At 41.7% G+C, this 60,948-nt stretch overlaps 3 protein-coding genes across 3 annotated transcripts; 2 read left to right on the forward strand and 1 right to left on the reverse strand.

Annotated features, from left to right (window-relative positions):
* Nucleotides 1-1,912: 1,912 nt before the first annotated feature.
* On the reverse strand, nucleotides 1,913-6,006 carry FAM217B (family with sequence similarity 217 member B; the record flags this gene model as incomplete). Its single annotated transcript, XM_084246593.1, has 3 exons — nucleotides 1,913-3,056; nucleotides 4,300-4,385; nucleotides 5,680-6,006. 3 exons carry the CDS (start codon nucleotides 6,004-6,006, stop codon nucleotides 1,913-1,915), a joined length of 1,557 nt encoding a protein of 518 aa, XP_084102719.1.
* Nucleotides 6,005-6,871, forward strand: PPP1R3D (protein phosphatase 1 regulatory subunit 3D; the record flags this gene model as incomplete). The annotated part of the gene is made up of 1 exon (XM_084246594.1): nucleotides 6,005-6,871. One exon carries the CDS (start codon nucleotides 6,005-6,007, stop codon nucleotides 6,869-6,871), a length of 867 nt encoding a protein of 288 aa, XP_084102720.1.
* A 7,798-nt stretch (nucleotides 6,872-14,669) lies between these two features.
* On the forward strand, nucleotides 14,670-59,923 carry SYCP2 (synaptonemal complex protein 2; the record flags this gene model as incomplete). The annotated part of the gene is made up of 40 exons (XM_084246595.1): nucleotides 14,670-14,693; nucleotides 15,802-15,945; nucleotides 16,769-16,897; nucleotides 17,620-17,724; nucleotides 18,024-18,048; nucleotides 20,552-20,637; nucleotides 21,240-21,325; nucleotides 21,571-21,605; nucleotides 22,448-22,590; nucleotides 22,669-22,721; nucleotides 24,119-24,164; nucleotides 24,686-24,781; nucleotides 31,639-31,699; nucleotides 34,051-34,199; nucleotides 35,227-35,301; nucleotides 35,731-35,877; nucleotides 38,140-38,236; nucleotides 39,078-39,235; nucleotides 40,868-40,937; nucleotides 41,259-41,304; nucleotides 42,949-43,079; nucleotides 43,226-43,620; nucleotides 46,202-46,329; nucleotides 47,079-47,115; nucleotides 47,782-47,852; nucleotides 47,940-47,997; nucleotides 48,393-48,448; nucleotides 48,761-48,815; nucleotides 49,261-49,429; nucleotides 51,003-51,037; nucleotides 51,434-51,604; nucleotides 52,820-52,997; nucleotides 56,454-56,603; nucleotides 57,068-57,195; nucleotides 57,932-58,026; nucleotides 58,114-58,213; nucleotides 58,704-58,762; nucleotides 58,900-58,978; nucleotides 59,084-59,140; nucleotides 59,846-59,923. The coding sequence occupies 40 exons, from the start codon at nucleotides 14,670-14,672 to the stop codon at nucleotides 59,921-59,923; spliced, it is 4,005 nt and encodes a 1,334-aa protein (XP_084102721.1).
* Between the last annotated feature and the right edge of the window lie 1,025 nt (nucleotides 59,924-60,948).

Here is a 60,948-nt window from a genome sequence, read left to right on the forward strand (position 1 = left end):
GCTCAGAGCTCCAGACCCTGGCACGCGCATGTCGGGATCACGGACTCACAGCTGTCCCTGTTCCGAGCCCCGATCCTGCCGGGGGGCCAGCGCCTGCGGTGAACCCACCGGGGCCTGTACAGGGAACGGGCACCGTCGCTCCTTCAGGCTTCCAAGCCCTCTTAGGCAGGACGTCGTGGCCTGGGCCACCCACTTCGATGGAAGACCAAGACAGACGCGACAGGGAGGCGCTTCCTCTGCAGTTGTCCTCACGAAGGCCCTCAGCTCAGACGCGCACCAGGCCCAGGGGAAGCCCCTTCCCTGTGACCCTCGAGGTCTCCGGGTGTGCTCCTGGGAAGGCGCTGTGCAGCCTGCACCCCTCTGCTGCTGTGGGGTAGCTGTGAGCACACCTCACGCTGAGGAGACGGAGTAGCCTGAAGGTCACAGCGGCTGCACATGGCTCCCCACGGGGCACCGGTGGGTGAAGTCTGGTAGGTGCCAACACGTGGGGCGCCTTGCAGGACCCCGGAAGGGAAAAGTATGAGTCACACTGTTTCAAGACACAACATGGAGACAGCAGAAAGTTACAGGGTCGCGAGGGCCTCAGAAGCCGCCCTCAAGGTCACAGCGGGCACGCTTTCTCCAGCAGGGTCGGGGAGAGGCATCCGGGATCCGTAAACTTCTGGAAATAAAGCCTTGGAAGAAAAAAATCACCATCAAATAATTCAACGTCAGTTAATAGGATGACGATCAGTCTTTAAGGCGGGACACGGGATGTGGCCTTTGCCTGTCACCCGGGCTCCAGCGCTGGTCCTGACACTCACGAGCGGAGAAGCGCCTTTGGGGCGGGCTGCTGGGGGCGCAGTTTGCGAGCCACTCCGTGTTTTCAGTTGAAGAGTGCCAAATTTTTCATTTGCCCAAGAGATGAAAAAACAGAAACGTGAAAATCAAACAGATTTGTATGGGGATAAAGTGAGCCACAGTCCTGCACCCGGGGAAGCCAGCCCCCGAGCTCGGAACATCAGCGGTGGCCACGGGAGCCCCGTGGCACAGCTACCCTGGCCAGACGCCTCCCACCGAGTCTCAAGAGAAGCGTCAGGGGAGGGGCGCGGGCCGGCGAGGACCTGTGCTCGCCCCTCCCACCTCAGCGCAGGACACCCCCTGCTCTTGCTGCTGAAGCAGGCCGGGCCGCTGCTGCGGGGTACCCCTCCCCTGGCGGTGCTACTCTCCTGGCACAGGCGCTCACTTAGCCTTCGGAGAGCTGTTTTCCTGACACCTCTTCAGACAGGCCAGACGCGTGGGAACTCCGGGGGGCGGCCCACAGCAACAGCCAGGATCCAACCCACTGGCGCCCCTGTTGGGGCCGCCGTGCAGAGAGCACTCAGGGGGACCCCACGACCACCTGGCGATGAAGCGCCTTCTCTTCTTCACCCACCTCAGGGGCACGCGGAAAGTGCCGTGGTCTCCACAGAGCAAGCCGCCTGGTGGTCAACACTTGGCTCCAGGCGCTCCCACCTGGAGGGAAGAGCTGGCCTCCGGGGGACGTGGACAGAACTGGGCAGTGGCGCCAGGGCGAGGCCGTCTGGTTTCCCGGTGAGCCCAAAGCCAAAGCTTCTCCACATCCCCGCTGGGGTGGGCTGGACGGCGGCCATGCAGCGCCCACCTCGCCGGGCTGGCAGCTGTTGCCGAGGTCCGGCCACTCCCCTGAGGCGCCGTCTCCCGCTCCTTGCCGGGGCACTGACCTCAGCCCCTCTTTACCAAAAGGCTCTCGCTGCTTGAGACTTCAGTGCCGAGGCAGACTCGCCGAAGGTGCTTTGAAATGACTGGTAGGGACGGACCGGCAGGCGAACAAGCTACTTCAATGTCAGGCTCACAGCACAGGACTCCGGGGAGCCCGGCTGCTCCGCTCCCGCGGTCGGTGCCCCCGTCCCCGTCAGCTGGACTTGGGGAGGGTCTGCTTCGCTCCATTCATCTTGAGTTTTTTTTCGCTGGATAGGGCGGCATGGCCACCGTTGCCGGAGCGGCCCTTTTTCTTCAGGTTGGCGTGTGCCTGTGTCCCGGGACCCTCGCCGGTGTCGGGGGAGTCCAGGGTCCTCGAGGGCAGCCTGGGGCTGCGAATGTTGCCATCGCTCTCCATCCTCAGGCCGCCGCCCTCCCCGCAGGACAGGGCCCACCGCTGCAGCTTGGTGCTCCTGCTTGATTTCTTCCTCTTCTCCTCCGTCCTCACCTCCAGGGTGCTCCTGGGAGCAGAAACCCTGCCGCTGCTCGGCAGGCCCACCAGTCTGGGGGACACCTCTGAAGCGTAGTAGGGTGCGTGGCTTTCCCGGTGCCAGTCCTTCTTCCGTGCGGGGCCCACCTTAAGAGGCCCGTCCTGGGGCGGCCTGGACAGAGCGCCGGCCAGGAGCTGGCTTCTCCTGGGGCTTTTCAGCGCCACCGAGGCCCCGGCAGCTGTGGGGGGCCTGGCTTTAGACGCCCTCCCCTTCTCCCACTGCACCGTCTGCACCTGCAGCCGCTCGAGCTGCAGAAGTCGGTCGATGAACCGCCCCAGGGGGCCCCCGACGCGGGGTGGGCCAGCCACCTGGCCCCCGGTGCTCAGGAGTGAGGCCATGTCCTGCAGGTCCCAGGAGTTGAAAGGCGGTGGCAGGAAATCGGGGTACCGCTCCTCAGGCTTGGCCTGGCCCGGGCCGGCGTGCAGGTCGAAGCAGATGGGGTCGATTTCTTCAGCTCGAAGGTTCAGCTCGGGCGGCGTGAGCGGCGACGGGGGGATGGGGACCCGCTCGGAGTCAGAGAGGTCACTGCCGCTGTCCTCCTCCGGCTCCCGCATGATTTTCATCGACTCGAAGTCCAGAAACAGCTTGTTCCCTGAGGCCCCCTGGCACCGGGGGCTGAGCCGACCCCTCTGGGGGGCGCCCCCCGGGGAGAGGCTCTCTTTCAGTCCAGTCGTCCAGGGGCGGGCACCCACCGGGCCGCTTTTCTGCTGGGGAGGAGCATGGGGGCCCGGGGGCTGACTCTGCCCCTTCCCTGAAGGATCCCTTGAGCGCTGGGCTTTGCCCCGGGGCGGGCCGGCATTCCCAGGGCTGCGGAGAGAGACCAGCTCTTAGAGCAGAGCGGAGCCACGCGGACCCGCCACCCCCATGCGGAGACTCTAGCCTGAGGCCCAGACTCCCCCCGAGCAAGGGGCAGGAGGCTCTCCCGCCGGCGCTGTCCGGGAGGCCTGGGCACTGACTGGGTGTGCGGGCTCGACCTCACGTCAGATCTGTGCGCGAAGGAAGGCGCCAGCGCTTCTTAAAGTGCTTCTATCGTGATTTTAGGCCCATTGTGTGTAGTTTAGAAAGTATCAGCGCACACCCACGTGGACGCCTGCACAGCGAACAGTTCCACGGTGCTGGCGAGCGCCGCGATGCGCCGCTTTTACATTAGACACAAAGAGGCGGCCACGTACAAGTTCGCGGAATCTAACCCTGGGGCCTCTGAGCTGAGGGCGGCACATGCACCCTACACCTCAAACCAACATCTTGGTAGTGTTTTCACAGAGGAAACGCGCTCAGGAAGACTGCTGCAAAGGGAAGAAACAGCCCCGGCGCCCTCGGCATGGCGGGGCCCCGGCAAGGCTGGTGGACACCGGGTGGCGGGGCCAGGGCCAGGCGGGTGCAGCACTGTCTGGGTCACTTGGAGGCAGCTGGTTCTTTCTGGGGTCTTTCACTCTGAGAAAGGATCTCACATCAGATCTAGATCCTTTTTCTTTTCCACTTATTTACGGAGAACAGAGGCTTTGACTAGAGCTAACAACACTTCTTGCGAAGTGGATCAGAGCAAAAGGAGCTGCTGGGAAAAGCTCGCTGGGAACCTCAGGCCTCCATCCACCCAGGGATCCCGAGCGCCCTAAGTAATGACGTGCAAGCGGGTCCCCTCTCCGGTGGCCAGGAGCGAGGAGACAGGGACGCTGAGTGAGTGAGCGAGGGGAGCGAGGGCAGCGGCCAGTGGGCGCAGAGGTCATCAGCCGCACAGCCAAGACCTCTGCTCGCCCAGCTGCAGCGTGCACATGGCGTCCAGGTGATTCCTGCGCCCCTTTTTACAGAAAGGGAAACTAACAGATAAACGGGTTCACCCAAAGTTGTCGGTTCTGCCGATGGTATCAGAACTACGACCCTGGAGGTTACCAGCCAGTGATGTCTGAAATCGCCCATCGCTGCCAGACAAAAACAGCCGACGTATCTTTCTTAAACACCAGGAGATTTTTTTCCAACCGCACATATTCAATGTGTAGAACTGAGGCGACATGAGGTTCACGAGAGCAAACCATTCGCCAAAGCTGTTTACCTGCTTTCCTGACGGAAATCCTTCACCCTATTCCCTTTCTTGACGAAAGCACCCGGCTGGTCGTCATCGAGGGCCTGACGGGCCGTCTGGAAAACAGACACGAGGAGTGAGTGCCGGGAGCAAGCCAAGAAGAGCAACAGCAAAAAAACAACCAAAAAAAATTCTAAGTCCGGGTTTGCATCACCTTCCCCGCGGTGCCTGGAACAGTCTTGCTCAACCTGTCAGGAGGTGGCGACAGCTGGGGAAGTGGCTTCTTTCTTCCTCTTATATTTGGAAAGGGCTTCCCGCCGCCGGGCCTGGGCGGGACGGGCGCAGCTCGCGGTGATGGCAAAGCCCGTCACCAGCCCTGGGCGCGGGCGCACCTGCTTCTAAACACCTGCAAGTAATGAAACACGGGGTGGGGGCCCCTCGCGTGCTCGGCTTATTGTTTCCCTTGCGGCCTGGCGCGCTCTTCAAAGTCTCCCTCTGCACCTGCTCACACCCTGTCCTGACCCGGCGAGGGGCGAGGAGGGCGCTGGCGGGGCGGTCCCCGGGCCTGGTCCCGCAGCGCCCCACGGCCGCCCCGCCTGCGTCCGCCCCGACGCCCCGCAAATCTCCTGCCCTGGCACACGGCTGCTCCCACAGGGCGCCCGGGAACCCGGGGGCGCCGGCCCCCCCAGCACTGCCCGCTCCGGCCCCAGGGGCGGCTGCCCAGGCCCTCCGGGGAGTCCACCCCGTGGCGGCGCGCGCTGACCAGGCGAGGAGAGCCGGGCGCGGGGAGGTGCCGCTGCGCTTTCCCAGGACAAGCGGGGGCCTCGCTGTGGCCGCAGGGCGGGCTGGCTCTGGGCTGCGGCGGGGCGCGGCCTCCCCCCCGCGGCGCCCTCCCCTCGGGCAGCAGGACGCGCCCCGCAGCTCCCTCGCAGCGTCCACCTTCCCCGCCCCGGCCGCCCCGGGGCCTCGCGCAGACCAGCCCGGCACCCCCGGGCCCCGCCGGCCGCCCAGCGAGGCTCGAGCTGCAGCTGCAGAGACGACCCGCGCCTCCGCGGCCGACCCGGCACCAGCCCTGGGGGCTCCCCGCGGCCCCGCACCCCCCCCCCTGCGCGACCGGCTGCCCCCACCCCCCCCCCGGAATGAGGGGGCGGCGGGCGGGACGCGTCCCCCGCGGGAGGCTCCCCGGGTCGGGGAGGGGTGCGGGGCCGCGGGCGAGCGCCCCGCTCCGGGAAGGCCGGGCTGCCCCCCCATTGGCCCAGCGGTGGGGGCGCCCCGCGCTGTGCGGACGCGGTCCGGCCGGCGGCGCGCGGGCGGGAGTGGGCCAGACCTGGTTCCGATCCGAGCACACGTGACGCAGCCGGGCGGGTCGGGTCGGGCCGGGGCTGGGCTGCGGGCCGGGGGCGGCGTCACGCGCGCGGGCGGGGCCGGGGGAGTCGCGCCGCCCGAGCCGCGGAGCGAGCGGAGCGGGGCGCGCGCGTGGGAGGGGCCCCCGCGCCGCCTCCCGCAGCCGAGAGGAGGCGCCGGCCCGCGCGCGGAGCGGCCGGCGGAGGAGCGTCCCCAGAAGGGCCGCCCCGACACCCCCGCGCGCCCCAGGAAGCGGAAGGCCCGGGCGGGGCCGCGAGAGGCGGCGGCGGCCGGGCGGGCCGGGGCTCCTGGAGGCCGCTCGGGCTCGCGGCGTCCGGGCAGCGCGCGCCCCTTCGTCGCCCCGCGCCCCGCGCCCCGCCCGCCCGAGGCCATGTCCGCAGCCCCGCGCCCCGCGGCCCCGCGCCCCGCCCCGGGGCCCCGCAAGCCCGCCCCGCGGAGCCTCAGCTGCCTCTCGGACCTGGACGGCGGCGCGCGGGGGGAGCCGCGGCCCTGCCGGCGCCCCGAGAGCCCGGGCGGCGAGCCCGGCCTGCGGCCCAGCCTCCAGCGGCGGGCGCGCTCGCTGCCCAGCTCGCCCGAGCGCCGCCAGCAGGGTCCCCGCGCGCCGGGCAGCGCGTGCCGGCCGGGGTGCAGCCGGCAGCTCCGCGTGCGCTTCGCCGACGCGCTGGGCCTGGAGCTGGCGCAGGTGCGGGTGTTCCACGCGGGCGACGACCCGGCCGTGCCGCTGCACGTGCTGTCGCGCCTCGCCGTCGGCGCGGACCTGTGCTGCGGCCGCCAGGACGCGGAGTTCACCCTGCGCTGCCTCGTGCCCGACTTCCCGCCGCCCGTCGAGGCCCCCGACTTCGCCGAGCGCCTGCGGCGGCAGCTCGTGTGCCTGGAGCGCGTCACCTGCTCGGACCTGGGCGTGCGCGGCTCGGTGCGCGTGTGCAACGTGGCCTTCGAGAAGCAGGTGGCCGTGCGCTACACCTTCTCCGGCTGGCGCAGCGAGCACGAGGCGGCGGCGCGCTGGCGCGGGCCGGCGGGCGCGGGCGGCGCGGAGGACGTGTTCGCCTTCGGCTTCCCGGTGCCGCCCTTCCTGCGCGCGCTCGGCTCCCGCGTGCACTTCGCGCTGCGCTACCGCGTGGCGGGCGCCGAGTACTGGGACAACAACCTGGGCCGCGACTACAGCCTCACCTGCCGCGACCACGCGCTGCACATGCCGCGCGGCGAGTGCGAGGAGAGCTGGATCCACTTCATCTGAGCCCGGCCCGGCCCCCCGCACCTTGCGCCCTGACCTCGCCTCCCGCCTCCCCCCGTCCCATCTTCTACTTGAAATGCCCGCGTCGCTCGGTCTCCGTGGACCTCAGGCGGCCGGGAGGCCGAGTGTGCAGTGGGGGGCGCGTCTGGGCGCGTGGGTCGGCCGAGGGTGCCCGGGGAAGGCCGGGGGGAGGCCTGCGCCCGCCTGGTGGGAGAGGGCGCGGGCGTTGCATGTGCCCTGCATGCGCCTCTGTGAAGATGGCTGTTCCTTGTTGTAAGCGTCGTGATGTCGGGCCCGCTGCCCAGGTGGGGCCTCCTCAGGAACATTCTGTGTTTAATGAGCTGAGCTTGTGTGTTTGTCCCGATTGTAAACCACGTGCGGCGCGGCCCCGTCGTGGTCGCTGGAGGCCGTCCTGCCCCGGCCGGGAGAGCTGAGCCCGTGCGCGTGTGCCTGAGTCTGGGGACTGCCACTGGGAGACGACTCGTGGGCAGGAGGCCGGCCCCAGCGGCTGCGTAGTCCAGCGGCCCTGGGGCGCGGGGGGCGACTCCCACAGCAACAGCCAGAAAGGAGATGCCCCCTACTTTCAAACCAGCAAGAGCAACTCCCTCTGCGACCTCTCTTCACCATGTACCTCTTGTACCTGTTTGACAGTCACGCATCTGCAGCGCAGGCCTTGGTTTAGGTTGAACCTACCTAAACATGTCAAGAAATTCTGCCTTAATTGCATTGTGTTCAGGCAACTTCAGGCCACAAGGGCCTTTTGCAATTACCTTTTGGGTGATCAAGTTGACTCTTTATGTCAGAAGAGTCCAGCTGTCATCTCTGAGGCGTTACTAGCAAGCGGAAGAAGCAGGTGTCCTCAGCAATAGCCAGAGTGCTGCAGGAAAAATAATTCACAGAGACTTTTTGTTTTAATTGTGTTGATGGTTGATTGCCCTGTTTTTTATCAGTCTCCTGCCAACTTTCATTCCCTGTGCCTTCAGATAGGAGAGTTTTTAACATTCTCTGGACTGGTTTTCCAGTCTTAAAGTGTTAAATGCTTTTCTTCCTTTCTAGAGCCAAGCACTCAAGGCCATTGTCCCTGCAGGGCACAGCAGTGACTAAAAACTCCAGCAAGGGACTGGCGATTTCGTCTGGTGCTGTGCGGTGATCTCTCTGAGGAAGGTGCTAGCACTGAGGTATGAAAACCCAGCCGAGAAGGACACGGTCCCCAACCGGTGAAGTTGATTTGTAGCTGAAACCGTGGGGTCCATTTTGTGATAACAGTTCCCAGTGAGCAATTTTGAAATGCGTATTGACATTTGTCAATTCAAGATTTTAAGGATGTGTTTTGCCTTTTAACCAGTTTGGCTTTCTTTTTCTTAATTGCAACGCCTGTGTTTTTAAAACTATGAATAGGATGGTTTTCTTGGGTATCTGCTGATCTAAGACAATGCATTTTGATTGGAAATACTGTGATCAAAGGGAACAATTTGGCCACTAGCAGCGGGTACTACATTGACATGCAAGAGCCCGAGAAGCCTGGTTGCACTTCCTGCTGTTCAGCAAATGGTCCAATTAGGTCAGCGAGCTGGAGGGCCTGGGCGGTTGGGCCCTCGACCCAGCCCAGAATGTCCTGAGTGTTCAGGTACGAGAGTTTGAGCTGCCAGATGTTCTGCAGTGGAAAGGCATGTCGAGACTCCAGGTGAAGTCATGTGCTAACAAGGTTCTGGTCATGGACTCTGAAGTAAGTGTTCTAGCTTCAATACTAAGAGAACCTCAACGTGCCTTTTGCAAAAGACCAACATTTGAAACCGAAAAGCTTAATTTTACAGAAGCTGTGGAATCGCTTAAAAACTGTCAGACCCTAAAACAGTTATATTGCCTAGGTGTTAAAATTCTGTAGCTATTGTACAATTACTGGGTGGTCTCTCCAAACATATTTATGCCTGTCATTTAAGATGGTTTCACTCAAGCCTGAATATTAAAGTGTATGTGCACAAGCTGCTAGCTGAAGTGTTTTTCTTGTGATCTAATTACAGACACCAGGATTTTTAGAAACTTCTTGATTGTTTAAGTCATTTCACGCATAACTTTGATCCTTTTGCAAACACTTAAATTTAATGCCTTGCCCTCCCCCCAAGAGTGTGGGATTGTATGTCATTTCAGTAGCAGGGTTGTGGATGACTTTGAGAAACAGAAATACAGTCTCTTCTCTCAGATCAGTATAGCATGTGAATAAATTCTAAGGAAATATGGGGAATGGGATAGCATGTAAGTTACAATGCTTATTAAGCCCTACTGTAAGGGCAGGACAGGACACAGTGCAGGTTTTCTGATCCCATGCAGACCGGGTAAAGGAGGAGTCAGAGTCCTCAGTGGTTTTGCAGGTTTTTTATTGGGGTTCACCAGGCATATGGCAGGCAGGGGTGCTGGCTGGGGGGCTGGGAGGCTGGCAGGCCTCCCAGCCCCCAGCAAGTCTTCACTCTATCTGGGCTCTCTGGCGTTCGTTCTGCTGCTTCTCGGCTCCTCTTTCGGCTTCTGCTTCGGCTTCTACTGCTGCTGCTGGCGTCCCCATGATGCCGCCCTTAAAAAAGCACAGTCTTAGCTCAGCTGAATCCCATCTACCTATGCCCACACCCTATTCCAGGTGCCCGCCATCAGGCATGCTATTCAGGACAAGGATCCATCATCTATCCTGATGGCGGGAGGGCAGAAAAGCCTGACATTTTCTTTATCCTACACCTACCTATGGACTAATTGGGATCAGTTTTGCACATGGGAGATAACATATTTATCGCACCCTCTCTTGCTTGCTCACAGTGCTAGATGCCATATTTCATTCATGTAATTTTGCAAATTACACTAGCTGTTAAATAATAAATCCCCTTTCCTTAGCTGAAGAGAATGAAATTAAGAGGTTTAGGTAATAATCTGTCTCAAGTCCCACAGCTGGCAAGCAGCAGGGTCACATTCAAGCCCACGCGTACCATGCTTCCTCCGCCACCTGATGAGGGTCCCGGTAAGCACTTGTTCAATTTAACTGAGTGCGCCGTTTTGATTAAGTTTTTCAACTAACATCATAATCCAACATCCTACTTAGAAGCAATTCCAATAACGTGAAAAGGAACGGTGGGCTTTCCCGCCACCCATGTGGCAGTTTACTGAGAGTGACTAATCCCTATGCTTTCTGGAAAAAGAAAAAAAGTAAACGTAAAAAAGGCTCTACATTTTCCTTGCTAAGAGTGTCGGGGCGAGAAACAACTGGCTGACGCGGGCGGAGGTCGTGTCTGCGACACCCTTTTCTGCACTGGGTCTTCCACCCGGACGTGGCCCCGCCGTCACCATTTAAACTGATCTTTTAAGTGGGGACGTCCTAGAAATCCTAAGCCAGCACTGCTGGCTGTTGAGCAGCAAGCCTAGGATGGCCGCTGCCTGTTGCCCCGCAGCTGTCTGGGGTCTGGCTGATGGGGGCGGCGGCCCCATCCCGGCTCTGCGCGGGGCGGCCCAGCCACGGCCTTGCGGAGGGGGCGGGGCGGGGCGCGCGGAGGGGCGTGGTCGCCCCGGGGCGGGGCATATCCGGCAGGGGCGGGGCATATCCGGTAGGGGGCGGGGCTGCTGCTGCCGCCGCAAGGCCCTGGGCGTAGCCGGCGGCGGGGCGGGGCGGAGAGCAGCCAGCAGGGGGCGGGGCGTCCAGGCGACGGGGGCGGGGCGTGCGGCCGGGCGGGCCGTCCCCGCGCCGTTCTGCGGTCTCCTGCCGCCCCCTGGCGGCGCGCGGCGCGGCGTCTCCCGGAGTCGGGCCTGGCAGGTTAGGCGGCCGCCCCGCGTCTCCGCGCTCCGCCCGGCCTTCCCGGGCGAAGAGTAGGGCTCCCGGGCTCCGTGGGCCGCCGGCGGCCTCTCTCTGCCCCTTCCAGCGCCCGGCCCGCGCGGCGAGCGCACCCCCCGGCGGCCTGGCCCCGCGGCGGCGCTGGGCAGGGCGGGGGGCTCCGGCCTCCAGCCGTCGCGCTGACGGCCGCTCTGGGGGCGGGGCCTGGCCGGCGGGCGGCGCTGATTGGCCGCGGCGCTCCGGCCGCGGCGCCGATTGGCCAACCGCTTCCCGCCCTCCGGCCGTGCCTCCTGGCGCCCGCGCGGTCGCTGAGGCGCGGAGACGTGCCTGGGCAGCGGCCGCGGGCGGCGTCGACGCGGAGGCTCCTCGGAGGCGCCTCCGGCCGCCAGGTGGATCCCGGGGCTGGGCGGGCTCCGGGCGCCGGCGCGGGGGGGCGGCCTCAGGCCCGGCTGGGGCGGGCGGCGGCCCCCCAACTGCTGGCGCGGAGCCGTTGTGGAAACGGCGGGCGGCCTCGCGCCGGCGGGCGGCCGGGCCTGGGCGCGGGGCCGGCGGGCGGCTGAGGGGTCGCGGCTGGCCGCTGCCGTTGGGGCGCCCGGGGAGGGCGGGTCCTGCGGGCCGGGGCTGGGGGGGGGCGGGGGGAGGGTTGTTCTCGCGGGCACCGGCCGGGGCTGCGCTGACGGAAACGCGCCGGGCGGGGGCCTCGCGCCGCCCGCTGCTGGCCGGGCCGGGCCGGGCCGGGCCGCCTTCGTGGGCCGCCGTGGCGGGGCCTCGGGCTCCGGCTCCCTCGGGCGCGCCCGCCTGGCGAGGCCGTCGCGGGCGGGCGGGCGGGGCGCTGCGGGCTGCTCGGCTGCCGTCCTTTGCCGTCGGGCGGGCGGGCGCCCAGGCCCGGGGCCTTCCCGCCGCAGCGCGCACTGGGCGCCGGGCCTCGCGGTCGCTCCGGGGCCGCCTCCCCGCGCGCAGGCCGGGATGGCCCTCGGGCCGCGGGGCGTGCGCGGTGAGGGGCCGCGCGGCTCCGGCGCTTCGGGGCGCTTCGGGGCGCCTCGGGGCCGGGAGAGGCCCGGGGGCCCGCGGAGAGCGCGGCGTGGGCGCGAGAGAGCCGGCGCCGCTGACCCGTCCGCCTGGGCCCGGGCCGCGCGTGGAGGGCTGAGCTTTCGGCGACGTAACCCGAGTAACTTCGTCTGCCTCGGTACAGCGCGGTCGCGGGACCCCGCCGTGCCCCCCCCCCAGAAAGCCTCCTTTTGCGGGGGTCGCCTTTCCCCTCGCTGTCCCTTTTATCCCCCGCCCCAGGCTGCGTGTCCGCCTGCGCGGCCCGCCCGCCCCCGCGGCATCGGCTTCAACCCCAGGGTTTCCCCCGGCCCACCCGGCAGCTTCTCCGTGCCCCGGTGTTCCGGGCTGGAGCGCCCCGGTGGGTGGGGGGGACCCGCCGCTCCCCCCACTGCCTCCTGCCCGCCGCCCGCCGCCCGCCCTGCTCCGGGCGCGGCGCTGGATGCGCTTTTGACGCTCCCGGGGCGTGAGGTGAGGGCGGGGCCGAGTCGCGAGCCGAGCACGTGTGTCCTTTCACCCCGCGGGCCCTGCGGGGAGCGGCGCCCTCGCCCCGTCCAGCCCGGGCGCAGGGCGTGCGGGCGCTTCGTCAGCGTTTCCGATGACCGCGGGGCGGCCTCTCTCATGAGCGCGTGTTCGTTCGGAAAGGGACGTCCTGGTCCACTTTCCTGCTGGGCGGCTGCCTTTTCTGTTGCTGTGCTAGTCTTCCTGATAGCTAGGGGGGTCGTGGGGCCTCCCGCTGGCGCCGCGGGTTGAGGGCAGCTCTGTGAAGCTGTCCGCAGCCTCTGCAGCGCGAGGTCGACCCCCGGCCAGGCAGCTGCCCACAGGGCGCGGCAGACCCCTCCTGTCTCCCCGCTGCTCCCCGCAGCAGTGCACTTCAGTAGATCGGCCTGCTCTGCTCCCCCCTCTGTCTCTGGGGCGCCCTCTCACCCCCACCTCCCCACCTTTGGCCCAGCTATTGCATAAAAAAAAAATATGCTAATCCTTTGTCTCTTGCTCCATTGTGATTTTTTTCTAGTGTGATGACTTATTCATAGGCCAGCCTGTGCAGAACGTTCGCATCTGTTTTCATGCTTTGTGTTTTCCGATGCCTTAAATCTTTCCCTATGGCAGAATTGTAGCGCTATTGCCCTGCATTTCCTTCCAGTAGTTTTTAAACATTGACATTTTATGTTTAGGTAGTTTGATTACCTAGAGCCTGTTTTTGTGACTGGCAGGAGATAGAGCTCTACTTTTGTTTTTTCATAAGTCAATTTTCCCACTACTAATTAATCAACTATTTTACCACATCCTTTCTGATTTGTAAAATGTGTTTACTCATATATGAACTTCCAGTGTGCGCTTGGATGTGCATTTGGATTTTGTTTTGTTTTATTGATTCATTTGTCTATTTCCTATTTTTAACACTGCTTTGTAGTAATTGTCACTTTGCAATATGTTTTAAGATCAAATAGTATTCTCTGATTTTTCTAACTTTTAGTTATCAGGGTAGCAATGTTTTTCCATATAAATTGAAAGGGTTATCCAAGTTGCTCAAAATATGTTTTTGTGGTTTTTATTGGAATTGTTTTGAAATTTGGAAATTATTGTAGAGGAGACTTGCTGGTGGTGTCATGTTCAGTCTTCTCCCTAATGATCAGGAATAACTGTGTGCGTGTCTTTTTTATTAAGGTGCTTAGTATATTATTGTCTTGGAGATCTTATTTTTGTTGTCACTAGATTTGTTCTTTTTAGTTTTGTTTAAGAAAATTCCATTGCCTGATTATTTCCGATATAAAGGGACATGTAGGTTTTTATATTGAACCTCACCGGAGTCTCAGAGGGCCTCCAGTAAACACCCCCCTCTTTGTTCTTGGGGTCTGACCAAACGGGGGAAAGAGGTACAGAAACCTAGCCTTTATGAAGCTGAGGTTGGCGAGGTTGGCACGTGCTCATGTAGATCAGTAAAGAAAATCAGCATTGCTTGCTTTCATACCACACTGGTTTATTAAAACCTCACAGAGAACTTTGGGGAAAAAAACTTTGAATCTTTGATTTGTCCTGTCTTACCCGTCCCACTTCCCAGCAGATACCCGGTCCTGTATAACTCTTGGGTTAATTCATTTTCTCTGTGTATTAGATTTCCTGAAGATTCTGTTACAACACTCTACATAGTTTAAGCTATTTTTCAGTTGTCCTGGTTATGATGTCTAGAAAGGATGGCATTCTTTCTTTTCCTTTATAGAGATACCTTCGGATGGCATTTGGAGGTGTTCGATGCTTTTGTTAAAATGGACTATGTGGGTCTTTCGTTTGTTTTTTATTACACCATTGTTAATTTTGGGACAAATTTAATTTCTCCTCTAGGGGCAAATGGTTCCTAATGCAATCCTGTTGTTTCCTGTTTTCATTCCCCTAGGAAGCGAAAATGTGCTTAGGTTGTCTTTTCTCCTTTCATTGTGTATTTCTATAATCTCATATAGCTTGTTCTTTGGTAATAATACTTACATATTCTTCCCTCCTTAAATATTTTTATTACTGGCTCCAATTTCATTTACAATTTAATTCAAAATTACTTTTCTTGTTTCCAAAGTTGGAGCAAATGTAGCAGCAATCTCTGGTAAGGAAGATCCAGCCAGGTTTGTATTCTTTTACTAACTAGCTTTGTGACCTTTTGGCAGGACTTTTGACATTTAAGTAACCTATAAAAAGAGAAGGCTTAAGTAAAGGATCTTCAGTAAAGTAAATGATCTTAAGTAAAGTTTCCTCCAGAAACTTCTTTGGCCAGATTCAAACGATTAATTTCATAGACAGGTATGAAAAATGTCCAGTGAGGAACTTGAAGAAACAGTATTTGCTGATTTATGTGTATTAATATTTTAAGACAGTAAATGTATAGAGTAGATTGTAAGATACATAAAGTATGTTTTCTTTTATAGGTGTTTGTTTTGTCCTGCTGCTTTAAATTAAGTCAAAATGCCAATAAGACCAGATCTCCAGGTATGTAGTCCTAAATCAAAAGAAAATATTTTGTCTTAATTCCTAAAATCATTTTTTATAGGTATTAAGTGCCTTGTTTTAGAAAAGACAAAACTTACTTGTTTATGAAATGTCAGAATAGAATAATTTCAATGAAAATGTTCTTCCATTTTTCAAACGATTTATTTTCCTAAGTTGTATTAATATATACAATTAAGGATGCTGGTTATTTATATATACTTTTTAATGAAATGAATTGTACATTGATAAACATAACTTATGCCTACATATTTTTATATTACATTTTAAAATTATACATCCATTTAAGTAAAGAGTAAGTTTTAATATACCTGTGTAACATGTATACAATTTACCACCAAGTTTGGACATCGGATTGTGGTATGAAAATTCTTTATGTTGCAGGAAGGCAGATTTTGTAAAGGCTAAAAATATATAATATCATAAATAAATGCATAGGTAAATAAATACACACACCATAGCAAGTCCTCCATAACATTTCATTCAATGTCATGTTGTTATAACCTTCATGAGGGAAAAAAAAACCCTAGCCTATGTTGAAAGAAATTACCTTAGTGAGTACCTGCTTTCCTTTGGTGTCATTGGTTTGCTTAAAGTGAGTTTCTCAGAACCTTATCTGTTACCTTAAATGAAGAATCACCCTGTGTGTGTATGTGAATATTTTTTAATGTGTTTGTATGTATCTGTGTTATGATTAATTAGTTGATTTTAGCCATCTTTAAAATTTTTGAAAACTAAACCTCATTAAGAAGTTGATAGATATGTAAACTTTTGTCCATGGTATTATTAGTTACTATATAAATTTGATTTTCTTCTATTAACAGGTTTTGTTGAGTTCAACGTAATGACTTTCCAATAAAAGATAATGAAATGGAAAGTTATTAAGCTTTTTTAAAATATAAGGTCTTGTTATTATTGAAACTTTATCTCTGTTGCTCCAAATTTAATAATAGATAGGTTTTCTTAATAACTGAATTAATACTCCGTAAACTCCTTTGAGAATTTTTATGTGAATTCTCTAATTATTAGATTGCATAAGTTAACTAATTGACTTTGATTCAGTGTTTATGTCATTAACTTATTTCTTTAGCAGTTCGAAAAATGCATTGATGATGCTTTAAGAAAAAATGATTTCAAACCTTTGAAGGCTCTTCTACAAATTGATATTTGTGAAGATGTGAAAGTTAAGTGCAGCAAACAATTTTTCCACAAGTTGGATGTCCTAGTATGCAGGGTAATTATTCATTTTTGCTGAATGATTATTAAAATTATTAGATAGCACTCTCTGTCCAGAAAGAAATATGCTGTTAGAGGAAACAAATGAATGAATGCTGGCCGTTGCTTGTTCAGCATGCTCACTTTCAGAAACAAGTGCTTATTTCACCACGACTTTTTTTTTTTTTTTTTGAACAGTCCCAAATAACATACTGTACTTTGGTTTTCTGAATAAAATACACAGAAAGCTGTGTTTCTTCATGTTTCTGTAACATGGTGTTAACATTGTTAACTATTACTTAAATTGAGGAAAATTAAGTTTACCTCCTTGATTTTCAAACAACATGATCTGTTTCGAAACTTTTTAGCATATTCTTCATGTTATAGAGACAATGCTTAATGCTGGCAAAAAAGAAACAAAAGAACAAGCAAAAAATCACCCCAAAACCTTGGACTTGATTTCTTGTATATGAAGCATTGTTATACATGAGAGCTGATTTTTTGATACTCTACTCCGAGATTTACTGTAAATCAAAAAGGGTTAGATTTCTTACATCCATTAGTTAAATACATGGAACCTTCTAGAATGGAGGGTAACTGATTCATTCTATCATAGCCTAAATTTTCTTGAATTTTTACAGATCTATATTTTGTCCTGCATGTTTATCCTTCCTCGGTAGATGGCTTTAGCAATTGCTTCTTAAAACCACACTTTCATCCGTTACAATATGGAGAATATGAGGATGGATGACTTTTGGAATTTGTGAGGATTACAAAATTCCTATCACAGCGCATACTTTTTTTGGGCTTACAGATATTTAAGTGTATGCTTTTTGTTTCAGGAGCTTAGTAAAAAGGATGTCCGAACTGTTGCCACCATTTTGATTTCTGTTGGGAGATATGGCAAAAATATCAGCATTTTGGGGCAAGCTGGTCTTCTAGCCATGATAAAACAAGGACTAGTCCAGAAGATAAGTATAGCATATGTAACATATTTGAGTAGTGAAAATATGGTAAAAAGTATGGTTTAAAATAAAATTAGAAATATCCAAACTGTTAAAAAAAAGTGGACATTTTATATAATACTTTAAAACAAAGTATTTTTATAACGTGCGATACGCTACAAAGATCACAGGGAAACTGTATATAGGCTCCTTTATGTGAATTTCTTTCATTTATGTGAATTTGGTTCATCTTAGCCGCTGTCTTACTTTATCTTTCTGTGTTGTTTACTGTCTGTCTCCCATGCTAGAAGCTGGGCTATTGACTTTGTTATATTCATTGCTGTATACACAGGCATAGAACAGTACCTGAAACCTGATAATGCATGTAAATAATCTGAATAAGGTATAATAATACCAAACTTTCAGATACTAACACTGCAAAAATGAGATGCTATGACAGTTTATTTTCATCTGTTATATAAGTATACCTGAAATAGGAATTTAAAGGAGGAAATAAAGATCCACCTGCAATTAGGATTAACTTCAGTCCCATATAAAATATAGGAAATTATAGTGAGTTACCAAACAATAAAAACAACAAAGATGTTTAAAAGCATAAACTAACTTTGATATGTTGCAATTTTTGATTTTTTTTTGTTCCCAAGTTTACTTCTATACAAAGATAAGTACATTCTTAAAATTATAAAAGTTAAATCCAAGTTAACTCATTTGTACATTTCTTTTTTCACATGGTTACCTGGTTTGAAAAATCCAAGGAGATTATTCTGAGTCAAGGAAATTCAAAAGATGAAACTGTTATAAACATGGTAGAAGACTTATTTGATCTTTTGATGGTAAAAATCACATTGATTAACTGATGTTATAAAATATGGGTTTATTTTTTAAAAAGGACATTGTGTTCTACATGTCCCAAGCCTAGATGTCATTAGAAAATTGGTTAGTGACTTGGTTGGATTAGTCTGTTCAAATTGTATAAAGTATTTATCCAAATTAATATGATTAAATTGTTAAATCATAAATAAAAGTTAGATAATTATGTGGTGAGTTCAAATGTTGGCTGTTATTTTTAAATAATATTTGTACTAGTATATAGTATAAGACAGCAAATTATAGGTATTCACTTTCTTTTCAGGTCGTACACGACATCAGTGATGAAGGTATAATAAACATTTAACTTCTTTTTTTCTTCCCCAAAGATTTTATTTATACAAGCACTGGGTACAGTCAGAAGCATGGGAGGGTGAGAGGATTCACCAGAGCCAGAGCAGGGAGCAGAACAGGCAGATGGACGAAATACACTGCTGAGGGGAGCAGCGGGCGGCAGGAGAGGTTTGTGTCCCATGTGGGACCCTCGCCAGTGGCTGGGGATGGAACCGGCGCTGCAGAGGCTGCAGGCAGCTTTGCAGCCCAGCGCTCAACTGCTGCGCCACCAGGGGAGGCCCTAAACATTTAACTTCTAATGGAGCAATAATTTGCTATTAGAGTTTTAGTATAATTTTATAATTTTTGTAGCATCGTCCTAATAGTATCCAGGGATTGACATTTTCTGTAAAAGACTAGGTAGGAAATATTTTATTAATATTTTAGGTTTCATGGACCAAGGAAAGAAATCAAGGATATTATGTAGGCACTTCCATAATAGGAAAGGAGAGAAATTTCCACAAATGTTTTATTGATGCAGTTCAAAATATATATATTTTTGTAATTCCGATCTGCTAAGGAGGAATGGAGAATAGCCTTCGGGGGATGGCATTTCACTTAAGGTTCAAAGTTAGTGTTCATTGTTACCAGAACTGATGGCAGTTGTTTGTTCATGCTTCTCTGTAATGAGCTTTTGTGTATATTGCATTAGAAAATGTCCTTTCACTCAGATAATGTCAAATACCAAAATCAATCCCTGAGCATGATTTTTAATTTAGCATAGTCATCACAGGGAAAGCATTTGTAGAATATTAACTTCTTAATATTTGCCTTTTAGAATATAATTGCATGCATATTAATTGCTTTTCATTGAAGGGTAGAGGAAGTGGAGAAAGTTCTTCAACTGCATATTAAATGGATTTTGAAATATGTAAATTTCTTTTGTGCTTACATCAAAGTTCAAAATTCTGCAGGAACTATAGCTGGAGCTTGGAAACTTATATCTTCTGCAAATTTGTGTGGGAATAAAGATGTCACATTTTATTTTAACTTTTGACAGCCTGAGAAGTGTGTGAAGCAACACGTTACACATAACGAGTCACATTACACATGACTCGGATAGCATTAGTTCCATAGAAATGACTTTACACAGTACAAGTTTCTCATATAAGCACTATTTTGCCTTCTACGTTTTGGTTGAATTCATTAAGGAATATGCTCAGTTCACAACCCACATTAATTACCCAAATCATTCAGTGCTTGATAATAATGATGGAGGGCAGTTCTTGTTCAGAAAAATTTTGGTCTTAGCCCTGAGTTTGAAAGGTAACAAAACATTACTACTGCTAAGTAAGTAATAGAACTGCTTTATGAGAGGTAAGTCAGGAGATTTATATTTAGCCTCTGCTTCCCTCAAAAATTCATGTAACTGATGTTGGCTCAGTTTATGGAAGTGGAGGACACTCACCTAGACACTATTCAAAAGAGGTGGTGGATTCGGATACTTCTACAAAGCATTTGCTATATAAAACTTGACAGTGGCTCACGTTTTGTTTCTGGGCCAGAATTTCCCGACTTCTGATGGAACAGAATTTGCAGTAGTAAATGGAGAACATGCTATCGACCATCCTTGCACTTATCCTGAGCCAGGTTTTTCTGCCAGGCAATCAGATTCAAGTTATTTTATCTCTGTTGCCTAGGATTGGGGATTGAGGCTGGTAAACTGTTTATTAGGAAAGGAAAAGCTGTTTCCCATATCTGTAGCCAAAATGTTTTAAAATATCAATTGCTATTTTTTTAATAGTTAATGATGCAGTTTTTTCATTGATTTCTTTGCAATTAACATAGTAATCTGGTCTAAATACTTGGTTTGGATACTTAAGGAGGGCCAAAATGGTCACATACCGATGATTATAAAGTGATCCAGCTCAGATTTTAACAGTACATCACATCTTTTCACCTAATTGAGTGGTTTTTTTTCCAGTATCTATTGCAATATAGCTGTTTAAAATTATCTTTAAAATTTGCATTATAATATAATGTGATTCTGCTAAACATTAATACTGATAAAAACTCATTTTTTGAGAACAGGGTTAACTTTCAAAAGTAGCTCAAGTTATTTAGATCATGCGACTGAGAGGTGTTGGTGGCCCTTATGGAAATTTTGCTGTATGACTTTAATGAAGCCAATTTTTATAGAACTCAAAATACAAGTTTCACTTTTTGAACTGTATGTATTTCATTCAAAAGTCGTACTGTGTCATGTATTTGAAAGAAAATGCTGGATCTGCCTTTATTCCTTGCCAGAGTCACAATCAGTGACATATGCGGACTTTTTTTAGAGTCACATAGCTAGTTAGAAATTCAGAACCAGGACAGAACTTCATGCCTCCTGATATCCAGGCCACTGGGCTTTCTTCTGAACTGAACTAGTACATCCTTCCCATCAACTCATATTAGAAAATGTTACCATTTAAAGTAATTTAAAATGCACACTAATAATTTGACATTTTTATTCAGGTAAAAGACAAGTAGCAGAAAGTTTTATACCTCGAATTTGTGCCCTGGTTATTGACTCAAGAGTGAATATTTGTATTCAGCAGGAGGTAAAGTAATTGGATTTTCTTTTAAAACTAAAAATGAGAAAGGCAAGAAAATTTTGTAGCTGTTCTTCTAATTGAATGATTATCTGAATTATTAGTGCATTTCTGTGGCCTTAATTCATGCCTTACTAACATAATGAATACATTCCTTAAATTTTTTTTGAAAATTCTTAATTATATGGGTTTATGTATTATTTATAACTCAATGAAAATGAATTACATTAAGATATTAGGAATTTGTAAGTAAATGCTAAGAAGAACCTGTATTTGTGTATATAAGTGTGTGTGTATGTATTAAAACAAAAATATATTAAGGTATATATTTTTGTTTCCTTAATTTTTGTAATAGAGCACTAATAAACATACCGCAAAGAATATAAATGATTTAAATACCGGAGTCATGGTATGATCTACTTTTGATATCCTGTAGCTTTTTTGTTTTCATTATTTTCTACTTTATATTCTTTCATCCACCCTTCTCCATTCTTGTATATATGCTCTTTAAGGAAAAATAGGCTTCTAAGGTTATGCACCTAGAATATTTTTCTAAATAGTTACTATTCCATTGAAGATACAAAGTTAATGGATTCTTTTTTTCTTTCTAGACACTGAAGAAAATGAATGCTATGCTTGACAAAATGCCTCAAGAGGCCAGGAAAATACTCTCCAACCAAGAAATGTTAATACTCATGTAATAATTTTTACCATGTTGTTTTTTTGTGACTCAAGCCAGGAAAATTTGAAGAATATTACATAAGGCAACTACTAGTTGCATTAATAATTTAAACTAATACAGGTTTATAACTTAAGAATATATTTTTCTGTAAAAGTCTGTGATACTAACCAAAAGTAAATTTTAGGTTTTCCCCACAAACATGGGGGATTTCTATTTAATCAATACTAGTCTGGTATATGAGCTGTTATTTTGATTCACAGGAGTAATATGGGAGAAAGGATTTTAGAAGCTGGAGGTAAGTATGTCTTTTCAACATGTTTATATTTAAAAGTATTCCAGATTTATTAATGAATATCATATCTCTAATCAAAGCAATAACATTGTAATATAGGGAGGGTATATGAAGGAATTATAAACTATGTATAATTGAGCAATTTTATGTTAATGATGAACTTCTTTGGGACCAAAATAATAATTTAGTATGAATTAGCTGTTGTCTAATGTAATTTGTGCCTAATTGATAGACTTATTAATATAACTTAATTTTCCAATAACCACATTGTCCAGATGTAAATTACTCTTGCTAAGAAATTCCTCAAATAGTACATTATGAAATTAAGAAGATTAAATATTCTTGGGATTGATAATATTTGTTTTTAGAGAATGGCATTTATTAAAAGATCTTAAAATTCTTATGTTTCATATGAGAAGTTCATATGAGAAGTAATTTAGTAGTTACTTACAGACAGAATGAACCACTGTCTTAAAGTACTTTGAGTTAACCACAAGTATCCTATTATACAAAAAGAAGACAAAGACTGTGATTTATAGACTTTTGTATGTTATTTTACTATTTCCAACTCTAATAATAATGGAATGGCAGTCTTTGAGTATTTTAAGGGTTTCCTTTAAAATATCCTTTTCCTGGGGGAGGGGAATATCCTTTTCCCTCCTTTTAATAAACTTGTTCTTTGGGCTATATTTACGATGAGCCTTTCTAATTCATACAAAGGAAAAGGCAAAAGATGGTAAATTACACTAATATTTTCCTTATTTCTCTTGCTTGTCTAATATGAGTTTTATAAACTCTCAGTTTACATAATTTTAAATAATACATTGACTTTTTTTTTTTTAAAGATTATGACTTACAAGTAGGTATAGTAGAAGCTTTATGTAGAATGACCACAGAAAAACAAAGACAAGAACTGGCATGTCAGTGGTTTTCAATGGATTTTATTGCTGATGCATTTAAAGGAATTAAAGACTTTGAATTTGAAACAGTAAGTAATATAAAAATAACATTATAACAGTTTTCAAAAATTACTATGCTTTTTAAAAGTTTTTCTTTTTAAAATTAGGATTGCAGGATATTTCTCAACCTTGTAAATGGCATGCTTGGAGACAAGAGAAGGTAAACTTAATGCAAGAAGGGGGACACAGTGTTGAAGCGTAAAGATTTAACTTTGTCCTGTTCAGTTGGAGTATAAAATGTGGGTGGGTATTTAAAGACACCTTACAGTACCACACTGTAACCTCATTTAGTAAACTGCTGTACTGACAGACTGAAATAATCCTGTTCGTCTTTGTTTTAGTTTTTAGAGGAAAATGCATTTTTATTTTAATGTTAATAACTTTGCATGTCTAAAATTGGTTTGCTATATTTCAGAATTGTATATACATTATCATATAAGCTTTGTATTTGAGGAATCATAAACATCTAGGTATATTGCTTTTTTTTTTAAGATTTTTTTTTTTTAAAGATTTATTTATACAAGCACTGGGTACAGTCAGAAGTGCGGGAGGGTGAGAGGATTCACCAGAGCCAGAGGGGGGAACAGAATAGGCAGACTGACGAAACACACTGCTGAGGGGAAAAGTGGGCGTGGCAGGAGAGGTCTGCGCACCATGTAGGATCCTCACCGGTGGCCGGGGATCGAACTGGTGCTGCAGAGGCCATGGGCAGCCTCGCAGCCCAGCGCTCAACCGCTGCACCACCAGAGGAGGCCCAAAAATCTAGGTATATTACTTGAGCTACCTCCCTGACCCAAATATAAGAAGCATAAGTCATCTTCTATAATCATCATACTGCAAGAATGTTCTTTCTGAGATTATTTAACTTCAGGAATGGCATGAAAGGGTTGGTAAATTTGTATCACTCTTGATAACACAGAAGAATAGAGAATTTGCAGAACATTCCCTGGCATCTTACAGATGTTCATGAGTTCACTTTTACTTGCTAAGGATGAAAGATAGGATGAGTTATGTCAAGGAGTCATTCCACTTGGATTTAAATCAGCGTCCCCTCTGCCTGTTCTAACTTGGGCAAGTTATTTAACCTCGGTTGCCTCCATTTCCTCTGCTGTAAAATAAGAATGCTAATACCTGTCTCATGTTTGTTGTGAAGATTGAATGAAATGATTGTATACTAAGTGCTTATTAATAGTATTAGGCCACGAAAGCATTTAGTGAATTCAGCCACTTTTATTAGCAGTATTAGTCACTTTTCTTTTCCCATCTAAATTCTACGGAAACATCTATTCATTAATAATATAAACTAAACTAGGAATCGCTGCTCATAGATGACAGCACAAAAATTTGGTAATTTGTGTTGAGAATATCATCATAGTAATGTGTTTTACAGAAACAAATTTCCATTACGCTCTACTTTAAAAAGTAATAAAGAAGGAAATATTTAAATTATTTCCACCACCTGATTTCCTTTGACTACCAGCATGGCTCTATGGCTAGTCAAGATTATGCTGCAAGGCTTATAATTTTTTCTCTAACTGAAACTATTTTTTATTTCAGGGTCTTTACATTTCCTTGTTTATCAGCATTTCTTGATAAATATGAGGTAAAGTTTAAATTTAGCAGACATTGTCTTTATTGAATGAAGTTTGATGCTCAATATTCAAGTGAATTACCAGTTATTAGTTAACAAAAAGCTATAAAGATCTTCATAATTAGATCACATCTGGCTGGTTAGTATTTATATCTAAGAGACATCTTATGAAATGGAACATTCCATTTCCCAAGTAACCAGTGGTAACTGAAATATAAAGTCCACACTTCTTCACATTTTCCTTATCAACTTTATATTGATTTGTCATTCATTTATGAAGTCAAACTAATATTTAACTGCTATTTGCACTTGGAATGTTTGTGATTTCTTAGAGCTAGCTCATTTCTATGAAAAATATTAAAGCAACAGTTCTTTTGTTTCTCAGTAAGTTTAAATGTTGTATTCATCTCTTTATCTTCCCTCACCTTCTAGCTATACTTCTGTTCTTTATAAAGAAATTGAGCCAGGTATATAACATCATACTTTTCTATTGTCATTTTTAAAAACATAGTTTTATATGTGTATTTTACTAGCTGCAAATACCATCAGATGAGAAACTGGAGGATTTTTGGATAGATTTTAATCTTGGGAGCCAGACTCTTTCATTCTACATTGCTGGAGATAATGATGTAAGCTTTATTCACTCTATTATACTATATGTATGTATATGCATATATAAGAATGTTTTAATTCATTTTAAGAATATGGATTTCTTTATTTTCTGGCTATTTTCACATTTCTCAATGTTAGCTCTCGTAGTTTTGATTAGCATGGTAACCAATCACGTTTCTTAAAAATTATGTCTGATGTTTATTACAACAGAAAAATTAGATGCAGAATTTTTTTTTTAAGGAATTTCAATGAAACCTATGTAATTATATTTATTAAGATTATACAAAAACTTTTTTCATAAATATGTTTTTCACAGAAATTATATAAAACTCTAAATTATATAGAACACTACTATCCATTTTTTTAATACATTTTATTGTTATATTCCCCATACAATTGCAGCCCCCCCATTCTGACCCCAATCCCTCCCCTCCCGCCCCCACCCCCCTAAAAGTGTCTCTGGTTCATAGTTTTTTGTTGATTTTGATTTTCACTTTCTTATATTCATTTTCCTGGTCCCTTATTTAAGTTTTCTAGATTCCTGCTATGAGTGAGACCATCCGGTATTTTTCTTTTTCTTTTTGGCTTATTTCGCTGAGCATGATCCCTTCCAGCGCCATCCATGTTGCTGCAAATTGCATGTGTTTATCTTTTTTGAATGCTGAGTAATATTCCATGGTATATATGTACCACATCTTCTTGATCCAGTCATCTATTTTTGGGCATTTGGGTTGTTTCCAAAGCTTAGCTATTGTAAACAGTGCTGCTATAAACATAGGGATGCAGGTGTTCTTTGGAATTGATGTTTCTGTGTCCTTTGGGTAAATACCTAGGAGTGGAATTGCTGGATCATATGGAAGCTCTATGTTTAGTAGGTCCAGAAATCTCCACACAGCTTTCCACAGTGGTTGGACCAGTTTGCACTCCCACCAACAGTGCAGAAGAGTTCCTTTTTCTCCACACCCTCGCCAACATTTGTTGTTGCTAGTTTTTTTAATATGTGCCATTCTCACTGGTGTAAGATGGTATCTCATGGTAGTTTTGATTTGCATTTCCCTGATTACAAGTGATGTTGAACATTTTTTCATATGCCTGTTGGCCATTTGCATTTCCTCTTCAGAGAAGTTTCTTTTTAGCTCTTCTGCCCATTTTTTGACTGGATTATTTTCTTTGTTGTTGTTGAGTCTCATCAGCTCTTTGCAGATTTTTGTGATCAGTCCTTTATCATTAGTGTTGGGTGCAAAAATGTTCTCCCAGTTGGTGGGGTTTCTCTTTGTTTTTGTTATTGTCTCTTTTGCTGTGCAGAAGCTCTTTAATTTGATGTAGTCCCAGCTGTTTATCTTTGCCTTCACTATCACTGCTTTGGGTGATGTGTCTGTAAAGATGTCTTTGATGTGCAAATCACGTAGTGTTTTGCCTATATTTCCTTCTATATATTTTATGGTTTCAGGTCTTATGTCTAGTTCTTTCATCCATTTTGAGTTGATTTTTGTGTATGGTGTGAGGTAGTGGTCAAGCTTCATTCTTTTGCATGTAGCGACCCAGTTTTCCCAGCACCATTTATTGAACAAACTTTCTTTGCTCCAATGCATATTCTTTGCTCCTTTGTCAAAGATTAGTTGACCATAAATCTGTGGGTTTATTTCTGGATTTTCTATTCGATTCCATTGGTCTGTATGTCTGTTCTTGTTCCAATACCATGCAGTTTTGATGATTATGGCTTTGTAGTATAGTTTGAAGTCTGGGAGTGTGATGCCTCCATTCCCTTCTTTTTTTTTCAGGAGAGCTTTGGCTATTCAGGGTTTTTTGTGATTCCATATGAATTTCATCAATAATTGTTCTATTTCTTTGAAGAATGACATTGAAATTTTGATTGGAATAGCATTGAATCTGTATATTGCTTTTGGAAGGATGGCCATTTTAATAATGTTTATTCTTCCAATCCATGAGCAGGGGATGTCTCTCCATTTCTTTGTGTCTTCTTCTATTTCTTTTAACAGTGTTTTATAGTTTTCTTTGTATAGGTCCTTTACCTCTTTTGTTAGATTTATTCCCAAATATTTGATTTTTTTTGTTTCAATAACAAAAGGGATGGTTTTTTTGATTTCTTCTTCTTCAGATTTATTGTTTGTGTATAGGAAGGCTACTGACTTTTGCATGTTGATTTTGTATCCTGCCACTTTACTGAACTGATTGATGAGTTGAATTAGCTTTTCTGTGGAGTTTTTGGGGTTCTCTATGTATAATATCATATCGTCTGCAAATAGTGATAGTTTGACTTCTTCTTTTCCTATTTGGATTCCTTGGATGTCTTTCTCTTGTCTTATTGCTCTGGCTAGGACTTCCAGTATTATATTGAAAAGCAGTGGTGAGAGTGGACATCCTTGTCTTGTTCCAGATCTTAATGGAATTGCTTTCAGCTTTTCACCATTGAGAATGATACTGGCTGTTGGCTTGTCATAGATGGCCTTTATGATGTTGAGGTATGTTCCTTGTATCCCAAGAATTTCAAGGGCTTTTATCATGAATGGGTGTTGCACTTTGTCGAAAGCTTTCTCAGCATCTATTGATATTATCATATGGTTTTTATATTTCTTTTTGTTGATGTGTTGGATAATGTTGATTGATTTTTGGATGTTAAACCATCCTTGTGCCCCTGGAATGAATCCTACTTGGTCGTGGTGAATTATCTTATGGATACATTGTTGGATTCTGATGGCTAAAATTTTATTGAGGATTTTTGCATCAGTGTTCATTAGGGAGATTGGCCTGTAGTTTTCCTTTTTTGTGTTGTCCTTGTTCGGTTTTGGTATTAGTGTAATGTTGGCTTCATAAAACGTGTTTGGTATTGTCCCTTCCTTCTCAACTTTTTGGAAGAGTTTGTGAAGGATAGGCACTAATTCATCTCTGAATGTTTGGTAGAATTCATTTGTAAATCCATCAGGTCCTGGGCTTTTGTTTTTGGGGAGGTTTTTGATTACCATTTCAATTTCGCTAATTGTAATTGGTCTGTTTAGGTGTTCTATTTCTTCTTTATCTAGCTTTGGGTGATTGTAGAGTTGTAGGAATTTGTCCATCTCCTCTAGATTGTTAAACTTGTTTCCATATAACTGTTCATAGTAGTTACTGATTATTCTTTTGATTTCTGCTGTGTCCGTTGTGATTTCTCCTCTTTCATTGATGATCCTGTTTATTTGTGCTTTCTCCCTTTTTTCCTTTGTGAGCCTGGCTAGGGGTTTGTCTATTTTATTGATTTTTTCAAAGAACCAGCTCTTGGTTTCATTGATCTTTTGGATTGTTTTTTTAGTTTCAATTTCATTTATTTCTGCTTTGGTTTTTATTATTTCTTTTCTTCTACTGGTTTTGGGGTTTTTTTGTTGTTCTTTTTCTAGATCTTTGAGCTTCGAGATTAGGTTGTTTCTTTGCGTTCTTTCTTGTTTCTTGATGTGAGCTTCTATTGCTATGTATTTTCCTCTTATTACTGCTTTTGCTGTAGATGCAGAATTTTTAATACTAGTTTTTTAACAAGTTTTCCAGAAATAAACTACATTTCAGTGACATAAAATTTAACATACAAACAAAGTAAACTTCTATCTCTGAGTCATATAGAGTGTTATAAACCAGTGTTAGGTTCAATGAATAATAAAAGTAAATTTTAAGAAAAGGAAGGTGAATTGAAAAAAAGGAACATGAATTAAATCCAGAAGGGACAATAGTTACTCAAATACAGAGATACTCAGTTAAAAATTACATTAACATGTAAAGACAAGTGGTCTTATTTTCAAAATCTGTTGAAAATAGGATTGATTCTCCTGGTAGTAGTAGAGAGTGAATTTTCGTTTTTTCTTTGCTATATTGTATGTTTAAGCGTTCCAAACAGGTGGCATATTTTCTAATGACCTCTTTTAACCTGAGGAAAACTCTTGAACCATTGTTTCCAAATAGCTCCACGTCCTACTTGTTGCCTGGTATACTTCTAGTTCAAACTGTATGTGGTCACATCACCAAAATCTAAGTAAGAATTTATCTGCATTCACTAGCTGATGTGACTAGTGATGACGCTTTTATTTTTTCTATTTTTTTTTTCTTTTTGTTCCAGGTAATTGCTTTAGAAAGGAATGTTAACTAAATGTCTCTTAGGATTTTCCCATGCTTTTATTTCTTTTTATTTTAGAATACCTAAAATTGTTTCATTAAAATTGACTGTTTCATTAAAATTGAATTCCAAATATCAGCAGTTATTTCTCAGGGACCCTGACTGCTTTTGTTACTTTATATATTCATGCAAAGTTTGTAGCAGAGTTTTTGATTGAATTTTCTTCAGGAACTAGACTTTAATTTGGGGAGAAGAGTATAGAGTAGGATTGATGTAGTTCCTGCCTGTATTCAGCTAAGTCTAATGAATATGTTAGGGAAGAAAAGAATTATAGTACATGTATATTAGGGACAGTGTTTATAAATACTAAATGTATGTTATGTTCCAAACACTGATCTAGAGCTGGGAGATTTTTCTTCCCAAAAATATATTTAGAATTCTTTCTCCTCTGGGTTTTTATAGACGTATAGTACACTCTCCCTGTATTTTCTTTTACTCTAGAAGCCATTCTCCATAAAATAACTGCTAAAACCCTTCTCTTAATTCTTTAACATGACACAGAAGTATCTTTATGATCCCTCCCCTACCTGTTTCTCTGACACCTCAGACCATCAACTACGCTTATTATGTTCCACATTCTTTTTTTCTGTTCCTCTAACACAGGTCTTACTCATCTCAGATCTTTCAAATTGCTGGCTCTTCTGCTTAGAAACTTCCTCCAGATCTTTGTATCTTATTTCTTGCCCATTTAGATTTCAGTACAGATCATACCTCCTTATATAAGGAGCTACTTTGGTCACTCAGCCTACAGTAGCTTCCCAACTACATTATTCACTATGTTCTCTTTCATTTCCTTTGTAGTAGTTATTGCTATTTAAAATTATTTTGTTGTCTGCTGCTCCCTCCATCATATGTAAGATTCATAAAATCAGGGGCCTGTCTTTTCTCATTTATAGTTATTTATAGGTGCATGTTTATTGGAAGAATGAATAAATAGTCAAAAAATTGAGAGATACGTAGTATGGTTAGTACGAGGAGTGCAAAAGAGATTAGAAAGAAATAAGGCAGTGGGGAGCCAAAAAAGGTTTATAAGTAGCAGGTGACATCAATTCAATGAATAATTATTTGAGAACTCAGTCTGTGCTGGATATAGGCTAGGCACTGAGGAGCATGTTCATGGCAGAACTTCTCTTAGTGGGGAAAATGGGTTAAAGTGGGACAAGACCAGAGACAGACTTTGCAGCAATCCAGGTGAGAAGTCATGGTGGTGTGACTTGGGAAGTGACAAGGAGGATGGATGGAAATGGATGGATTTTAGAAAAACTTGAGAGGAGGGAGATTCAAGCAGACTAAGGATCGGCAAAAGAGGTTCTGCCCTGAAGGATACCTGAAGAATTAGCTAAAAGAGGACAAATGGAACGGGTATCATGTTACGGAAGGTGAGGAAAGGGTGTTTTTATGAAAGGAAATCACTGACATTGTCAACACAGATGCTAAATAAAATAAAAACTGGCCATCCATGAAAAGTAGTTTCACTGGCATGACGAGGGTTTCAGCACAAAGTACAGACGTCACATTCCAAGAAAGCACAGTAGTAGCTAAAGTGAGACATAGATTCCAGGGAGAGCTTTAATTAGGTATTTTGTTTTAAGGATAAGAGCTTTTAAAAATGGATGGGGTGAAGGAGACATTGGAAAACACTAAGGGGGTCACTAGGAAGAGTGTGTACAGAAGGGAGAGTCAGGGTGAAGGTGCGCAGAGATGTGAACAGTCCATATGTTGGTAAATATTGAAGCTGGGTCAGGGCTTCCTTTGAGCTCCTCATGCTGTGATTTCTAGTTTTAAAAAAGCCTTTTGAAAGTTTCCACAACGTTGTTTTGTATAAAGGAAGGTGGCTTCCTCCGAACGTGAGGAAGAATCACTTCAAAGTGAGTAGATGACGGCAGTTAGTAGGGAGAGTGTATGTGCTGGCGGGCGTGTGACTCGGAGGAGCTGGTTTTTATATGTGGAGAAATAGGCAGCTGCTTAAATCTTCAGGAGAGGAAAGGACACCAGCTTTTTGCTCCCGACCCCAAGGTGTAAGGTGTGGGAGAATTAGTGCTGTAAGGACGGGGGCCGTGGTGGGGGGGGGGGGGGGAATGATTGATCGCCTGCTTTCACTTAAGGCGAAGCAGAGGAGGGAGTTGCTAGAAATTGAGGATTTAGTGGAATTTCTGTGGAATGAATGAGATCTTAAAAGAATTTGATCTATTTTGCTGACAAGATTACTGGCTCCATCTCATAGAAATGGGTATCTAATTTTTGCTGTTATTTTTTGTGAATTCAGTACTGTTCAGTTATGCAGACTTTCATGAAATGCTTGGAAGGAAAAACATTTTAGGTTGTTATCCATGAGCATTCAGTGTATCACTCTAAAGTCCATCAGCGAGTGGGGATTAAGAAATGAATGATTTCACAGAACGACTTGAAGAAAGAAATGACAGGATTTGGTAAAATTTTAAAAAAGGGTATCTTCTAATAAATATTAGTGGATAGTTATTCTTTTGGCCAAGAATAGGAGACCATAAAATGAATCAATACCATCATGCTTTTTTAAGTGTGAGCAGACAGAGTGAATGTGACATGCATGATGTTAGTCAGCTGATGGAGTCAAGAAACTCACTGATTTTTGGTGAAGTATAGCCTAATTATTCATATAACTTAGGACATAGTGTTTAATAAAGCTTCAAATCAGAAATACATTATTATTTATGGTCAAAACCTGTTTTTAAATTTAAGGATCATCAGTGGGAAGCAGTCACTGTGCCTGAGGACAAAGTACAAGTATACAGCATTGAAGGTATAAGACCTGTTTTCTGTTATTCTCTTCTCATTCCTGGCATATGAAGTAGGAGTTGCCTTCTCTCTGGGATAACAAAATGGATTCCTGAAAGCCAAAAGCATTTTCATATGTTCACACTCATTTGATGGCTCAGTACAATCAAATTCCCTGGCCTCTCCTCTCTTCCCTAAAGCCCCACCTTTCTCCTATACTTGCTTCCTTCCCTAGCTAGTCCGGCCCGTGGGCAGTCATGAGCCTGCCAAGACTCTTGCCATTTCAAGCTAGTTGTTTGATTAAATTCAAACCTCGTTTCTCCACTTCTGGTGTTGGAACTTGCATAACGCTGCTGGACAGAAGCACCAGGCAGACTGCTGCCACCCAGATTCACAGAGCGAGACACTTTAGCCACTTTAGTGGGCATGCGGAGGTGTCTTTTAATAGTTCATTTGCATTTTCCTAGTGACCAGTAATGTTCAGCACTTTTTCGTGTGCTTAGTAGCCACTTATATACCTTTCTGAAGTATCTGTTTAAGTATTTTATCTTACTTTCCTGGTGAACACAGATGCAAAAATCCTCAACAAAATCTTAGCAAACCATATTTGACAATGCATCAAAGCAATCGTACACCATGACCAAATGGGGCTTATTCCAGGGACACAGGGATGGTTCAGTATCCAAAATCAGCCAACACAATTCACCATCTCACAAAAGAAAAACTAAAAACCATATAACAGTAGATGCTAAGAAAGCATTCGATAAGATTCAACATCCATTTATGAGAAAGACCTTTAAAAAATGGGGGTAGCTGGAACATACTGGACTGTGTTTATTACTGAGTTTTTATAAAATATCCTGGATACCAGCCCTGTATCTGTTTTCTCCCAGTCTGTTTCTTGCTTATTCTTTTTCTTATTGGTGTCTTGAAAGAAGAGACATTTAGATTTGAAGTCCACGATCATTTTTTTTCCCTTTATGGTTATTGCTTTGTCTTACCTATTGTTTGTCAATGACCAGGTATTCCCCTGTTTCTCTAGAAAAACTTCATATTTAGGATTATGATGCATCTTAAATTAAAACTTGGTTACGATGTGACATAGGAATTGAGTTTTTTTTAATGATATGCAGTTATTCCTGAATTTTTGCTGAATAGGTTTTTCTTTCCCCAAATGAATTTAATTGGTCCTCTTGTTGAAAATCAAATGACTACTGACATAAGTGCATTTATTGTAAGTTCATAGCCAGCTGCAGGAAAAGAGCAAATGCACTTCAGAGGACTATAACCATTGGCAGAAGTATCCAAAAGCATTATAAGTGCTCTAATCTTCAGCACCAAAATTGGGAGCGTTATCCTCCTCAGTGCCACCTAACTTTCATTTCAGAAGCCTGAAAACTTACTACTATTAAAATGCATTACTATCTTTTCTACCCCCGAAAAGCCACTGGCATTTAGATATTATGTCACCACAACCTTCAGGCAATTAATAATTGCCAGTATCATCAAAGAATATTACTGTGGAAGTTTCACATAATTGTAAAAGTAAACAATATATTTAGGGTAGGTCATGGTGTGACCAGCAGAGGTTTTCCTGATACAGATTCAAATTTGTCTACTTGGTATGGGACTTCTTCCTCAGGATATTTTCCTCCTGCCCAAAAGTACACCCTGGAGGCGGGTGTGGAGAGCTCTCGGGCACCAGCAGGACTGAGATGGTGCAGGAGCCCCAGAGAGATGGTGCAGGAGCATAGTGACCTTTAGTTCACAATACAGGCACATCAGTGGGGTGCCAGGTAATTTGGGGGTAATTTTTTGGGGGGAAAGCTGGTGAACACTGCTTATAAACTGGCACTTAGAGTATATTTTTCTCTACTAGATTGGTAAGTTCATTGTGGTAAGGACAGTATCCATCTTACCTCACAATTTCCAGGTACTCAAATATTTATCAGATGTTGTTTATTGATATATTTATAACAACTGACATTTAATAGAAATTTTTGAATAGATGCCTATACCTAGAAATATGCTTATTTATGGAATTAAAGTTATTTCTTTGGTTGCCTCTTTTAAAATAAGAAAATAGTTTTCTCATATGTGTTCTAAGAATACTAGGAACCTGTCAATGTGCAGAATGTATTTGAGACTTTAACTCATTGGTTAATGGATTACCCTGTATTTTATAGATCAAGAAATGAAAATTCTAATTGACTTAATTTGTTTATATAGGTAGTGAGAACCAGAATTGATTAAATAGTTAAAGTTAATTTTTTTCAATTCATTTAAAGTAATATGCTACAGCTTTTTAAATTTATAGTGTAACTATAGAGTGGCATCAGAAATAAATACAAACTAATCTGATTTGTTTGTGTACAGTGAGAGAATCAAAGAAGCTACTGACGGTCATTCTGAAAAACATAATAAAAATTAGTAAAAGAGAAGGGAAAGAATTGCTTTTGTATTTTGATGCATCATTAGAAATCACTAATGTGGCTCAAAAAGTTTTTGGTGCAAATAAATACAGGGTAAGTGTTTAAATTCTTTTTAATTACATGTTTATTTTCATAATTCTGAGAACTCTCAGTTATTTGGGGCTATAAGTTTCATTGATTTTTTTTTTTTCCCCAAGAACTCTTAAAATCACATGTAGATCTTTGGTTTTTTAAATGTGTATTGTGGAATAGCTCATTTGAAATGATACCTCGTTGAAAGAATCTTAGATGACCAAATTAGCAGCAGCTACTCGAAATGTATCATGAATTCCTGCCAACTGTTTAAAAAGTGAGATGATATAACCCCCTCTTTTCAAGATATTAAACACTGAGGATTATAGAATGATCCCTCAGGAGAACTCATGAGTGGCACTGGGAAAAGGAAGACATTGAGGGAAAGAATGCTCATTCAGTCAGACTTGAAGGAAAGATTGTAGAACTGGGACTTGAAATGGCCTTTGCAGTTAATGGCTGACATTTAGATGAGTGGCTTCCCAGGACGGTGGAAGATGCTCGTTCCCTCTTGTTGAACTGGGAATACAAGTGACAGTTCACATTTTGTTCGGAGGAGATACTCAATTGACAAGTTGGATGACTCAGTCTGTTTGGGCTGCAATGATAAAAATTCCCTATTCTGGGTAGCTTCAACAACAAACACTTGTTTCTCATAGTTCTGGAGTCTAGAAAGCCTAAGATCCAGGTGCCAGAAGAATTGGTGACTGGTGAGGGTCTGCTGCCTGGTGCAGTGTTGACCTTTTTATCTGTCCTCAGATGGTGGAAGGGTTAGCCTCTGGGCTTCACAGGGCACCGGTCTTCCTTCACAGGGCCTGCCTTCATGACTTACACCTCTCACAGGCCCCCACCTACAGTACCAGTTCACCATGAATTTTGGGGGTACAGAAAGGATGGCTAGTGGGAAGTCACAGAAATACTCTATGTGTGTTTGTATCCAAAATAATGATTTGAGATAATTTGGTAATGTGGGGAGAAAATAGAAAATAATTACATTAAAATGGAAAGACTAAGAAAATAATATCACTTTGAATTAATTTCATTTTAGGAATTTACCCCAAAACAAGGTATTTCAGTAGCCAAGACATCTGTGCATATACTTTTTGATGCAAGTGGGTCACAGGTATGTGTCTAACTTAGATGATTTATCATTGGGTTAAATTTACCCTAATAAAAGCAGAGTGATAAAATTGATGTTGGAGAGTAAACATCTAAAAAATAAATTATCTCAGAGTGCTATATAATCAATGTATGATTTTAAAACATTGGTGACTTATTTTAGTGCAGAAGGTTGTTATTAATAACCAATTTTGGTTACTTTACTAATTAGAAGTATATGTCCTTCCAGTAATGCCAAAGCTTTGTTTTATGATGACTGATTTTTGAAAAAAGTGGATGCTTTTTGTTAGGTCACTTTATGGGACTGAAAATTATAATAGAAGGGTTGACCTTAAGTGTAAGGTGAACAGGAACTTTATATTAAAGACATCGGTGATTTTTGAGAGCCTCCTATGGTTTGAAGTTTTAAATACTTTTCTGTATTCTCCAACAGATTTTAGTGCCAGAAAGTCAAATCTCACCAGACGAAGAACTCTTTAGTGTAAAAGAAAAACCTAACACCCAAAAGGAAATAGCTGGCCCCCCAAAATACAGCAAAAGGAGTAATCAAGGGGACAGAAAAAATAATTCACTCGCGGTAACTATGGTGCCAAAAACAGTCATTTGTAAAACAATATGGCTTAAATCATTGATGTGTGTAGTTACAGAAAAAAGCATCTAGAATTTACAGGTTAATGACTTTCATCAGTGACATTTCAGAGTACTTTTAGGTGCCTTTTTCAAATGCAAAAGATAGTGTTTTACATTCCAAATTAGAGATACATAGCAAAGTAACTACCACTTTTCACTCTTTGCTTTTTGATCTTTGCATGTGACTATCATGTAGAATACAAATTTGTAATCTTTTTATTCGCATGAGGAAACAAAATGTTAGATTCTTTTTCCTCTTCCTCCTGCACCATTGAGGGTCTCCAGCAGGACCACTTCTCAGCCTTCTGTCTCTTGCTCTGACACTTGACATCAATAATAGCCCTCTCTGAATGTTCTCTCCTCCTTTGACCTCTGTGTTAGCATTTTAATTCTCTTTCTGCTTCTATTTTTCCATCAGAGATAACATTCTCTCCCTACCTCCTGAATGTACATATGCTCTGAAACCTTGACGCTCAGCCTTCTGGGTCCCTCCAGGCCTCTCCCTTAGAGCCTTCCTTCACGTGCAGGGTCTTCACAGCTCTGAAGTCACGTCTCTTATCTTTTGCCATTATCTTTTGCCTCAAACTTGCATCTGCTGCCATACTTCAGTAATTCCACCTTTCATTTTTCTGACGATATCCTTAATTTCAGCCTCTTCTTCCCTGTATTTGGAACCAGTGTGCCCGTGATCACCGTTCATAGTTTATCTGCATCCTTTCTTACCCCTCTACCGCGACTCATCTTAGCACAATTAGGTCAGTGCAGACACCTCCTAATTGACCTTTGAGCTACCCTGTATGAAATACCACTGATTGTTCTGAATGCCAGTTTTCTCATAGCATTCTTCAGCCCGGAAAGCTTTGTGAACTCTGTGTTTATTCCACAGAATCTAAATTTTTACTCAGTTCTGAGACCTTCTATAATTTAATTTTAGTCTGTCCAAATATTTTCCACTTTAGTAAGTTTAATTGTCTTACCATCTACTTTTGTCATGTCCATTCTTGCCAGTGTGCCTTTTCATTCATGTCGATTATTCCGTATGCCCTTTATTCATCTAAAGTGTGCTCATAACTGCCAGCCTTGATGCATATTTACTACTTCGTGGAGTTTTTTCTGATCACAGGTGAAAGGTTTGGTGCGGCTGGCCCCTGCATCGACCTTTCAATAGGTGACTGTAATCACACTCTCCCATGCATTTTGGCAAGTTTGTTTCTTATTATTTTTTCTCTTTAGACTTATGTCATAAGACTAGTGTCATATTTCTCTTAAATGAATAGATCTTTTATGTATTCATGTCAAAATCATAACTTGAGTACTTATTTATAACACAAAATCTTACTTTAAAACCTATTGAATCTTAAGCTCAGGGAAATATCTTAAGCACATTGAAGTTTGGGAAAAAATTGTATTATTAAATACACAGTATGATTTCTGTAAGGATGAACTGTTTGAAGCATTTATATGAATAAGTAACTTAATAGCTTTCTCTCACTATATTGCTAGGAACTGTAATTTCATTAAAAATAATCTGCTTAGTGCCTTGTTTTCTGGTTAATCTTAATATTCCCTTTTCTCCTGTCCTCCCCTACCTTTCTTCCATGCCCCATGTGTGCATCTACTTACAGCTCCATCGGAGTTTTATTTTTTCTCTCTCTCTTTTAAAAAATCACTCTCCAATGCCTCTCTGTAGTTTGTTGTCATCTACTCATTTAATTACATGGTACCTCTGAAACTCCTGGCCCCTTAGTCCCTGCCTCTGCTTATCTATTACCATTACTCTTTTCAGTCATTCTAGTTAGACTTCCTCTTACTTACATGAAGCTCTAAAATGGAAACCTCTGTTGGAACCAATAGTTTTTGTGCCACTGAGTCTCTGAATTCCTGTAGCAACTTATTACTCCAGAATCATCCACATGAAATGGATTGGAAACTGTGAGCCACTAGTCAACTAGTTAAATCAAGTCTGGAGATTCTGTATTCTTTAAAACTACATCTGTATTTAAAACTACATTCTGTATTCTTTAAAACTACATTGTTTTGGCTACTCACTTAAAATCAAACATTAAGATAAAACAAATTTCTGAACACCATGTATTTTATAAAACACCCTGTCTTTTGGGTAGAGTCAAGGTAAAATGTTATGAATAAAATGCTGGATATTTAATTTCAAAAGTGAATGTATATTTTATTGTGGTTGTTTCACGTGATTTAGGTTACTCCTAACAAAAGAAAAATGTCTGAAGCATCCATGATTGTTCCTGGTTCAGACAGATACACTGTGAGAAGTCCAGTACTTTTAATCAACACATGTAAGTTTTATAGTCCTCAAACATTCTTACAAGTATTATATTTAAAGCAGGCATTTTAAAATTCAGGTATATTCTGGATATAATTTACCTGGAGGAAAAATTGGGGATATAAAAATGGGCAGAATATAAACTACAAATGTCTTAACAGTTGGAAGAAAGGTATATTTGGTATTGACATATAAACATTATTCAAAATATTGACATCAGGACTTCATCATTTATTATAACTTAAAGCCGGAGACAGGGGACATGATGGAAATGTTGACTTAATCGGGCTGCATGGGCATGTTTTCCACTCCCAGGTGTGTTCTTTGTAAAGAACATCATCCCCTGGCTGAGTTTAGAACCAGTTTCCTTTCTCTAAAATGGGACAGACATGTATACATCATCCAGTTGCTTATAAGATTGAAATCATTCAACAGGGAACGTTGGGAAGTATTTAGACAGTGCCTCCTCTATTTTAAGAACTAAGTTACAATGAAATTGATGCTGAACACTAGTTGCCATAAATACAGTCTAGTTGATCTTCATGACAGTTGAACAATAGCCTGATGTTCCAGATACCCACATGCCTCCTTGGCAGCGTCTAATGTCGAACAGGTACGTGGGACTTAGTCGGTCCAAATGAACTCATCTCCTGTACTTTCCCTACCGTTTTTTTCTCCATTTCTTACCTGGGTAAATAGCGTCCATATTTACTTATTCATTTGAACCAAAAGCCCAGGAAACATTCTAGAAGCTCCCTTGTTGCCCTCCTCATCTGAAAAGTACTGCAATCACAGTATGTAATTAAAAAAAGAAAACTGCAAATTTAGCAGTCCTTTGTCCTCCTAATTTTTAGCAACACCGCGAAGAGGAAGAATTAAACCATCACTGCCAATGAGGAGTTCAACAGAACAACCTGGTGCTCCTAAGACAGTGGAAAATAAAGTGGATAATGTTGTGTCCCTTAAATCTCGGCCTTCTGAAGGAAGAAATAAAGGAGATAATACAGACAAAGTAACTGCTTTGAAAGCATTTTATAAAATAAATTTTTATCAAGTTATTATAGAAATTATTAACTTGCTTGGCAGTGAGAGTGTCTTGTTTTGTTTGAAGCGTTGCTTTTTTCCATAGCTACAATTTATTGTCCTTAAAGGGAAGGTCCTTCTGGCATCTGACTCATTTACTGTGCTAACAATAAAATTTAGAACTATCTGTTCAGTTTAGCTCTGATCTACACATTTGGTAGGAGAAATGGCTTTGTCATCATTCTTCATTATACAAATTAGCATCTTTTACTAGGAAGATTCTAATAAAGAAATGTAAGATCCAAATGGACTCGATATCTTAAAGTCTACCATGGAGTTTAGAGAGATTAGTGAGGTACTTACAGTTTCATACATAGGACACAGTAGCAACCTAATGGAGGGGGCGAGTGCTTGACCCTAGAAATGGTTGGGAGGGTAGAGATCGGGACATGCTTTTCAGGAGATGGAGAGAGTTGATTTTTGGAGGGGCTGCAAAGTTTAGTCAGATGAACACTGACAGGTAAAGGGACAGCAGGCAGTGCCTAAAAGAAAGGTGCTTTTTGGAGAAATGGGCAGCGATCAGAGCTGCAGGTAAGGCTGTAGATGAGGAACACCTAAAAGCTTCTATTGTCTCTGAAGGGCAAGGACATCGAGTGTCTCATGGGGATTTGTTGCAGCAGAGGACTCAGGGACATGTAAAGATTTGGAGAGGACTAAGTGCAAGTGTTAGGTAATATTAAGGGCCCAGTTTCAATTTAAGACTGAATTTTATCATGGCATTTGTTTAGAATGTGTGATTTTCTGATGAGACTTAGCAGCTCTGGTGTTACAGTGAAAGAATAGGTGGTGGATTTTTAAAACTTTTCAATGGATATGTAGCAGAAAGATAGTGGAAGAGCTGAAGATGTGAGGAAACAATAGTGAGAGTCATGGCTGAAATCATCGCATTAGTGTTGCTTAGTAGGAGCACTGTGGCTCCGTGCTGTGGCGTGGCCCCAGAGGCCCTCTGTCTTTGCGGCAGCAACACCTGCGGGGTTTTGTACAAGCCCTCCTCCAGTATGGGGCAGTACTGGCGGGTTCGCTAGGGAATATAGCTGGCAGAGGCAAAATAAGACGGGAGAGGGTATTTTTCTGGTGTTGAGGGCAGGTTATTATTTGATTTGGGTTATGTGTATCTGTGGCTGTGGTAAAGGGGGGACTTACTACAGGAAAGAAGTTATCTGTACACTGGCCAAAAATTTACAAAATCAGTTAATATTTCATAATTTCTGACTCTTCAACATATGTTAGTGAAAAGATCAATGCAGGCGATGAGATCAATAGCAGTAGTAGATGTGCGATTGAAGTTCTAGAAATGTTCACTTACAGATGAATGTTGAATTAAACTAGCAGTGGATGAGATCAGAAATATTATAGGATCTTCTGCCTCTTTACCTACAATGAAAGTTACTTTTAGGATGGACAATATTCTAGAATGGGCATAACCTGTATGAAATGGATAGTCTATCTGACTTTTAATAGCTTAATTTTAAAAGTTTTAAACTTTAATACTCTGACTTTTAAAAATATTTCCCTATATTGCTTAATTCAAGTTTACATTAACTATTTCCTGTATTTATAGCATGTCAAAACTGCCCAAATTGTAGAAAAGACAGAAAATAAGGACAAAGAATGCTCAAGTCAAAATTTCAGTAAGTACTATTGGGTTTAATTTTAGTAGCTCCTGTAAAAATGCGTATCTTTTCCTCTATCCTTTAACCCCACTAGCTTTCACTGATTTGCAAAGGAGTAATTTATAATGACTATATTGGATTTTGTGCAAGGAACTTAGAGTTACAAGGAAGTGCAAGTCAGTCTCTGTTTCCAAGAATTTTAGGTCTGATAGGATAAGATGAGGTGGGCCTATCCCTCTATCCCAGTGTGAGAACCTTGACTGAATCTTTTCCTAACTGCCACCTGCACAGAAGTAATGACTGTATCATGCCTTTTGTTTTTTCTAGATGAACTCCGAGGGAATGTTCCTGATTCACAGGCAATGGGAAAAACAGATAAACGTGTGTAAGTATGAGAAAATTCATCTGATTATTTAGTGTATGTTAATTTTACTTTTATATGAATGACTAGATTTAAAGGAAAAGGTCTTTATACTCTTAGAATTACAATTTTTTTTTAAAGATTTATTCATTTATTTATTTATTTATATAAGCCCTGGGTACAGTCAGAAGCGTGGGAGGGTGAGAGAATTCACCAGAGCGGGGAGCAGAGCAGGCAGAAGGACCGAAGTACACTGCTGAGGGGAGCAGCGGGCAGCAGGAGAGGTCTGCACGCCATGTGGGACCCTCCTCTGGTGGCCGGGGAGCAGCCGGGGATTGAACCGGCGCTGCAGAGGCTGTGGGCAGCTTCACAGCCCAGTGCTCAACCGCTGCACCACCGGGGAGGCCCAGAATTACAGTATTAATTCTCAAGTATTACTATGATACCATAAAGAGGAATGATTATACACGTTTTCGAGATCAGCCAGTAACTCTTTAAATTGAGTCATAAAATGAAGTTCTTTTGTACTTTTTTTTGAGGTAACACTAGTTTACAACACTATGTGTTCCAGGGGTGTAAGATCACACCTCCTCAGATGCATGTCCCAACACCACTCCCACCACCAAGGTGCCCAGTGTCCTCCGCCATAGTCCATGGGCCCCTCCACACTTTGCTCTCTGCTGTTGGTAACCTTAGTTCTACAGAGTAATTTCTAATGTGTGTGATTAGATTGAAATTTTTCCTGACCCTTTGTTTTGTTTCTGTATATTCAATGTATCCTTGAAGCCACGGGTTGCTTTTCTGCTGACTTCTTTCACTCAGCATTACTTTTCCTCCATAGCCGCACCAGAACCTGTTGTTTCTGGCCTTTTTGATCTGGGCCATTCTCCAGGGGTGAGATGGCATCACATTGTAGTTTTGATTTGTATCTCCCTGGTGATAAATGATAAAAATTTCTTCTTGTGCCTGTTGGCCATCTGTATGCCTTCTTCAGAGAAGTTTCTGTTTAGCTTGTTTGCCCATTTTTTGATTGGCTTAATTTCTTCTTCTTGAGTTGTATGAGTTTTTTATGGCTCTTCCATAGCTACCTCTTGTCAGCTATCTGATGAATAAATATTTTCCCGTCTTCAACAGGGTGTCTTTGTTTTAGTGATAGCTTCTTTTGCTGTGCAGAACCTTTTTGGTTTGATGTTGTCCCATTTGTTTATATTCCTTTTTCTTTCTCTTGCCATTGGAGACAAATTCACAAAGACATCTCTGAAGTCAGTGTTGTGAAGTATCTTGTCTATATCTTCTTCATTGTATTTTGTGGTTTGGGGTCTTATATCCACATCTTTAATCTATCTTGAGTTAATTTTTGTGTAGGATGTAAATGAGTTTTTTTTTAAACAATAAAGTATAAGTGTAAAGAAATTTAACCTAATTTAAATGCACAGTAGAACAGGTAAGATATGTGTAAGTAGATAACAAAATAGTAGCAATAATGGAACTTCTTTTGTAATATCTGTATTTTTATCAGTTACATAGTAAATTTTAACTGTTTTCCTGACTTACAAAAATATTTGCTATCAATAAGCTTTGCTTAAAAAAGATAAAAAGCTAAGGTCTTATGTCAGTATGATGGAATCATATTTTATAATATACTAGGCAATCAAATTTATTTTCCAGGTTACCTGGTGTTTTAGACAACCTCTCTGGAAATAAAATGAACACAAAATTGGCATGTTGGACACCCGTAACAAATATTAAACTATGTAATCAGCAAGCAAGTACTTCATCAGGAATCACATTTAATCAAGGTGAAACATAGTTCTGTCTGCATGTAATTAAGCTCAGGGAAATAATTCATTTTCTAAAATATCTAAGAAATAGCTTTAGTTTTAACAAATTTTATATATTAACAGCTTCTTTGTTTAATAAGGATTAATTTATCTTTTTCTGCTAGGTAACAACAAAAAAACAACTAAACAAATATCATCTTCTTCAATATCTGACAATTCTGAAGAAATTGAGAAGGTGCCATGTAAGAAAGAAATAATGCAGCATAAGAAAATAGATAAAGTAGAAGTTTGCAAAAGAAACCACCAACAGCAGAAAAATGCTGAAAGTACCAAACAGAATGATTGGCATATGGAATCTGAAACTACCTTTAAGTCAGTTCTCCTCAATAAGACAGTAGAAGAATCTCTGATCTATAGGAAAAAATACATATTGTCAAAAGATATAAATACTGCTACTTGTGATAAAAGTTCTTCTAAAAAAAATGCAAAAGATAATCGAAAATCAAGGAAAACCTCAATATCCGAAACTAATTCCTGGGATTTGAGACAAAAGAAGAAGGTGAGCTTTCAGTGTGTTTTATTTATGCATATTTACTAACATAAGAAAGCAAAAGCAGCTTGATTTATTGCTGCAGATTTAACACTTCTAACACTTAGTTCTCTGATTCTCTCTCAGACTCTGAGTGAGTCTCTCCTGAACCCCTCGCCCTCCTCCCACTTTCCCAGGTCCTAGGAGAAGGCGCGTGCCCGCCTGCCTGCACGGGCTGTGACAGTGACATAGCAGAAACGAGCCTTCAAGTTCCTGGCCTCCTCTTTTGAGTCCCACCCACTGTCCCTCAGATTCTTTTGAATGTGCATGTAAAACTACCTCTCTTACGCTTACCTTTCTTTTAAATGAATGGTTATTGTGTGTGTGTGTGTGTTTCGGTTTTAACCTATTACGGTGTAAGAATGTGTGTTTTCCTGCATGGTCTAGCACAGGTTTATGTATCTGAAACATTTCTGGGGTTACAGTGTTAAACTTTGACAAGAAAGGACCTAAGTGGAGTGGAGAAGATGGTCTTCTACTGTAACTCTTGCTGGTCCCTCTTTTTCATCTTTTACTAGAAATCCCAGGATGGTTTTAGGGTTATACCATACTTTGAGACTAAAAGTTTAGCTCTGTAGCAGTTATCTTATATCTTCTTTTTTTTGGGGGGGTGGGGGAGGGGGGCGGTAGAATGGGGCCAATGCTACTAAGATGTAGCTTGAGAAAACCTTTTAATGAGAATATATTTCCATGCTAAGAGGATCCAGATCATGTAGGTTCTTATTTTCATTTATCATCCAGAGTATTGTTAATATCTGGCAGCAGATTTTCTAGAGTCAGTGCAAAATGTTCATTTATTAGAGTATCTTTGTGGGTACATAAAACATTTGATAGATGATTTGCAGTTGTTTTATATAATTGAACATTCTGTCTTGACCAGTCTTCTCTTTGTTTTGTTTTTAACCTACAACTTTTTGTGCCTAATTTAACTACTTTTTTCTTTAGCCATATATTTTTGGGTCACTTTCCTTAATTCTTAGTATGCTGCTATTCTTTCTAGTCTTCATTGCTATTTAATTCCTTCAGAACTAGGCTTAACAGGATTCTTGTTGACGGAACACTGACTGATCTCTCAGTTTTAATTTTAAACTGTTTTCTTTGGAGAGTGGAAATCTTTCCACAGCATTTCACTGAGGTGGTCATGACCCTTTTATCCTGGGAACATGAAAACTTGATCAGCTCTTCTAAGTTGTGCTCAAATTTTTAAAAGCTCAACTCCCTATATTCAGAAATTCTCTTCAGTCTTTCCTATGGTCCCTCCTCTGTGATTACACAGAATTTCCCACCGTTCACATGCCAGGCAGCTCTTCTCAAATCCCACTTGTTTGTTATTAACCTTATATCTTTCAACTGTGATTGCTTTTTAGTTCAGTTTTTGGTATTTTCTGCAAAGACAGTGAAGTCATTGAGCAAACAGTTCTTAGTTCTTCCTTCCCAACCTACATATCACTTATTCAGTCATCTCGTCCTTGTTGCATTAGTAGAACTTCCAGTATGTTGAATAGGAACGGGGAGAGCAGACCTTACTTCCTTGTTTCTGATCTGAGTGGAAAGCATGTTCTTTCTCTCCATGAAGTGTGTTAGCTATAATTGTCTTTTTTATCAAGTTGAGGATGTTGCCCTTTATTCCTTGTTTGCAAAAGTTGTTATGAATGGGTTTTGGATTTTGTCAAATGCATTTGTGTGTCTGTTGATAGGATGCAGTACATGACTTGCATAGGACTAGAATAAATTTCACTTAAATGTGGTACGTAATTTTTTTTTATACATTACTGAGTTGAATTTGTCAGTATTTACCTGAGGACTTTTGCATATATGCACATGATATGGTCTATAGTTTTTACTTTTTTGTAATGTCTTTGATAGTGATGTGAGAGTGATTTTGGCCTCATAGGATGACTCTAAAAGTATTTCTCTGATTCTGTTTTCTGAAAGAGTGTAGAAAATTGGCATAATTCTCTAAATATTTTATAGAATTCATCAGTTAGTATATCTGAGCCTAACGTGTTCTGTTTTGACAGGTTATTTATTGATTGATTCAGTTTCTTTACTTGATACTGGCCTATCCAGGTGATCTAATTCTATGTGTGAGTTTTGGCAAAATGTCTTTCAAGGAATTGGTCCATTTAATATCATGTTTGTAGGCATAGATTTGTTCATAATTTTCCTGTTGTCCATGTGATAGCCTCTCTTTCATTTTTGATATTAGTAATTTCTGTATATTTTTAGCTAACCTGACTAGAAGTTTATCAATTTTATTGATCTTTCCAATGAACCAGCTTTTAGTTTCCTTCAGTTTTTAGTTTTTATGATTTCTTTATCCAGGAATGGGAAATTTTAATCTCTGTAGAACATGCTGCAGTTTTGTATATTGAAGGATTTGTCCTGAGTTGTTTTAATGCCAAACAATGCCCTAGCTTAAATAATTTCTGAGTCCCTTTTTGTCTTTCAGTTAAGCATAGAACCAGATTTCTAAAAGTTTTCTTTTCAGTCTATATTTCTTTTGAAGGTTAACTGGTGGAATTTTTAAATAACTTATCAATTGTTTCAGAGAGAAAAGTCAAAAGGGAAAGGATTTACTGGCGCAGCAGATTCCCTGATAAAACATATTAATAACAGATACAAACCAAAGGATGACATCAAGTCTACAAAAAAGTTAAAGGAGACTTTGATTGATGGGTATGTTCTTCAGTTTTAGACCATAAGAATTTCTCTGAAAGCACATCTAGATTATTTTATACCGTTTTAAACATGTTAAATAACCTAACCTTCTAGTAGAAAACAGTTCTTTTTAACAGCAGTAGCTATTCAGATTATGCAAGACAGTAACTAAATTTTAAATTAGCCATTCTAATGCCTCATTACATTTTATAAAGTATCTGGAATACCCTATCAGTGCAGCATACCTAAGTAGATGTTTAGAATATAGACAATTAGGGTTTTGTTATTGAGCTTAGTGATGAGTAACACGAAGTGCATGATGTAAATATATTGTTTTACGAAATATGAATTTTATGAGCTCATACGAGTTGCTTTTATATAAAGTGTGCATTCCCTTTGTGCAGTCTTTATGAAGGTTAATTCTTATTACAGAATATCTCCTTACAGGTTGCTAGGTTAATTCAAGTTTAAATTAATCCTGACTTTATATACAGCATGAAGAAAGTTTTTAGAAACCATTCATTTTTAATTGTGTGATACTGCCTACTGCATGAATGAGCCGCCTTAGAACTCATTGTTATAGTCACTGTTTACTATGGATGCAGTTGCAAACATTTCTGAGTAGTGCCAACCAGCACAAAAGTAGCTGTGGTGTCATGTTTCAGTTATTTATAGGATATTGAACATACATTTTATATGAGATGGCTCTTATGAAAAACACTCTACGGATTTTTAATTGCTTTTTTAATTCTGACAATCTTTTACAGTGGTTTTTCAAACAAGTCTGATCTACACCTCAGTAAGGTGGGTTTGATTTAATTACACCAAATATATAGCCAAACTCCACATGATATTTAACTGTAAGCACTGAAATAGAATAGTAGTAGGGTAGCAAATTAATAATTGGTGAAGACAAATGACAAGATTAGTGGCAAATACTCAAAGTAGACCCTACCCTTCTGTTCACATCTTTTAGATGAACTTTGCTATATAATCCAATATATCTTGGTCTCCATTTTGTCTTAGCTAATCCCCTTTCTCCTGACAATAAGATCCTTGTCTCTGTATTTGTTAAAACATTTACTGTTCGTTAAGGTTTACTATGTCACTTATCTTTGATTTATTCCTTATAATTATTTTCTCTTTCCACTTCATTTCAGGTTTTGAGATTTACCTCCTATAAATTCCTCTTGAATTCTTCCTTTATTCCCTATGTCAAATCCTGTTTTCCTAGTTTGAATTGTAATTTCTAATCCCTTTACAATCCCTAATTGCAATCGCCTTTATGTTATTCCTTTCACCTTATTTTCCTATATATAATGTCAGTAAATTATTTTGTATTTGTTATAAAACTTTATATTTCACAATTGTATTTATATCATAGTAAGCAAAATGTTGCAAATATAAGATTTTTATATTAGAAGCACTAAAAAATTAATTGCCTACTTATATGTAAACTTTTGTATTTAGGAAAAGGTTCAGAAAAAAAGTTATAGACAACTGAAGACTACTTTTGTTAACGTTACTTCTGAATGCCCATTGTAAGTAGTAGTCTATAAATTGCAGTTTTAGTGATAAAATGTATATATATTGCATAACGGAGTTAATATTACTCTTGACTTTTACAGGGATGATGTGTACAATTTTAATGTGAATGGAGCTGATGAGCCTACTATAAAACTTGGAGTAAGCTAAAAATTTGTTATTTTGCATCTTATTAGGGTATATTTTTATTTCTATCCTCCCATAAATATGCTTTAAAATATTTGAATACCTAAAAAATTTCTTTGGTAACCACTCTAGCTATATTTAGTTTCCTTTCAAATCTTTTTAACTTAAGTAGAGAAAAATAAATAAGTGGGATATATGAGGGCTCAGACTGCTCCATCAAGAAATCAGATCACTTACTGATACTGTTTTTACTATAGATCAAAATGTTTTATAATACTAGATTTCTTCCTAAAATGTTTTTAGTATTACCAAATATTATGTGAAGTGATAGAAACTAGATTTTATTTCTTTTCCTTTTTTTCCACCTTATTTTGACACTAAGTCTTTTTTAATGCTTATTTATGATATAGATTCAGGAATTTCAAGCTACAGCTACAGAAGCCTGCACGGATAATTCAATAAAATTGTAGGTATCTTTTGTTACCAGATGGGTCAGATGAGAACACAACCTCAGTTGTCTTTGACTGCTTTATAACATGAGGAAATAATGTTGCTGCCATTATTACTCCCTATTTTGAGCACTTCTAAAATTTATAATCAGATACTGTGCACATCTTAAATGGAAGGACTCAAAAGGCCCTTAACTCATTACCTTGTAATTAACTGAGGTTAGAGGGGAAATGTAGTGAATTAATACACTGGGGGCCCATGTGTGCTTCTCCAGTGCATGCTGCCTTAAGAAAACAAGTAATTAAAGTCAATGCATTTTTTGTTTAAGGGTAGGTTTAAGAAATTATGAAGCTGAACCTTATCCCAAGACAAAAGATAAAAGAGTAAGTTATAATAATATCCTAATGTGTTTAAAACTCACTATTTTCCTAATGCCAAAGATTATCACAGAACTGCAAAACAAAAATGTTATTTTTTTTCTCTATGGGATTGTCCATGTTTCTGTTATGCTTTTTCATATGGTCTCGGAGCTGTTGTGATCACCTAGTAGCAGATAATGACAGCTTCACTTTCTTGGATGGTATTAGATTATGTCTCTAGGGAAGTAAGTGGTTTTTAGGGAAGACTTCGTTAACACCACCACCACTGACAAGGTACAAATTTGAATGACTTTCTTTGGATAGGTCCTTAATGCAGGAGAGATGAGTGTACTTAAAAAATGGAAAGTGTTTGTTTGGATCTGACTTTGGCTTTTGTCTTGTTTAACTTATCTTGCATGACATATAAGATATATTTCTTCATGTATTACAAGGATTCTTTTTCTTATAGATTATAACAAATCAACAGAAGAAAAATCTCTTTAGTGATACTGATACAGAATACATTGGTGATGACAGCAAGACTGATATTAGCTGGCTCAGAGAATCAAAATCAAAACCACAGCTAGTAGACTATAGCAGAAATAAAAAGGTGACGAAACATAAAACTAGGAAATCAAGTAAGAAATCACTTTTCAAAGAAATGTTGCTAATGATTTTACCATTTTTAATGACAAAATGCTTTGGTGGTTGGGAAATATGCCTTTGAATGGAAAAAAGTACCCTTATAAATATGAAAAAGGAGTGCAAGCAGATACATCAAAATACTAGAATGGTGGTTTATTGTTTTGGTAATATGAATTTAAATTTTTTCAATAGTATCTTGAACTTACGTTATACTCTCATTATTTGTCTGTTCATTGCCTGCAATCAAGGAAAACAACCCAAGTTTGAAAGTCTCATTCCTTGCCACACCCAGCACACATACATTTTAGGAATTCATGTATATGCAATAAAAATACAGTGAAAGAAAAGTTTTCATATAACTCTTGCCTTTTCTTCAGGTAGTTTGAGGTATTGGTTCTTAGCTAATATAATGACCATTTTCTATAGCTAAACATCAGTATCAGTGCTACGAAAAAATTATATAGTCCATGTTTAAACATAACTCAGCTTTTTTTTTTTTTTTAAGGGAATCCACTTTCATTTTATTACAGGGTAGAAATAACAGGTAGTGTTTGGTAGTAGAAATAACCTATGTATACAGAGGGGACGGGACGATAGCTTAAAAAGTAAAAGGAGATGAAAATGAATTTTGGTATGGGTTTAGAAATGACAATGAATTTTAAAAACCAATCATACACCCGAAGAAGGGAAGCACAAGACAGAGAAGCAAGAGGTATCATACACTCAGGGAAGGCAGCATGGAGTGGTGGGGCTATAGATCTGACTTGGGAAAGAATAAAAGATGCTCCCAATCTAGTTGGAGGCCTGGGCTCGGAGGCCGTGTGTTGTAACCACCGAGAGGCGCATGCTCACGGAGCCTACTGGCTAGTGCCAAGTCGTGTGCCTGAAGACATCTATAGCGAGATAAGTGATTGGCAACCTTGGAGCAGCATTAAAGGCTAGAATACTGTAAATACTTTCAAAGTGTATCTCTGGAAAACGGTCTGCAGGTCAGTGTGTGCAGGGGGCTCACTGTCAGGGCCGGAGGACCTGCCTTCCGAAAGGGCCTTGCTGCTTCGGTGTGGGTGAGCCCACTGCTTGTGCTTAGAAAGGTGATCCCTTCTATGCTTAGAAAGGCAAGTATGAGACTTCACTATGAAATGATGCCATTACAAAATGCATTAACTTGTTTAGGGATACATATTTGTGAAGTCAAGGGGTCTTTTTAGGAGCAAGAAAATGAGAAACGGATTTCAGGGTGGTGATTGCTTTTTGACAGTGGGGAAGGGTGATCATATAAGAGTAAGAATCTACATAAGTAGATACGTTCTAGTTCTTATTTGAATGGTAGATCCATGGGTGTTAACTTTACAACTTACATTATGTTTTCTTGTACATTTAAAAAGTTTAATATAAAATAAAGGGAAAAAATGATAATTTACATTATACAAACACTGCAATAAGTTGCTGGCTTAGTCTTAAGTAGTTTGAAATTTAAATTTTGAATGAATTTAAAGAAATAATCTAGTTTTAATGCCAGTTCTTATCTATATGGAAATTACCACCCTTTTTTTTCTTGAATTGCAGGCTCTTCCTTGGAAAGACAACCAAAATTAAAAATGGTAAAACCAAAGATTTGTGTTGAACATCCCTTTAAAGTGATTATTTCTTGTTGTGCAGCAAAAATTCAGTTGCCATCTCAACTTTACCCATGTTATCAGTTACTTGTTTTCCATAATTGTTTCAGCTTTTGTACAATTCCCCCTCCTTTCCGAATCATGTTGAACATGGTTTTATGAATGCAGATATTTTTGATCTCTTGCTCTCTAGAAGAAAGTTGGAATGAAAAAAAAAATCCAGTCATTTAAAAAAATCAGTCAGGGATCCATTCATGTAAATACTTTGTGTATGTCTTAGCACAGAGTCAATTTTATAACAAATAACTGTATTTCTAGTATTGAGTTAATTATTTCTAGTATTGATCTAATACTACTGCTCAGGATTTTTTTCTCTTAAAGACATGCAGGGAAAATGTCATCAGAAAGATAGATGAGACAGTTCCAGATGGGAGAACCAGACTTCCACGAAGAGCTACCAAAACCAGAAAAAATTATAAAGATCTCTCCAATTCGGAATCAGAGAGTGAACCAGAATTTTCACATTCATTTAAGAAGAAATTGCTAGTGAAGGTAAAGCACTACAAATCAGATTATAATCATTTCTAGAAGTCTCACTTTTAGCTATAGAATTATTTTTGTAAATGTATCATATTTATCTTGTTACTTTTTTGGATTTAACCTTGCATATGAGAATACTTAAAATAGTTCTAAAAATATATCCTTAGGCAAAATAGTGTCAACATTTGTAATAAGTTGGCATTAATGTTACAAAACAGCTGTTTGATGCGAGTAGAATTCTAACCTTAAGAAAATGCTTTGAGAAGTATAGCCTTTTTCTTGAATGAATTCTAAAGCATTTGGTATAAGGCCTGTCATACACTGCCTCACTGCCCGTCTCTGAGCTTAGTATTTTGAAGTACAGGATCCAGATGACAATAATTTTTATCCTTTTCTTTAATAAGAAGCCCTTTTCCTTTTCAATATATTTTGATTAAGGCAACAACAAAGAAGTACAATGGCCCAGGTGCTATTCTAAGTACTCTACAGATTTGTTAGAATCTCTCAAGCACCACTGGGACTAGCACTGTTCCTGAGATCCCCTTTTACAAATGGGAATAGTAAGGCTCAGAGACAAAACTCACCAAGGGGCCCACAGCTAGGGAGAGCAGAGACTTGGCCTGACCTTTACACTGTGCTTATTTTAAATTATTGAACCTCCATCTCCCCTTACTGCCTCTTACCTGGAAGATTTTTAAGGACATTATAACTGACCTCCACATTTCATCAGCCCCTCATGCCACCTCTCATCTTACCTATTGTCAAAGAAAAACCCTGGAAATCTTCATGGAGTCAGACTTTCAAAGCATCAGAATATCTTCTGAGCTCGTTTCCCCGCTTCCCCAGTACATACGCAGAGCTGTCAGGGCTACATAGAATAACCTGTGACTCCCCAACAAGACCTGAGCGGCCTCCTCCCTTGGTGAGCCAGCCTCCTCCCCGTCCTCGGTGCCTTCCTTGCCTCTGCGCGTGTCAGGTCCTGTGAGATCTAGAAAGTGTTCCTGGTTGCCCTGAACTTCTTTGACTCCTTATTGCATTTTATTTGTATCTCTACATTATATTTATTATAGTCTGTGTTTATTTTCCTGTGAATTTATCTTGCGTCTTATTGTATATTAGGTCTTCCAAAGGTCATGTGGAGGCCCCTGTTACCCCTGTATGTGCTAATGACATTAACTTATTTATATGTGCAAGCACAAATCCACTTAAAGTTATCCATACATTCAGGAGAACAACCACTCCAGAAGCAACACCAGGAAACTGCCAGAGAAACAACAGAATGCCTTTCCTATGGAAACACGAAAGGAAGCAGCAGAATGGAACAGCTCCTCTGTTTGTGATCAGTGCCTGGACTTGTCTCCTGTGTCTTTATCCGGGAGTCCGTCGTCCATAGAAGTGATGAGATGTCAGTATCATTTTTTTCTCCTTTAGTTGAATGTTCAATAATAATTTTCTATTGCACCTAAGTGAAAACATCATCTGAAAGCTGATTTTGAGGTGTTTTTAAGATTATAAGTCTCAAAATGTCATCTTTAGTTAACACCAGTAGCTTCATCTTTGTTAAGTAGACTGCAGAACAGTGTTACTGTACCTGAAGATTTTTATGTCAGGAAGTTAAATACTAAATACTTGAATGTGGAAAATACTTGTTTTTAGAAATTTTAATGTGAAAGCTTGATAATTACGGGGATTTCTATTTTTTTCTTTTTTACATTTCATTGACAAGTCTGCAAGGAATAGCATGGTTAGTCTGTGGACACTCTTCTTAAGAAATTGAGATTTTGTTTTTATTTTAAAATAATTGGCCAAGAAAACCTATATCCTTTGGTGCTCTGGCATATGCCTACTTTTCTGGTATAGTTACTGTAAGAATAAGCTTATACCTTTGATGTTGTTTCAGTTCCTTTTAAGGACATTTAAAAACATTTCTAAGTGTCTGTCATTTCAGTTAAAATATGCCTCTTCTAAGATAGCTGTTTATATTTTTCTAGAGTATTATCCTAATGCTCAGGACCACTGTCATCTTAGCTAAGCACATACTCAGAGGACAGATGCACATGCCCTGATCTGAAAATTGTCTGAGAAGCACTTAGACTAGTTCAGTCTTGAATTTTCTCATCTGTATATGAAGGATTTAGACCAGATGGTTTCCCAAGCCATTTCCATCCATAAAGCTCTGTGACTTTATATAATAGTAATTGCTGTGATGTCAGAATATTCAAGATAATCCTTAGTGGATCATTGTAGTCAACTCATACTGCAGAGATTTTTGCTTGAAAATGTTCTGTAAGTTCTTGATGGTTACAACTACATTTTAAATCCAGACATAAGAATTTGAGGATTTGGCAAATTATTCTTAGAATTTAATCATGCTATTTTAAAAACAGACATCAATGATAATACCTGTCATCTTTGTGTTTCATGGAGCAATATAGGTATACAGAAAACAACAGAAAAAGATCTAAGTCAGGATTCTGACTGTATAGCAAGATCCTTATCATCTTGTTCAAAAACTTCACCTGAATCCTTGAACAGTAAATATGGAGTAGGAGAGCCAGTAAACTCATCCAACAGCAGTGAGAGAAATGTATGTACCCGGGAAAGCACCTTGCCAACTCCACAGTCATACTTTCTGGTAAGCGTACACATTGTTTTTCTTCTATTTGAAGGAGGTAAATCCAATCGTTTGCCTTCAGTCTTAATCAAATATACACTGCTTATCTACTTAGGTTTTGGGTTTGGTCTGGAAGCGAGACGGAAACTTACTGGTAAGTTAAATGACCTCAGTGATATTTACAGCCCGATAAGGGCAGAATGTGGTGGAGTGGGAAGCTGCTAAGAACTGCACATTCAGAAAGACCACAGAGGTGCTGCTTGATTCTTACACAGAGAGGTGCTGCCTGCTTGTCTTTCCGTCAGAACTACAGTTTGTTTCCTAGATTTGATAGGCTTGTTTCTGCAACACACGAACATTTTTCAGATTTCACCATAATTCAAAGCATGAACCTTTAGTTACTAAATCGCAAGATGGCAAGAATCTAGTTGGAAATGGTATGACTCTAACATTTGCTTTAAAACTAGTAGGTAAATGATGTACATTTTAATGTGTATTAAGATTAACAAATTTAATATGATGTATTGTTAGATACACTATTTGTTTCTTACTAAAACAGGAGGTAGTTAAAAATCTAACGTCTGCCAGGAGTAGTTTTCTATTTAAGTCATGGATACTTTGGTACCAGTTTACAAACCCTCCCTCACCTCCACCCCTCTTGTGGTCTCCGTGACGGATGGCTTCAGTGCAGGATTGGGAAGCAGTGACAAACTGCAGTGTCGTCAGTGTGCTCACAGTGCTCGCTGTGGCTGAGGAGAGCTCAAAGAGTGTTTTGAGTCAGACAGAATTCAGTTTAAATCCCGGCCCTGCTATCTGCTAGGGGGTGACATCTCGTAGGTCAGCGCCTACTGCTGCGCCTCCCTTTTCACAAGCATAATACTGTTAGCAGAGACTCAAGCATCATAGTCTCTTGATCTGTGCTCACCTCTGTATACAGAATTGAAGAGTGACCATTTAACATATCTGTAGCCAAACTAAAAACTTCCCTTAAAAGCAGCCATCTTCACTACTTTTTTGAGCAGAATGTTTTTATTTCTAAAAGGTTCTAAGATTATTTTAGGCCAATGATCTTCGAAAAGCACATTTTTCAAACAAAACCTCCAATGTATCAATCAAGTAAAAATAGCACTGTCCTGTTAAAGCAGTCTCAACCCTAGACTATTCAGCCTCCCTCTGCAAAAATCCCCAAGGCAAACAAAACCACAGAATGCAAAAGACAGGTAAATGTGGCAGTAGAGCCACTGAACGTCTGGTTCTTTTAAGAAGCATCTTAATTTAACAAATTGTTATCGGTAAAGAATTACTGTTTTAAAGTATGTAGGATGGTATGATCACAAAAGAAGTTGAAACTTTTACAAAGGGAAACGTAAGATCTTAACTAGGGAAGATACATCTGCTGATGTACATACTTGTAATTAGCTCTTTCTGCTTTCATGATTAAACAGGCATTTGGTTGTACTTTGATCATTGACAAAATTATACCCTGTAAAATATAAAAAGATGGAATTTTGGACAAAGATGGGATTTGACCCAGACCTAAACGGATAGATCTTTACAGACTATCTGATGTAGAACAGTGGCTGAAAGGAAGGGGCTGGAGAGGGACATGCATTTTCATGAAATAGAAAACTAATTTGGCTGGAATGGAGACACATTTATACTGAAACGGTAAAGCATAAGATGATAAAGACCTGGCTTAAATATATAGCGTGAAAGGGGTCTACATTTTTATTTTCTATGGCTCCCCATTTCCTGACTTAAATCCAAATCTTGGATTTAAGATTTGAATTAAGATTTGATTAAGATAAGAATTTGGATTAAGATAAGAATTTGAAAGTCAACAATAAAAAACAGCAATCTGAAAAAAAGAATTTGCAACATGCTGGCTTTGGGTTTCAGAAAGATGATCAACAGTATATACAGTAATTTTTTCTAATTTCTGATATATATTTTAGGAAAGTCATTCACCATCTGCATTATCCGTGTCTAGTGATGGAACAGAGAGAACACGGTGTGGCATGCTCTGTGACACTGCTCATGTGTTAGGTAAATACTGTGACATTTGTTGTGCCATGATTCAATTTAGCTAAGGTGGAAATGAAAAGTAAACCAGGAAAAACTTAATACCCGCTTGTTTAAAACATGCAATAATTAACTGAAACAGACTTTTTATATAAAAGCAAGAAGATATTAGGTGTTTTCCATCAATATTATAATACTGTTATTCATCTCTTAACTGCTTCTAAGGTCCCGCACAGCATCTTAGTCGCAAACGAATGTACACAGAAGACAATCTAAGTAATTCTGATGAAGTAGATTTGGAAGAGGTAAAGAGAATAAATTTGCTTCCCAAAAAACTGTCTAAAACCAAAGATGCAGACCTTCACACTGACAAAAGTACGTAAATTGTTTGTGTCAAATGTAATAATTATTTTGGAAAGTATTTTCTTAGATGTGAATAATTCCATCCACAAAACAAATCCCTTTCCCTTCCCTTGAGCACTCTGGATAAGTCTGGAAGGGTGATGCTCTATCACGAGCTTCCCTTTACATAAAGAATGATGCAGTGAGGATCTCATGTGCTCATAGGTCTCCTTCTGATCCTATTATTGATGACCACACTGTAAGTTTTACAGGAATATGAATTTACTCATAGATTAGTGTGTCACTGAATACTATTTTAAAGTTGTTATTTTTGCCTTAATGCCCACATGCCAAAAGGGTTTTTACATAAAATTAGGTCTGCATTTGATCATAATCCTTACATTACAAATAGAACTTAAATTATATTTTGCTCTGAACTTCAAGACGATTTGTAATGTTGCATACCTTAACTTTAGCTGATTTTCTTCCTTTTCTAGTGTCTGAAAGTATATCTCCATTATCAGTAAATGATTTTTCTACTCCTGTGGAGAAGTGGGGAAGTCAAATTTCAGATGTAGGAACGATATGTGAGAAGATCAATACTGAATTTCAGAGAAAATGTAGTGTGAGTTACCACTCTTTAAAACATGACGTGCCGCACAACAAAACCCCCGCTCATGAACGCGGCTTTCCTCACGTGCTGGTGAAAGACAGAATGGTTCGTGGGTGAAAAGTATTCTCTTGGGAGCCATGTTTCTCTTCTAAAATCTATGCATTGACCATATTCTGCTGCTGCTGAGTCTTACCTATTTAACATTTTTGATGATTGTTATTTTCTTTTCATGCCTCATTGTTTTTCTCTCCCAATGGTGACCGTTAGTGAGGAGAGTGTAGTTCGGTATGAGCGCCAGATAAGGAGATAGTATATGAACAGCTGCAGTCAGAAATCCCGTGTGCACTTAGGTGCCTTGGTAATTGAAACTCAGTGAGTTTTTTCTACCCATCTCCCATGTCTGCACTTAGGGTTCTCTCTGTTATCCAGTTGATATTTTTCTGCACTTGCCTTTTTCTTCTATTCAGGGATGAAGTTTGAAATTAAGATTATACATGTTTTTATGAAAAATAATGTGACTTTTAGCTGTGTTCCTTAAGAGTTATCACCACTAGCCTGTTTGTCAGCAATGTAGAGTGAACACCATCACAGGGTAACCTCAGTCACGCCTTCTGAAATTATGTGTTAACCAGGAATTTAGAACTGAAGATGTGTTATTTGCATTCCATAGAAAAGTTTTTCTCTGACTATAGTGTTTGTTAGATCATTTTGTAAAAATTTTTTGAGTTTAAAGTGAGTGTTTTTCTAGAACCGCCAGACGATAATGGAGTATTTCTCTAAGCACTCTTGGAAAACGCTTTACCATCATGTGAAAACAGTGAACCATCAAATTCAGGAGCATAGGTCTGTAATGGAAATCTGAATTGTATATCTGAATTGTATATACTCTAAGTGCTATAATTTTTTTATCTCATTTCATTTCTTTAATAGGATTAAAAAACTTGATAAATTCCAATTCACTATTATAGAGGAGCTGGAGAATTTTGAACGAGATTCACAGTCCTTGAGAGATCTGGAAAAGGAGTTTGTGGTTGGTGCTCTCACAGCCTTGCTTTTAAAGACACTGAGAAAACTTTGGTTAACCTTCTGCTTTTAGAACACACCATATGGGAGAAAGACTGAAGTTTAAATAAATCTTTAAAAAAAATTGCATGTTATTTATGCACACAAGAACTAGGGTGCAAGCCAGAGGTGCGGGGGGGGGGGTGAGAGGACTCCCCAGGGTCAGAGTGGTAAGCAGAACAGGCGGTTCCACTGCTGGGGGGAGCAGTGGGTGAGACAGGAGAGGTCATGTGGGTTCAGCTCCCTGGCTGGGGATTGAATGTGTGTTGCAGTAGCTGCCGATAGCTTGATAATGTTGTGTTTTTAACCCCTGCCCCACCAGGAAGGCCCAACATTCAGTTTAACAGAAAAGAATATATAATACCTATTCTTAGCAGATAGCCAGCTGGTTTATGTAATACTGGAGTTGCATAAATACAGTAACCCCATGTTTAACTAGTTTGTATTTTAAAATTTAGGACCTCTGGGAAAAGATATTTCAGAAGTTCAAAATTTATCAAAAAGGTGACCAGCAGAGGTGAGTATGAATAGAATCTCTAAAATAAGTTTAAAATGAGTTTGTTAATTAACAGTTACTTTATATTTTAAATTATATATAGTAGCAATTTAATTCCTGGTAAACACAAATGTAACTTTCATTATTTGACTTGTTAGGCTGCACCTTTTGAAAGCTTCATTGGAGAAAAATGTCTTCTATAACACTGATTATGAAGAAACTATTTTTACATCTGAGGTATAAATGTTATGTTTATATAATCTCAATATCGGTTATTCTAACTTGTTTTTTTGCTGTGAATTTTTCCAGTAACTTTCATGAGGGAAATATGTTTATTTACAGATGTGTTTGATGAAAAAAGATATGAAAATGCTGCAAGACAAATTTCTCAAGGAAATGGTAGGTCAGCTGCTGGGTTTGTGCTTCTCAAGTCGATTAATCAATCCTGCTTTTGTATCGTCTAATGGGAAGTTCTTTTACAGATTTTTCTTTGTGGAAATTAGAGTGGTGGTTTTAGCCTGGAAACTTATAGTTCTTTAAAGTAGCGGATTCACACTAAATAATAGGGGTGATTTCAACAGTCACACCTGTTAGAATGGTGCAAGCACTGTAGCTGACTCTGTCCTGGCACGCTTTCTGAAGCAGCAGTGTCAGGACAGGGCTGCCCAGGAGGAACTGTTGTCTCCTCAAGACTTCGTCAGCAGCAGGGGTCAGAATAGCTGCCTTTCCAAAGGGCTAGTAGCCAGAGGCGCATTCTGGGGGGTGGCCTCGGGGTGAGCGTGTCTCTCACGTTTCCTCCAAGATGTTGCTTAAACATCTCCTTCAGCACTAGTCTTTTATAAAGGTAATTTATATACTTAATGCAAACTTTTCTTCGAGTTTCATTAATTTGGGATTTAAGGATGGGTGCTCCTTTCTCACTTCCTTAGCATAGTCTCAGCGGCTGTCAGAGTTCCGTAGACACCCACCGCAGGCGACTGGGTGGCATGAGCATTGGTGTGCAGTATCTCTATGGGTGGCGTTGCTAAGATTGGGTACCTAGTAGCTTGATGTTTCCACTGACCATTCAACTTTTAAGGTTTTTTTTTTTCCCCTTGATCGTAGCAAGAAGAGGAGCTTCTTAATGTACGCAGAGGACTGATGTCATTATTCTTGACTCATGAAAGAAATCTCAGTGTGTGATACAAAGATAAACACATAACTATACTGTGCCCAAAACTAAACTATGCTATTTTGTTAGAGAAAAATGTATTACAAATGAATACAGTTTAGACTAAATAAAATTTAGCCACACACTGAAATATGATTTAAAATGTTTTCCTGAGTGTAACTTGGTTCTTGAAGCTATTGGAGATTATATTTTTCAGTTACGCCTCTAATGTCTCAGATGGCATGGAATACTCTATTGCACTATACTATCTAAATATCTGTGTTCTAAGAAGTTTTGACAAGTATATTTTTTAAGAAGTTATTTTCCTTATTTTGTCAACATTGGGCCAAACATCTGATGTGTAATTCAAGCAGCCTCGTGGGCTCACAGTGGTCTAGGTAAGCAAAAGAAGACCCTTTGTATCTAAGCTGGTGCTATAATAGAAGTTGAACAAGATTTATTGATTGGAAATAGAATCCCCACTAGCCTAAGAAAGTGGCATCTCTGCTGTTACTACTCACGTAGAGTCCGTGTCGCCCTGTGAGACTGTAGAACTAACCCTGTAATGGCAGACCTCCCCATTTGACCTCTTCCAAGACGCCTAAATCATCGTACTTCTTACCACATACCGTCTCGCCCAAGTGCCCGTCTCCTCGCTGCTCTTCCAGACCCATCTGCTGTGCCCCTGAGTTTCACTTTCCACTCATCACCCAAACCTTTTTCTTCCCAACTTCAACTTTTTTTTTGCTCATGCTTAATTACCCCTCTTGTTCTTCCTTCCTCATTCTCTTACTAATTCCTACCCCTCATTCCTCAGCCTGAACATCACCAGCGGAAAATCTCGATCTTGACTCTGCCCTGTTGGACATTCACACATTTCTAGAGTATCACTGCATCTCAATTCCTGTCTGCTTAGTTCTTTCCGTTTCAGCTGATGACCTCACCTCCTACTTTTCTAAGATCTGACATGTTAACTGCATTAGTATCAGCATCTTCTCCATGTTCCAATGGCAGAGTCACTCCTTTGTCTAAGGGTAGCCCCCCAATAGTGCTCAGA

The sequence above is a fragment of the Talpa europaea genome, assembly GCF_964194135.1.
Source record: "Talpa europaea genome assembly, chromosome: 11".
NCBI lineage: Eukaryota > Metazoa > Chordata > Mammalia > Eulipotyphla > Talpidae > Talpa > Talpa europaea.